The sequence below is a fragment of the Artemia sp. Qi Xiang Cuo genome, chromosome 19 (genome assembly GCF_049724085.1).
Source record: "Artemia sp. Qi Xiang Cuo chromosome 19, ASM4972408v1, whole genome shotgun sequence".
NCBI lineage: Eukaryota > Metazoa > Arthropoda > Branchiopoda > Anostraca > Artemiidae > Artemia > Artemia sp. Qi Xiang Cuo.
The window spans coordinates 18,386,265-18,455,385 of record NC_142812.1 but is presented as its reverse complement, the minus strand read 5'-3'; the positions used below and the strand labels follow the sequence as shown (position 1 = coordinate 18,455,385).

General features: G+C 36.0%; 1 protein-coding gene across 1 annotated transcript; it reads left to right on the top strand.

Moving 5' to 3' along the window:
* Nucleotides 1-35,987: 35,987 nt before the first annotated feature.
* Nucleotides 35,988-68,720, top strand: LOC148940570 (uncharacterized). The gene is made up of 5 exons (XM_089105419.1): nt 35,988-36,247; nt 39,091-39,211; nt 43,829-44,002; nt 53,762-53,932; nt 67,341-68,720. The coding sequence occupies exons 2-5, from the start codon at nt 39,169-39,171 to the stop codon at nt 68,309-68,311; spliced, it is 1,359 nt and encodes a 452-aa protein (XP_088961545.1). The 5' UTR covers nt 35,988-36,247; nt 39,091-39,168; the 3' UTR covers nt 68,312-68,720.
* Nucleotides 68,721-69,121: the final 401 nt, after the last annotated feature.

The window sequence follows — 69,121 nt, the reverse complement described above, 5'->3', positions numbered from 1 at the left end:
CTTACATTTTTATATCCCGGCTGCACTTGGGTGCCAGATGGCCCGGGTAGTGCGTGTTGGAGGGTGGACGGGGCGGCGTCACTATGTTCTTGCGCGACTGGGCCAGCTATTTCACGATCTTGCGTAGCTTCGGCATTGTAGTTACCCTCCCACTCTCTCTTTAACTTTCTGGCAGGCTGCATTGGGGCTGGCACTGATGGGGCTGTCTCGTCATCTCTGGCTTTCTTGGATGGAGGGGGCACGCATTCTTCATAATTTGCCTTAAAAAGAAGAGAAAAAATTAGTTTCAAAATAATTTGCCCCTTTTTATAGAAAGAAAGTTAGTATCATCATCCATATAATTTTTTCTAGAAATGCATTTATCACTAAGAAGCCCCCCCCCCTAAACCCAAAAGCACAGCAATAGGTAAAATTTGCAAGAAATGCCCCTATTTTTACCTTGCTGAGAAAAATTTTTAAATGTTTCCCGTCTATAGGTCTTTAAAATAGAAAAAAGATTGTTAGCCTAGCAGCTTATAGGCCTAAATTACAATCTTGGATGTAAATGTACACATAATAAAGCTATCTTTTTTCTTAGAAACCCTCGGTTCTCTTACTACCCAAACGCGAAGAAACAGTTTTGTTTTTCATTTTAAAATGATGCCCCCCCCCTTTCACCAATGTCCTAAATATATTGTTAGATCTTAATTTGAAAATAACGAGATTTCACCGGTTCTCCAAAAAGAGATTGTATATGCCTGCGCTTAATAAATTGCAATTGTCTGCATGAAACCGTTTTAATTTGATAGGAGAAAAACATCCCATTTTGATCTGAGAAACCTTTTGCAGGAAGTGCTTTAAAAAGGGTGACAGCTAATTTTAACCACGCACTGGAGTCTTGTGTCAAATCAGAGCGAGCTAATAACAACAGAGCGATGGATGTCTCAGTTAGAGAAAAGATTACAATTTAGAAAAGTCAAACTTTAACTGAAATAGAATTATTTCTTTTTGCGAGATTTCGGGATTGTAAAACAATGGGGGGCAGGGGGTTAGGTTTCGAGGGTAAAAGAATATATTTTATGTTTTCCATTGATTATAATGATGTTTGTATGGTTTGGGGGGGGGATTTGGGGTAAAGGAATATATTTACGTTTTAGCTGAATATACTGGAGGATGTCCAAGGAAAATTCGTTTGAAAATAAAAAATGTACTTACATTGCAAATTGAAGTTGAAATGGCTTCTAATTCATCAAATTTATCCATTGTTGTTTACACAGCGTCAAAATACTTTCTGATAATTTAATCACATTGCACGTCCGTTTTATGCGAAATCTCAAGAGCGAATTGTTATGTAACGGGTAAATCAAATGTAACAAGCCCTCTGATTGGCTGAGAAGGGAGATGTAACCGACTCGTTGATTGGCTGAGAAGGAAACACGTGATCTAACTGTTTCCGGGAAACTCTTAACATTTGGGGCGAGAGCAACAACAACAAATACTATTTCTGGACACCATGACACTTACGAACGATTACGCAATCAAGTTCTCGGAAATTCACTTCCCCCTCGAGTCCTAGATCAATAACATTGTTCACGTTAGAATTCAACGCGCATGTGCAACCTTCGTTCCGGAGTTATTACACATAGAAACATCAAATAAATCGACATTGGAAAAAGAGGTCATTGACCCCATTACGTAATCATTCTCCCTAGGGAGGCTATGCCCTTATTTGGAGCCCTGTCAGTATTCTATGCCCATATAAGGAGCCCTGTCACGAGTCGGACCCCCTCCTCTACTAAGGCCTTGCGGCTTGCACAGGGGTCACTGCACTACCCCTAGACCTCTTGCTTGGAGGGGGAGGGCGGGAAATTCCTAGAATTTTTTTTAGTATAAATCCCAAAAACTATCCAGAAAGGGGTCCCATGGATCATATATTGATAGAAAGATGTTCTAGTTGAGGGTCAAACCTGCATAAAATCTTGATTAAGAAGACTTTGTGATAACTAAGCCATTTTCACAATTTATTGTCAACTTTATATGCAGGTATTAAAAACACTAGCATTATTCGTCCAAGACACGATAAAATCCAAGAATTCGAAATTGAGACAATTTAAATGGTTATAAAATCCCGACCTTAAAATACCCACCCCGCCATTCCAGGAAAGCTAAACTAGAATTTATTGATAAATATACTAGAGAAAAAACCAGATATTCACTAGACTTTTTTGTCTAGGCCCAGGTTGGGAATAAATGTTTTATTACGCGCTACATGGTTCTGTGCCCCCCCCCCCCAAAATAGCTGTATTAAAAATGATTTGTTCCTTCCCTGTAAGATTTATTTGTGTCAATTTTGCAGAGAATCATAGCAGGAAAAATCACCCTGTTGTTCAGACATATTTTTTGTTTAGAGCTTAAGAGACATATTAAATTGGATATATAATTCCGACCTCAAAATGTCCAAGAAAAGGAAAGAGTGGAATTTGGGAGAGATTACATTTATCCTTAGCGTGCTCATGTCAGAAGCGCTCTCCTTATACGGAATTTCCACCCCACCCCCCCCGCCCCGAAAAAAAGAAAATAAAACTAATCGCATTAAAAAAGATTCATCTCCATAAGATTTATTATGCGTCAATTTTGCAGGTAAAAAACCTTTTCCACAATATCACATCTGGGAATAACGCTCTTGTTTTGTTAATTTAGACAAAGGTTGCACGATAGATTTAACTTATTTGATGGATTCTATGCTAAGGTTTTAAGGGTATAAGAGGGGAAAAGACACGATTTGCAGAAAAACGTATTTATCAGCGGAAAAGAACAATTTCTTTTGAAAAGATTAACTATCATCGAATTGGGGAGGGGGATTGAAATTGCTACATGGTAGATAGGAGATAACATGAGCTGAAAAATGAGTATAAACAATATAATGTGGTGGAGGGACGATGGGGCTTGGAAAAGGGGGTTAGAAAACACTTGAGAAAAGAGACTCACCTTTTAATACCGAGAATTTTCCATTATTTTTTATGATAGCTATAGCACTTTCAGAATCCAAATGAGTACTGATGGAGAAATAGTCCTTCCCTCAGCTATTTATAGCGTCCCCGGGACACAAAGGTTTTACATGGGGTATCTATTTTTAGAGGTCCTGGGACACCTGGAAACCTGGGGCATCTTCCAGAAAAGAGTTACGAATTGAGACAAATGGCGGATGCTAGGGGAAATATTGGAACACATGGGGAGTGTCGTGGGAAGTCTGCTAGGGATGTTGTGATGTCACGGGGCGTCATGGAAATCCTATTGGAAAAGGGAGGGCATGCGTTTGAAATCCTATGCTATTTTCCTATGGACCTATTTAAACCGTGAGAGGCTTTCATCGGAATCTTGCCAGCCGACCGGTAGAAACAGGGCTCTCACGGGAACCTTGTCAGCCGACGGGTAGAAACAGGTAACCGTAATGACCTAATGCCCAGGTGCAGGGGACTATGAGCTCCACTTCGAATTCCCTAATGGGCATGAAAATCCCATGGGAAAAGCGTTTGAAATCCAATGCTATTTTCCTATGGACTTATTTAATGCGTGAGGGGCTGCCATCAGAATCTTGTCAGCTGACTGGTAAAAACAGGACTCTCACGGAAACTTGCCAGCCGACTGGTAGAAACAGGTGACTACAATGCCCAGGTGCGAGGGACTGGGAGCTTCACTTAGAATTCCCAAATGGGTGTCATGAAAATCCCATGTTAATCTGTTATGGGCCTCGTGGAATGTATTGAGGGGATGCCACTTCAGTCTGAAAAATTCTTCTTAGCATTCTTTTATTGCTCGTCAATTTGTTTTCATTTACAGTATCTGTGTGTTTAAGATCTATTGTTTGGGACGCGTCTCTCATACCTAGATGTTTACATAATTTAAACATACATTTACCCTTTATTAATATCTTGAAAGCAAATGTCCCCTGGAAATAGATGTTTTTCCAAGTAAGGGCCAAATTTTGATGTAAACACATGGTTCTAATGAGTGCCAACAAATGGGGAATCTCAGGTGTCGTGCAGTAGTTTATTTTTAGAATATGGTTCAAGATACAAAATATTGACGAAGGTTTCATAGACAACTTTCTTGGGGTGCTGCGCCATTGAAATGGAATGGCCTACCGATTCCTGGAGGTGTCAAGAACTCTAGAAAAAAATTAAAAGTGTATCGAGCGAAAAGTGAAATGCCGGAAAAGAAAGACTTTTGGACGAAAAATGTCAAATTGATTTTATCTGGTAGTAATGGATGCGCAATCATTACGTAGTGTGTGCCGTCATTAAGTTAATGAAAAAAGCTTTGGGAGTTTTGGGCGAAAAAAAAGAAACGTCGAAAAAGAAAATGTCTTGAGGGTTTTCGGCGAAAAATGTTAAAATGGTATTATCTGGTAGTGAGGGCTGCGCAATCATTACGTAAAGTGTGTACCGCTATAAATCTAATGAAAAAAAGTATGCTTTGCGGGTTTCGGGTGTCGTTACGTGACTTTGAAATCCGTTGGGAAAAGGGAGGGCATGACTTTGAAACTGGTGAGGGCATGATTTTGAAAGTATTAATCCCCCACTACTTTCGTCATTTGAAAGAATCTTAAAAGGGCTGATAGCTATCAAGGTGTATATACAGTTAAAGCAGGTAATAGGAAAGCTGGAACGTGGTTATTAGCAGCCTAAAACAGCCAAACTACAATATAGCAGCAATTCTCTGTTTATTTTGGGGGTTTATGTAGGGCAAAAGTAATATCACAGCCTCATAATGCAAGTGACTACCAGGCTGCCAATCAATTTTGTTCTACCGGAAAATCAAGTGCGGTTTTCTCTAATTGTAGTATAGTGATCAATGAGTATCAAGCATGCAGTTGGGTATGCATTATTTTATAATAACAATAGGATTGGAGTGTACAACTCCAACGATAAAGTAACAGCAGTAAGCTATATACAGTATAATTCAGATTTTGAATACCATACTTCACTAGCAGTATTAGAGTAAACATGATGCAGTACTTCTTATACAATGGTACATATAACGTTATGGAGTATGATATTTATGGCTAGTACATGGATTGCCTCTGAATTAAATTACTATGTTAAATCAGTTATCGTCAAAAGTCAAAACCCATTTTCCTAACAGGCTAAACACAGGAGTTGGAATCTGATTTTCTCGAAAACGTTCAGCTTGTTATCTGTCAGAATCGCCCACATCTGCAGCTGCAAAGTGGGCTAAAATTTTCTGTACCAGTAGGCATCTGAATGTAATGTTTTACAGTACAAGGAGAAAGAGAAACATTTAATTGCCACAAGAAATGAACGCATTTAATATGCATTTAGCGTTTAAAATACTATAAGGGGACTAAAGGTTTAATTCTATTTAAATAAATAAAATTTAAAAAGTGAATTGTTTTTCATAATAAGAAAAATTGAATATGTGAAATTTGAGTAGGGTAATTTTTATTTACTTTTTAATGCTGTAATAACTGGAAAAGGGAATATTCGTCGATTTATACAGTTAGGGAAGGAGGCATTAGCTAAATTCTTGTTTGTAGTGAAACTGAATTCGTCGTGAACGTTTTTGGGAAGAAATAAGATTAAATTAAATATTTGATAAATGATATCAGCTGCTGAAAAACCCATCATTCCAAAATTTAATTTTACTGTAATTTCATTTTGATTTTCAATGGTGTAATGATTATTTAATAAAATATTTGTAATATAATTCATTTTCAGTAAAGCGCCAGTAGAATGTATCTATGGAAATCCATTGAACTATGTTCCTTGGCACCTTTCCAAGGCAGATGTCAAGGCTATCCTCTTGGGGTTGAATGACCTTTATCTACGACAGCTCTACACCTTTTCCAAGAGAGTGAGTATCCTCTCACACCTATACTTCCTTGGTACCATTCCAAGCAAAGTGGTAAAAAAAACATGTCTTTAGCAACTTCGTTCATCATGATAGTGTATAAGGTTTGAAAACTACACCTGAGGCAGTGCAGTTTGACGGCACATTGCAAAAAACAAGCCAATCTTTACCTATAAAGTGGTCAAACACGTTTTGGGACTATGGATGAGATTGTATAACACAAGCAGACTGGTTATTGCTATTGATATCAATTGCACAAGAAATTGCACAAGAACATACAGTGCAGTTTGAAGTGCACATTGCAAAAAGTGAGCAAACCTATAAAGTGGTCAAACACGTTTTGAGAGTATAATTGAGATTGTATAACACAACCAGACTGGTTTTTGAGGCAACACCCATTTCTCAGGGCCAATCAGAGAGAGTAGAGGCTACTCTATATACGATAACTTGATTAGTATTTGGATCCAAACAAAATGAGTGATTTTAATTTGCCCTTGAGATTTTGTAGGTAATGGGCATGCGTTACGATTAAACTTTCATAAAGTTCTAACACACCATGGATAACGCATTTGATATTATTGACTTAGAAGCTTTGGTTACATCGATTTATAATGTGAGTTCAGTTTAGTAAATTTTCTTAATTTATATCCAAATAAAATCATTTTAAATAGTCACCCCTCCAGTAAATTCAAATTTCAGGGGCATAGACCTCCCCCCACAATACAAACTCTTCTATATGGTGTTTATAGTCACTAGAAAGCGTAAAATACGCTCTTTTTTCCATTACGTAAACCCCATCTTCCTTCCCCTCTCTGTTTACGAGTTTAATTCATTCATTAGAAATAATTTATTTCGCTAAAAAAAATTCATTTTCTCAATCATGCATTTAAAATGTGCTTTCTTTGCAGTCTAGATAAAAACATGTGTGTTTAATCTTCTAACAGGAGGATGTTTTTCATAAGACAAATTTCACACACGTGTTATCGGAAATGATTAGTGTCACATGCTTTTGCGTAATTCTAGACGGGGAAGGGGCAGTGTATCAATTCTAACACCTTCGTTGTAAGGAGAAAACAAACTGTTTCTTCGCATAAAAAGTAAGGGGGGAGGGGGTTTAAGAAAAAGATTTATAGCTTTATTATGCGTAAATTGAATAGCATTTTTGCCTATGATCACATATTTTAGGTCTGTAAGCTGTGTGTTAACAATCTTTTTTATCTTATTTAAAGCCTATAGACTGGAAAATTTAAAAAAAATTTCTAAATTGTAAAAAATAGAAACATTGATTTCTATCCTATGACTACAGACTGCTGCTTGTCAAGATTTATTTTTCCACAAATCGTGCAATAAAACGTTTGATTTCTAACCCTAGTATATTTCTTGCAAATTTTTACGTTTTGCTTTGCTGAAAAGAGGGGAGAGGCTTCTTTACGATAAATGCTTTCTAGACAAAATTCTGGTTATGGAGGGGGGGGGTACTAATTTTTCTTCTGTAAAAGAGGGATCATTATTTCATACTAATTTTTTTTCTTTTTAAGGCCAATTATGAAGAATGTGCGCCTCCTCCTGAAAAGAGAGCAAGAGGGAACGATGCCACACCGATGCAACCTGGCAGAAAATTGAAAAGAGAGTGGATGGATTCTCATAATGCCTCAGCCCCGTCTACTCAAGATCGTGAGGTTGCCCCCCTTCATGCTTTGCCAGGGCCTTCAGGCACACAAGTTCAGTCTGAATTTGGAAATGTAAGCATTTTTACCTCTACCTTTTACCTACTTATGGAAATATCTACCTATTTCTTTCCAACTTTTTTTTTTAGCCTCTTCTTCTCACCACTTTGCAACAAGTTTTCAAGGAGGTGTAAAAAATGATATTTATTTAATACCCCGGTAAACATCTGGCTTAAAATGCTTCAGGAGAAATAAGGCTATTGCTTCTCTCTGAACTAATCACAGTTCTTTGACAAATATTTTTATAATGTACTTTACTTTATTGCTATTACAAATAGTAGATTTGTAAACGGGTAGATTTGTAGGAAAAGGAGTCTGCTTCTAGTCTGATCGCTATTTTTTATGGATGGCTAGATTTGTAGGAAAAAGAGTCAGTTTTTTTAATGAGATATTAAGACAATTATTGAGTTGATTTTTTTACCGTATTTTATTGCTATTAGTCAAACGTTGCGATGTGTTTGTGAGTGTGTGTGTGTGCGCGCGCGTGTGCGTGTGTGTGAACGTGTGTGTGTGAACGTGTGTGTGTGAACGTGTGCGTGTGCGTATGTGCGTGTACGCATGTGTGCACGTGTTATCGTGTGTGCGTGTGCGTGTGCGTATGTGTATGTGCACGTGTGTGCGCATGTATGTGTGTGCGTGTGCGTATGTGTGTGTGCGCGTGTGTGCGCATGTGTGTGTGTGTGAGCGTGTACGTTTGTGTGTGTGTGTGTGTGCTATTAACAAAAGCTGTAATTTATTATGCACTTGTTTTATAAATAATGCTATAAGCAAAAATTTGTAATTCATTACGCATTTGTTTTATAGATACGAATCCCATTAAGAAAAAAACATTAAACGGATACATTTGTAGGAAAAGGAATCTGCTTCTAGTCTGATCGCTATTTTTTATGGATGGCTAGATTTGTAGGAAAAAAGAGTCAGTTTTTTTTAATGAGGTATTAAGACAATTATGGAGTTGATTTTTTTACTGTATTTTATTGCTATTATTCAAACGTTGCGATATGTGTATGCGTGTGTGTGTGTGTGCGTTTGTGTGTGAACGTGTGCGTGTGTGCGCGTGCGTATGTGTGTGTGCGAGTGTGTGTGTGCGTCTGCGTGTATGCTATTAACAAAATTTATAATTTATTATGCACTTGTTTTATAAATAATGCTATAAGCAAAAATTTGTAATTTATTATGCACTTGTTTTAAAAATAATGCAATAAGCAAAATTTGTAATTCTTTATGAATTCGTTTGATAAATGCAAATCCAATTAAGAAAAAAACAGCATTTGTTTAATAAATAATATGAATACAAATACGAATAAGAAAAAAATAAATAGTGTGGTATAGTTGCGATAAAACTTTCTTGGGAGAAAAAAACTCCATCAATTAATTTTAGCTTCAAGAAAGAGTAACAAAAACAACTACCTATCCCGATCCCGCACTTCGGATCATCAATTGCAATTTCCCCCTCTAATCGGATGATGTTAGTGAAGGTACGTCGTTTACTAGTCCCCCAGATTTCCAGCTTACAACGGAAGAAACAAATAGTCGTATGGAAATTATTGGATCTATTATTTCCGGGGACATTTTTGACGATTACTTTATTATTAGTGAATTGGGTCCTGTGCAAATAGGTGCAGGACATGAAAATAGTGTCGCGTCCCTGGAACTACGTGAATTTTATTTGCTGGAATCTGCTCCAGGTCACTTGCAAACACATAGGGTAGATTTTAATCCCTCCGAGAAAAACCTGGTTGACGGGAGTATCATTTTAACAGACCCTGTAAATGTTCTTTATACCTACATCGACCAAATTCGAGCACTTATTGAGATTCAAATTCAGTATTGGGGGGGGTCAGGGGGGATTAAGGCATCAGTAAATCAACAAGTTTATTTACAAAAGGGGACATCTGGGGACATTTTTTGTTTTCATTTTTCAACTGGCAATCAAACTTTTTACCTTGGTCTAAATGAATTTGAGGGTAACTTTTTCAATTGGGTCAATAAATTATTATTAACTTTGGAGCCATTTAACGAGAGGGGAAGCGGTTCCACCATTTTATACATTGAATACATGGATCTGAATCTCAATAGATTTAAAAAAAAAACTTTATTTTAAGAGGGGCGGGTAGAAAAATAAAATGCCACCCAGATTTTTCGGCTACAGGAGGGGTTCAGAGTTTTAAATTTGACATGGGGCTGCAATGCTTTAAATATACATTTTTAGAAGCAGCCCATAAAACATTGAAAGATGATTCAACAATAAAAATATCGACAGACTTGCACGTAATGGTGGAAACAATTTCCCTAAAGTATATTTTGATTGTTTGGAGGGAAAATATCCGGTGTCCTTAAAAGAAATAACCATATTTGAAAAAGAAAATGAAAATCTTGGGTTGGGGATGGTTGTTCTCCAGTATGACACAGAATTTGTAAATGGGGGAAAGAAACCAAATAAAAAAGGGGTTTTATATTCAGTTAGGACACCGTTGGTAGATAATGTTAAAAATTGAGTTTGGATTATCCATGAGCCCCCTAAAGATGTTAACTCCTATGGTCATTTTTTCCCCGTTACGGCAATAAGTCGACTCTTATCTCAAGGCACGAATAAAGTGGAATGTCACTATTGCCCCATGTGCCTTTCCTCATTTTTATCTGAAAGAACATTCACAGATAACATGAGATATTGCAAAATTCATGGCAATCAAAGAATAGAAATGCGGGCAGATGGCAAAGAGACTTTACAATTTAAAAACTTCCAAAATTCCCTGCTACAGGTTGATAAAATATCTTTGGACTGTGAATCTAGACTGGTGGAGGTATCGGAGCCTTCAATGCCAAATACAGTCGAGGAACACAAACTCGTTGCGTGTTCCTATGCGCATGCCCGTCGCGATTCTAACAATAAAATGCAATTGGAAGAGTTATTTTTGCCATGGATGAGGAGGGTAGCATCGAGAAGTTATTGGTGTCTTTAATAAAAACAGCGAACGGTGCAATTTCACGATTGCCAACTACCAACTACCAATGTCACTACCCAATGTCACACCAACTACCCAATGTCATTATCAGATAAGGAGCAACGGGCACTAGAAAAGGGGACAATTTGTTGGGTTTGAAGGGATGTTCTTGCCCCAAAAGACGCTGTCCAGGATCATAATCATCTTATTGACCCCAATTCAACGGGAAAAAGTAACTTTCGGGGGTGGGCTCACAATTCATGTAATTTAAAAATTAAACAGCAACTCTTTCTTCCGGTATTTATGCGTAATTCTAACTACGATCTGAATTATGTGTTACCAGCAATGGCACATCTTCAAAGAAATGGAGTTGTGGATGATGCATGGGTGATAGACAGCTTTTCCTACAAAATCATTCCTAAATCATCGAAAAAGTTGCTTGTTTTGGAATTTATGTGGAGATATATTGAAGACGACATTGAGTGCACGAATAAAATTCGCCTTTTAGATTCCTACAGTTTTTTCCCCAAATCATTGAGCGAATTAATTCAAGTGCAGAAAAACTATGATGGGTGCAACGCTTTCCCCCTTCTCAAGCAACAATTTCCAAATGATTTATATTCTTTTTTGACGATCAAGGGCATATATCCTTATGATTATTATTGTTTCATGTCGAGATTACTCGAGGAAACTATTCCCTCGATCGACTCGTTTTACGACAGTCTACACGATCGTAGGTTCATCCCCGATGAATACAGTTTTGCTAAAAAAGTGTGGGCAGAGGGAGGGTGTAAAAATGGGTTTGACTACTGCAAGCTGTATTTGTCGAGTGATTTGTTAACTTTGTTAGACATTATGTGTAAAAATACGGACAAAATATATGGGGAATTTAATCTTGATTCAGGATATTATTTTTCATCTCCTCATCTGGTAATGGACCTCATCCTAAAAATTAGCTGGGAAAAAATCGGGCTGATCACCGACATCGATCAGCACCTGTTCATCGAGAGGTCAATGAGGGATAGATACGTTTTCACGGGGATCGTATCTTGGAAACTGATCCAACTGGAGAGAAGACGGGGATAAAATTAGATGCAGTTTTCCTTGATATGAATTCCCTCTACCCCTCGGCCATGTCCCATTATGCCCTACCCTGCGATCACTATAAATGGCTCAGTGACCCTCAAGCCTCCAATTTCCCCAACATTGGCAGTGTTGAGGAGAATGGGCCGGTTGGATGGTTTTTTGAAATTGATACCAGTTGAGCTTCACAATTCGGTAAAGGATTTTGTTTTTCCATGCATCAATAGACCTGTGACTAGGGAATCTTTGAGCCCCCGCAACAGGCGTTTGGTCGAGGCGGGCGGATTGCATTGGTCACCTTCAAAACAAAAACTTATTCCTGACCTTTTGCCGAAAAAAAAATATTGTTGTAAATCATGTGACTTTAAAATGGATGTGCAACAACGGTTTCAACGTCACAAAGGTTCATAGAAACCCTCCAGTTTAGTCAAAAACCCTATCTGAAAACATTTGTTGACACTTTTGTCAAGAAACGTTCGGAAGCGCTGACAAAAGCCGAAAAAGAAATCTATAAGCTCATTTTAAATACGGCTTTTGGTAAAATGTGCGAGAGTGTTTGCAATAGGAGTCGTTGTGACGTCGTGACCGATCCCGAACAATTTGCTCGAATTATTGCCGATCCAAATTACACTTCCTTTACAATCATTGGCCCGGATATGGTACTATTGAATAGGAAAAAAGAAGCATTGTATTGAATAAATATATTGCTGCAGGCAGTGCCACCTTGGATATCTCTAAAAAGCTCATGTTGAAATTCTAATACAATGTGGCTAGGGTACAGTGGCCGGAGAAGGGGCAAGTAGAGGTCTGCTACGGGGACACAGATTCTCTACTGCTAAAAGTAAAAATTACAAGCGTAATAGAGGATTCAGCGAACGGTGGAATCATAAGCTTGTGAATGGACTACACCAATTTGAGTAGGCTTTACTCGGAGCTAGTGAAAAGTCGGGTGCCAAATTAGCTTTCATTTTTTAAATCAGAAACGGGAAGTGACATGATTTCCCGTGGTATGTTTGTAAGTCCGAAGGTGTATTTTATACAGACACACGACGAGGAAATCAAAATATGTTGCAAAAGGAGTGCCCACTTGCTATTTGGACAAGAATTCTGACATGGACGTCTATAACAATGGTGTTGATGAAAATGCAAACCTCGAAATAAAATTCCTGGGACTTCGCTCGTTGATTTACATGAACTTCAGTTCAACTATAGAAGCAATTACCATGAGTACTATTTCTAATAAGGTCTACGTTTGTCAAGACGGTGTGACTACCCTCCCCCTGGGACACTATTTAACTTCCGACCGAGTCGAATGTGTTAGACATAGGGAAAGTCTCGGTTTGAGTAAAGTCTAATAAATTTCTCAAAACCCTGGGGGGGGGGCGGCCGCCAGCGGGGGTTGCCGCCACTACCAAAGGTATCTTTTTTTTTACTCTTATAAATAAATAAAGTATATTTATTAAAGTGCTTTTTCTAATGCATTTTTTTAAATAAATGTTTTTTATTATAAATAAATTTAAAGAAAATCTCAAGTGTATTTTTCTGTAATGTATTATTTGTAAAGTGCTGTTTTTTTATAATACAAGAAATATGATTCCTTATTGTTCTTGTTCTTCTCATTATTGTTGAACGGACTAGTAGGGAAATTATTTAGTCATTAGACGACTATAGTCTACAATTAGTTGTAGGTAAACTGTTGAAGGGAACATGTATCAATTTAAAACACCATTCAGATCGTTTCTGTGCGGGCCATCAATGTCAGGCAAAACAACACTCTTAACTAAAATAACTAAAAATTGTGATAAAATTTTTGTGGAAAAGCCGAAAAAAATCTACTATTATAACAGTATTTGGCAGGAGTCCTACGATAAAATAAAAGAAATTGCCACGGCGGGATTGGTGCAGATACAATTCATACAGGGACTTGATGTTTTCAACATTATTGAACCAAACTCTTGGCTGATTATTGACGATCTGGCTGAATCTATTGAACAATGGTCCCAGGAAATGCTGCAACTGTTCACCGTTCGCTCTCGTCCTGAACAAATTTTCATTACTCTGGTTCAACAGAGTGTCTTTCAACAGAGAAAATGTATGCGATCACTTGCATTGAACTGCACCTACTATATCTTCTACGGAGCTGTTCGTCATTCTAGCTCGCTTATAACTCTCAATAAACAAATAAACCCTGGGGCACCTAAATTTCTGCTCTCAGCATACAATCAGGCAACTAATAAACACTACGGCTATATCCTATTGGATCTTAATCAAAATACACCCGAGGATTTGCGTGTAGTCAAAGATATTTTTGACAATTAAATTACAGTATATCTCCCCGTGAACAGTAACAAGACCTATTAGTTGCTATCATGACACTGAAGAAACTACATGAAAATAGACATTTATTTTCAGTTCTAAGCACTTCAAAACCCCTACTTAGGAAAGCCATACTAAAACATGGTATTGACAATGATTTCATTAATCTAATATCTGAACTTTGTTTAAATTTGACCGAGGGCAATTTTCAACTGCAAGAAGTAGTTAAGCAGCAGGCAAAGCAACATCGTTCCATTGTACGTACATTGGCCTCTAAAAAAAAGGAAAGAATTTTAAAAGGAAACGACTTTTTCAGGCGGGCGGTAGCTTTTTGACACTTTTACTACCGATAATCGCATTTTATAAAAATTAGATAAAATCATGTTGGTTTAGATAAGATTTAGATAAAATCATGTTGATTTATAATCAACGACCTCATCAATCATTGTCCAATTGAACCCGTATGGAAGTTCACCATTCTGATCATGATACAATTGACACCTTTCTTAAACAGTATTCCAATGAAACGAGTATCAAGACTAAAAAATTCAATGTCGGTTATACTGTTCGAAATAGTAGGACAATTAATTTTTTTAAAAAGGGGAATTTCTATTGGCCGATAGAAATTTTTAAAGTGGAAAAAATCATTGACTCTAGACCCATAGCTTATCGGCTGCTCGATGCCAAAAATAAAGAGATTCTAGGTGGTTTTTATTATTATGAACTACAAAAAGTTAAAAATAATAGTGAAATATATCGAATTGAAAATATATTAAAGACTCGTACTCGAAGGGTTAAGAAACAATTACTTGATCGGTGGCTAGGATAAAACTCTGATTTTGATTCTTGGATCGGTATTGAAGATATTGACAATACCCAATTATTTTCTTGTAACTTTTATCTCCAACGATTCTGATCCTCTCTATAATGACTTGAATAAAACACGTGATTTTTGAACGAAGCTCTCCCCCGTCATGAAATTCGATGGTGGAAAGTATGAAGTGGCTCTTGTCGACTGTATTCTCAAAAATACCTATGACATACTGAGAAAGAATCGTGTGTATGACATATAAGTTATACCATTCGATTGGTAACTCTTTGTCCAGTATGAATGGGTTGAAGCACTTAAATCTAGTGAATATCCACATGTCAAATTGAAATATATTGAATATGATAATATGACAGATTTGTGTCGTACAATCAATAGAAAAATCTCATATCGTAGGAATGGTACATTCCATTTTAATTATTCAATGGAACACGACAGGATTTACATTACCTCCCCTGTTGACACTGAAATGATTATTCTCAATGATAATCTGAGAGAAGTTCTTGGCCTTAAACAGGATATGATCAATGGGAAAAACGCTGGCACCGTTTACGGGATGGATCAAATTATTTTTGCTGATTATCCACCTGGTTTCGCCTCGGACTCTTGCGTATTTCTCTATGCATCCTTTGTGGAAACATCGAGAATTGGTAATTCAAATGTCCCCCTCCTACGTGTTCTTGAACGAAAAACAACTCATGAACTTGTTCATCACTATAATATATAGCATCTTCCGTATGTTCCTGTAAACACTTCGTATTTGGAACTCTGTCAGTTAACACTAAGAAGTGAATTGAGTGATCCTCTAGCAATAACAAAAGGTTTAGTAGTGATTATATGTCATTTTCGACCCATCGTCGACGTCACCAGCACCACCTAAAATAAATAATAGAAGAATTTCATTTATCTGCCCCGATATCGATTGCTATGTTGGTGCTCTGAGTCCACGTCAAATAGGCAATGGATTGGACTACTACAAGGGGTGTACTACAATGTCTGGCTATGGTCTTGGTAGCTTGTTTGCTAGGCTATTTCGTTCTGCACAACCCCTTGCCAGAAAATATCTTGTACCTGCTGCATAAAATTTTGCCCCCTCAACACTATAAGACCAGGGGTTAGGAAAAAACTTCAACAAGAGCGCTCACGAAAATATTAGATCTTCAGCCAGAACCATTGACAATGAATTAAAATTGCACAGAAAAAGAGCGAAGTTGAAGATGATATGTTCATGTCAGTCACTCATCAGTATCTAGCCAGACGGAAAGTGAAAGACATCAACAAGGAATTTGAGGAATAAAACAACGAAGAACAATAAGGAGAAGAAAAATAAAAAGATTGTTAGATCAAAGAAGGATTTTTTCTCTATAGATGACTTATCTCCCCCACAAGGAATTGCATCTATCAATCAGTTCCTCACTGAATCTATTCAATGCTGAAAATGTTGATATCTGTGCCAAGTATGGCTACTATGAACAATTTCATCCCCAGCGACCCCTCTCGGTAAATATACACTTTCAAATATTTTCCAATGAAGACTATTTCATTTATTTGTCATAAACATCTATTGATTCAAATGTTGTGGTGAAAAAAAATTTAGATAATATAAATACAACTCATGCCGATGGTTTCTCCTAACAAAACTGCATTCTGCCAAATCTGTCAATACAAATTAATGTATTTAATAGTGGGACATCGGTTAGCACGGGCAATAATTTATCAAACAATGTAAGCTACATACAATTTATGATGATGACACCAAAGGCTTATAAGGAGTTGAGAGGACAGTCATTGGGCTATGAATATCGATCAGGTGTTGATAATGACGGTGAGTTGACTACTGCAGTGACCCAGCCGTATCATTTAGTTGGAAAATTAAATCATGAGATATTCAATATATCCCAATGGTTACCCCCCAATGTCAAGATTGACATAAAGTTGCAACTAGCCCCATCGAATTTCATTTTGAGAAAAACGAACACTTTCTGCAGCACCCGATGCAAATGTCATTATCACATCGGCAATTCTCCATGTCCGAAAACAACAGGTTATGAGCTCTGTTGCATTGGCAGTGGAAAAGCTAAGAGCCAATGGCAACAACATTAAACTTCTTATCCCCCATACAATCACCAATCAACGTCACATTGCCACCGTCTCTCGTAGCTATACCGATTCATCATTTATCAATGGAGAAATCCCATCAAAACTTGCTTTGGCCTTTGTGAAGAGTGGCAGTGCCGTTGGATCCTGGACTGAATCTCCCCATGATTTTAATTTTTTCGGTCTATCTAGCCTTGTGGGGAAAGTGAATGGTATTCCACTGTACACTCTATCATTTGACAAAAAATCCTATAGAACTCTGTATAAGTTGACCATGCAATCCTTAGATCATGATTCCCAACTATTTGAAAATGGAATAACCGATTCAATGTTTTCAAAAAATCATGGTGTGATTGTTTTGGACTTGTCGGGGACCCAGGATATGAGCATAGTAAGAACAGGGAACGTACGTTTAGAGTGTACATTTGCCAATACTTTGACTGAGAGTATCACGCTAATATCATTGAGTCAAATTGAAACCTATTGGGAAATCACACCCAACGGCAATGTTCTACTAGACATAGCACCATGAACACAACACCAAATAATCAGCGTATTTAGTATGGATCCATACATGTCCCAGTAAAAGTCCTATTGCATACCATCGGACTTCATTGAAAAAATTCCAAGTCTTAAGAATACCCTAATCATCGTTAATAGCAGTCCATGGACTTTGAAGACAGGCCATTGGCTACACATCTTTCAAACAGCAAAGAATATTGAATTTTTTTATCCTCTTGGCCTATCGTATAAATTCTACACTCCATACATCAGCAACTTTATTGAGAGCAGTGGGAAAACTATTATTCAAAATCAAAGGAGAGTACAGGATTTAACGACTAAGACATGTGGCTTTCATGCACTACTCTTTTTCATGTTCAGATGAGGTGGCTATACCTGCAAACAGTTTCTCAACATTTGCGTTGACTTACCTCGATTGAACGACTTTCTAGTGGAAAATATACTTACAGGCGTGTTTAATATTGATTTTAGTGCCCTACGAATAAAATGTTCAAAAAATGTATGCGAAATTGTTTATTAATAAAAATAATGTATGTACATGATAAAAACGACTTTTTCTACACTTTAGATTTAATATTCTACAAGGCATAGGTATTTGTCGATATCAATTAATGTATCTAGATTATCTAAATTCACGGTATATTTATCCTGATGTACTGCAATGCCACGATTGTATTTTCTGCCGTAGAGTGTAACTTCACTCTTGTCATATCTCTTTTTTTAATCAATGATACTATTCTCATTCATTTTATAGATTTTGTATGTTTCAATTTGTTTATTTGAAGCAATGTCATAAACAGTGTCCTCAAGTGGCGAATCACATTCCGTCACAGCCAAATAAAAATCAGTGGGCTTATAATCATAGTAGCCATTGTCTTCACAACGATGACGTAGAAACCAAATTCTTTTGTTGTTCCAACATTTGAATCGTTGACCAGGTTCCTCCTCCCAGAACAATCTAAAGCCACGACGATACAAATCTGTTAGAAATAAACAAAAATCATGCCTAAGATTCAATCCAACCATACTAGAATATACATTCTCCCACTGATTACATTTATCATAGTGTAGATTAAAGCATAGGGGTCCACTAGAATGAGAGTCACATACCCCTTCAAGACCGGAATTACAACCTTTAATTTGTATAGCATATCCTCTATGCAATTTACACGGGCTGCATAATCTGCACTTTTCATCATACTCATCAATCATTGTACAATTCTCAAATGATGACCAGCTGCCCAGTGTGTACATGCATAGCGGACATGTATGGAACATTTTTCAACAAATTGAGTAGGGTAGAGAGAGAGAGAGAGAGAGGAGTAAATCATCCTTGAACTCCATCTTTCTCATGAGAAAAAAGTCCTAAATTTCTAACCTAGCGTTTTTCTGCATGCACTGTATATTCTCAAATATAGTTTCAAAACTTGCTTGATCACTTTGCCTAGAATGGTACCAAGGAAGTATAGGTGTGAGAGGATACTCACTCCCTTTGAAAAGGTGTAGAGCTGTCGTAGATAAAGGTCATTCAACCCCAAGAGTGCCCAAGAGGATAGCCTTGACATATGCCTTGGAAAGGTGCCAAGGAACATCTATGAAAGGTGCCAATGTATCTATGGAATTCCATAGATACATTCTACTAGCGCCAATGACGCAGTAGGTTTTATACTTTTGCAGTTGGGGAAGGAGGCAGTGTCCATACTCTTGTTTGTAGTATTTTTGCTAGTTTCAGTCTTGATTCGCATATTTAATTAAAGTTTTATTCGTTTTAAGGTTTATTTATTCATTTATGTTTGTTTGGTATTATTTAGTTTCTGTTTGTTTTGGGCTTCATTTAGCCTACAATAATAAGATATTTTGTTCATTTTAAGCTTGATTTGCATATTCAATATTAGATGAACTCGTTTTAAGATTTATCTATTCATTTATTAGTACAACAAAAGAATAAAAACGAAAGTAATACGAAACCAGAAGAATAGAACAACAAGAACAGCACAAGAAGAGATAAGAAAACTAGAAACGATATTAAAAAAAGGAAAACCAAAAACAATTGAGCCCCCCCTCCCCCTCCCGCACAAAAAAGCAAGCCGAATGTATTTAAGCCACTCCAACCGCATCCAGGTAATAAGAGTCCAGCCTAATGCAGGTTGGATTTTAATTACTTTTAGTTTTTTTGGCGAGCAATTCTGATTTTGCCCTTCTCTTCTTCACTTGATTAGTTGTAATTCCTTTTTTCTTATTGTTAGGCGTTTCAGTTCTTTTTTGTTTTTTATCGGCATTGAGCATTGCAAGTTTGCCGCATCTAAAGATATTAGCGGTCTTTTTTATCTTTCCTTGTCCTTTTTCAGTGGCCGGCGCTTACCCTCCCCTCCTCCCGAAAAATATAACCCACGGAAAATAACTTCCCACGGAAAATGCCTCCCAGAAAAAACAAAAAATACCACCCCCCCCTCCCGGAAAATATCACCCCCGCGCAGCTGGTTGGTTTCCAATCCCTTTTAACTTTAAAAAAAGGACTAGAACACTCAATTTCTGATCTAATAAGCACAGTCCGAAGTTTCTTTGACCTTTAAGTGGAGGTGAGGATAAGGAAGGGGCAATTCCCCTCCTGTATGGAATAAATTTTGCTCATTTTGGGGTTTAATGTTATTCTTTACTTACAAAATAACAGCATAGACCAAAAATATACCCAGAAATCATAAGGGAGTAGATATCAAGTTGGGGGGGGGGGGAATCTTATCAATGACTGTCTGCAAATTCAGATAGAATTTGCAGATCAGATAGAATCAGATAGAGGACGTCCAGTCGTTCAAATACCTCGGATCGATGGTAAACCCTGCCGGCGAATCTTCAGAAGAAATCCAGAGCCGCATATCGTCAGCCTGGAGTGTCTTCCTTCAACTACGGAAGTATCTCTGGAAGCGGAGCGAAATATCGCTACGTACAAAGCTCCGAGTGTATGAAGCTATGGTTCTCTCTGTCCTCCTCTATGGATATGAAACGTTGTCACTTACAGCAGCCAAAGCGTTGAGCTTGCATATATTTTACCACAAATGCCTGCGCTATATCCTGGGTATCTGCCTCTCAGATAGAATCTCGAATGAAGAAGTAAGGAGAAGATGTGGGGATCGCCCACTTGTCTCTGACATTGTTAAGCATAGGAGACTGAGATGGTTTGGCCACACAATGCGCAGACCAGATGACCATATAAGCAAAAAATGCCTCAAATGTCTACCACTACCTGCAAGGAAGAAGAGGGCAGGAGGCCAAAAGAAGACGTGGCTAGCAACAGTTAAGTCTGATCTGGAACCAATCGGGGGATTCCAAAAATACGGCCGTCGCTGGGATTGCCAGTGGCTGGAAATGGTTGAGCCTGCCACCCTCGAGCGAAACCAATGGAAGGAGACATGTCGTCATCTGCTGGGCGCCACGATGAGTCTGGATGCGGCTTGAATGTGCAACAAGTACAAGTACAAGTAAGACATCAATTTCACATTTTGATGCATTAAAAAAAAATTTGTACCCCACCCCCCTCCCCCCAAATACAAAAAACCTTTGCTGGTAAATACTCTTTTGCTGGCTCTTTGTTGGAAAACTTCCCACCGAGGGGATTACCGGTATGATTTTAAAAACAATAAGAAATTAAAGTTTTTTTCAAATGACCGTGCACCAGAAACATATTAACCTGAGATCGTCCACAAGAAAGTTTCTGGGTGGAATTTTTAGCTAGAATGGAATCTTGGGGGAATTTTCCTTGGGAGGGGTAATTTTTACATGAAAAGAGCTTTCCATGGTAGAATTTTTTTCTCCTTCCTCCATGGAGGAAGGAATTTTTCATGGAAGAGAGCCAGATTTCCCGGTATTATTTGAGAACCAAACAGAAATTAAATAAAATTTTTTTTAACTGAAAGTAAGGAGCAACATTAAAACTTAAGATGGACAGAAATTATTACGTATGCTTTAGTATAGTTTATTATATAGCTTATATAGTTTATAAGCTATAATAATAATATAATATTATAGATTTATTACCTGCCAAAACTATAAAAGATACAATGGGCGACAGAGTATAAAAAAGTGAAAAAAACGCAAAAAGAGAAAAAAAGACAAACAACAAAGAACGGTTTAACACTAATATATACAATGAAATGGGTCCTCAACATTAACATTCAAATAACACATTCAACTCGAATCTGTCCCTGAAGAGTTACCCGAGGATGACCAAGAGTCATGAACTTTTTATGAAAACTCGCTACTCTGGCAGGAACTGCCAAGGCAGGGTCTATCAATCCAAATCAACTGATCAAATACCGGTTTTTGGACCATGGTGGTAGTCCAAGCAGATACTTAGCATATTTAAAATAAATCGTGCGCAACTTTTTCTTCTCTGTCTGTGTGAAGCAACTCCAAAACGGAGAGATGTAGAGAAAACTCGGTAAAGCAAATGCATTATACAATCGGGCTAAAATATCACGACTAAATCTCGTCTTGCTCAGGACAAGCTTTCCATATGCAGAAAGAACTTTTCTAAGGGTATCAGCGATAATAAGTACGCGTGAGGCCTTGAGTGACGTACCGATCGGGACTCCAAGGTAAGTAAGTGATGGAACAGGTTTGATTTTCGTATTATCTAGCATAATGCATAGGTCCTCAGTCGACACTTTATAATTGAAAAATAACAATTCGGTTTTCGATGGATTAAATGTATGGCCAACACGAACATATTCTACCTTTGATGCACTAAAACAACTCTTTATTCCATTCAGAGTTCTACTAATGTTTAAAATGTCGTCGGCATAACCTATGAGCGACACATCAATCCCACATAAAATACACGTTGTTGGTGCTTCATGTTGCACTTCGATTACGGAATTATTGAATAAATCTGGTGAATTTACTGCTCCTTGCCTAATACCCTTATTCACTGGTATATCAATTTCTAAAAACATATCACAATCCCAACCAGGACACTTTATCCTAACACGAAGATTACTATACATTGAATCAAGGGGTCCGATTACCGAATTTTCTACGCCACTCTCTGCTGCAGAGAGTAAAATTTGTTCGTGGATAGACGAATCGAAAGCACGGGCAAGATCATGGGCTGCTAAAACTAAAGAATCATTTTTCTTCTCAGCGTCAGTCAGTATAGATACCAGCGAGTAAAGGGCATGATCACATCCAAGCGATCGCTGGAACCCAAACTGGCGTGGGGGAACCGAGCACTTGCTTCTAATTTCGTCACGAAAAAGAAGCTCAAATAGTTTACATAGTGTAGTCGACACAATATTAGGCCTATAAGAAGAGCACTGGGAGGGAGGCTTCCCTGGTTTGAGAATAGGTGTTATTACATCAATGCAAAAGGTATCCGGAACAATACTTCTGGTAACGATAATTTGGAATAATAATGATACATGTTCAAGAAGTTGTTCACTACCATAGAGTAAATGCTGGCCGCAAATTTTATCGAAGCCTCTCGAAAATTTCTTTTTTAGTTTTTTCAGGCATTCACGTATTATACTTCTATTAACTACCATGTTCTCTTTCGGCAGTTTTAGCATTTCATCTAGCTCACTCCGGTAAGAATTCCGTAGCGCTTGGTCAGGACTTTTGAACTGATCGGTGAAGTAAGCATTCCAGGCCTCTTTTGTTGGAAGGGGGACCTCAGAGGTCGATTCTTTGGGCTTCACTAAATTCCGCCAAAGGAGTTTGGGATCGGACTTGCTTTTCTTGCTGTATTCGTCAATTTTGTCTCTATGGTGCTTAGACAAGGCTTTGGCAAAGGCACGTTTAGTATGATTCTTCACTTTCCAGACTTGCCCAGATCTTGGCTTACCACTGTCACACCATAGGCAAAACCAGAACTTTGCAGTCTGGCATGCTTCTGTTAAATTTAGGTTAGCGGACCATCCTCTAATTTCAGTGTTTACTCGAACTTTTCGAGAGGGTACGGCTGCTGATTCGGCACACCGAAGGGCATGGTATATTGAGGCAGAGTAAATGTCCAACAGAAGTTTCTGCTCTTCAGCCGGGATGTCACTGTCGGACATCAGTAGCGGGAAAGGGACTTGGATCTTTTCAAGAATGCTATTACACACTTGTTGATACTGTTGGATCGCAGCATCATCGAGCTTCCAATCTTGCACAACTTTGAGCTTTGGAGCTGCGCTTTTTTTTACTTCAGAGAATGGGCAAGCGAAACTCAAGGATATAGGTGAGTGATCCCTAAGTGTACCACCCATTAGTACCGACACAGATTCGTTCTGGACATTGAATGATGTAACAACATGGTCGAGATAAGATACAGAGCCACTGTTATGACAATAACTGAAGTTTTTATCTTTATCCACAACCTTGAAGCCAACTGGTAAGACTCCTAAAGCTATATGTGTTCTTGTCAGTAAGGTCACAGTTGAAGTCACCAATAATTAAATAGTCATGACCCAACTGCTTTTTTCTCAAGACACATTTAGCAAGTTTCTCGCAGGATAGGTTGAATTTTCTCTCTGATCGATCATTCTTGTAATTAGTAGGAAGGTAAACACAGATCAGAACAAGACCATAGACATCCACTGCGATAAAACTGTCTTGCTGCTCGACAAGTTTGGCGAAGATGTGATCTTTAATTACAATAGCAATGCCTCCAGATGGCCTTCCTCTACAGCTTGATTACGCTTCTCTAATAAAGAACCGATGCTTGTCAGAGAACTTGATACAATCCAAGCTATCCTTGCTTAAGAAGTGTTCTTGTATGCAAACTATGTCATGATCCTTGGCAAATTGTTTTATAATTGGCACCTTATCACGCAGATTTCCGTTCATATTCCAAGACATTACTTTAAGAGATGAAATGACGGCTCTTGTCATTGCGGTTTCTTCATTGCTTTTAGGACTTGGGGACAACGGTTGCTATAACAGGGGTGCTTATTGGATTTGCAAAGTGCGCACCGAATAGGATTTTCACAAGGATGCTCTTTTTTTGAAGCAAGTCCTTCTTCGCTACATCTAGCGCACCTTTGATAATTTTCCCATTTTGACGCTAGGAGTCATTAGTTTTCACAGTTGAAGCACCAGCGCAGGACCTAAATAATCTCATCAATATGAAGAATGTCTTATCCTATGAGGGGCGGGTTCCACTTCGCATTTTGCAGATCACTGTTACGGTACCTCTCCAGTTTGAAGGACCTGTTGCTCGGATTTGCTTTGCTTTAACACAATTTGGAACCACGGCTAATAGAGCATCAGCATCAATTTCTGTGGGTACAAATCTAGCTATACCAGAAAAGGTAGGAGTTTTCATTTTGGGGTCCAAAGTCGCATTATCACCGTTTAGAATGGCAACACTCAGTTTTTCGGCCGCTGTTTGTCTTTCAGGTTTATACGCCATTCAGTTTGGGTTGGCTTCAACTCACCAACATGATCAGTTATACTTGAATCTTTGTTACATAGTTTGTCAATAAAAGCTTTTCTCCCAGCAGCGGAAGGTAGCGGGTTTGCCGGCTTCTTAAGAATGACAGCATAGGTGAAACTTTTCGGTGCTTGTGTTGGCAGGCTATGTATTGTTGAGTCCTTATTTCGGGCAATCAGTGAATCTAAATTCATATTCATCTCGTTAATGTTTCTGGTAACAAATGCGCTGATTTGGTTACCGCAAGTGGGAACTTCTTGGGGCTCGGCAATAACAAAAGTCGGTAGCTCCACACTTTTCAGAATACATTCTTTTAAGATTTTCATTATGTCGAGAACATTTTCACCTTCAATATGTTTTATGGAGGGGCGTATGTTTGGATGAACAATAGAGTAGATGAGGATTTTAGCCTCCTTGATCGATTCTTTCCCAAAGAAGTCGGTGCACGTCTTAGCTATCTCATCTTTCGGTACACCACTGAGCATTAATCTTACCACATAGCTCAGTATAGCATTTCAGCCCTATTGTTTTGGTGTGGGCATCTTGGCCAAGGAATAAGTCGCTCGTAAATTACTCCCTGGCAACGTCCCTTGGCAAAAGTTACAAAATGGTCACCGGCAAACCTGCGCACGGAAGAAATTCTTTGGATCTTTTACGTCAAAAAAAACGAGGGAAGCATCGATGCCCGCTACCTATTCCCCGCAATTTAAGAGTCAAAGGACCCGGCAGGTACCTCTACGGCCGTTGCAACAGGTGCTCTCCCCTCTTCTGCTCGTTTTCCTCCCAAAAAAAACAAAACCCAAATCCCGCTAATACAATAAAATACTGGTTTGTGCCTTGACCTCTAGATGGCGCTCCGATGTAGGCCTTTGTAGAAGCGGTGTACCTTAGGTGAATGAAACAGGAATGATTTCGATGCGGAAGAAAAGTGCTTAAAGTTGTTATTGTTTGGCGTTGTAGAGATACTGGAAATTTTGGTTAATGGTGGGTATTTTAAATTTGAACAACAGAGAACCGTGTCCTGAAGACGTTTCTTAGCTCTAGCCTCAGATCTTCACTTAATTGTAGGTAAAATTCGCTATTCAAAGACTCTTTATATATATCATAATATGAACGCACTCTTAAATCCGCTATTAAGAATTATTATAGATGACGCTGTTTTGCTTCCAAGCAAAGAGCATAAATTAGTAATAATGTTTATAAGGCAACTCCAATTAAATAAATTTATTCTTCAACACAAATTATGTGAGAAGAATTGAAAAACTATGTTTCCTTACTATTCCTAGGATCACAGATTCCAAATCGAGCACAACCTTGGTTAAAGAATCAAAGTATTTCCATATAAATTTAACTTATTTCAAACTTGGTAATTTATTTGCTTCCACGAATTAGAAAGTTACTATATAGGAGTTACTATATATAATTATAGTTTATTCTTTAGTATACGTATACTTTTAATTAATAAAAATAATAAAAATTTTTAATTAATTAACTTTTAATTAATAAAAAGCTTTGACTTTTTGTCCCAATTTCTTAAGAGTGACTCCTGAAACAGTATGGCTGTTGAATATGAATAGTAAACTTTTTTTTAATTTGCAATCATTAGTTATAAAGAGTGTCGGTGGGTGCAGAGTAGGGACAGGGGATGGTGCCTAAAACCACCTCGAGGGAGCCGGATTTTCCGGCATGATCTGATTAACAATCAGAAAATAAAATTTCGAAAAACAAGTTTTTTCAACTGAAAGTACAGAAAAATATTGAAAAAGACAAAAAATTAGTACATATATGAATGGGGCTGCACCGTTCTAAATCCCATGCTTTTTAAACTAAAGTCTCTACTGCTATGACAAAGTTTTTATTCTCATTAAGCGGCCATAATGTTCGTAAAGTCTTTCTTAAAGAATTGGGAAAAAAGTCAAATTTTAGCGTAAAGAGAGAGGGGCTTAGGAGGTGAAAGTCCCCTAATATATTGAAAATTTTTGTTAATTTGAGTTTTAATGTAGGTGTTTACTTTTAGTTGAAAAACTTTTTTTTTCTATTTAATTTCATAAAATGGTTACTGTATTGAAACAAACGACACACCATTAACCCAGAATTCTGATTAATGGATAAATCTTCAGGGCTTGGGGTGTTTTGGTGGGCGTTTTCAGGCTGAAAAATCTCTTCCTAACTAATGTATTTACCATTGGTTGTCTCCTCGTACTAGTGTATTATTTGTACGCATGGATATATAATGAGTCGGAGGTAATAGGCTAGAGACTGTCTGTGCAGGATTTCTACTCTTTTTAATAGAAGAGCATCGCCAAGTGCTGAAAACCATGTTGCGACAAAAAATAGACCCAGAATTGTGCAAAGCCGTCAGCATTTTCCCCGTGTTTTGATTTCTGGGAAATAATTTCCACGGAAGGGGGCATTTCTAGAGTGATCGAGAAACCGATTAGGGAGTAAAGTCTTATTCAATTGAAAGAATGCTAAGGAGAATTTCTCAGACTGAATCGTCTGTAAGCAATTTTACAGAGAGGAGGGATTCTCAACGAGGATGGAACTTTTTGGAGAGAATTTGACGGGGGAAGGTTGACTTTACGTTGAATGTTATTTCAGCAAATGAATTTTCCTTCAAAGGGAATGTTGCCCCTTGAATATATGACAAGCCAATTTTATGACAAATATTTTCTTTTGTACTTAATATTGAACATAAACATTAAAGTTGTAGTAACATTTTGAACTGATGAGCTTTCAGCATTTAATATCATTATACACCAAATATTCAGTTTAATTTATTAACTCTTTTTAAAGTTGTTAAGGACGAATATAGTTTCCCTACAAACAAATGTTTGGATACTACCTCCTTTCCTAACTGTAAATGAAAACCAAAAGCCTTCTGCGTCATTGGCGCTTAACTGAAAACGGATTATATTACAAATAATTTCTTTTCCTGTTCTTACACCATTGAAAATAAAAGTACAATTACAGTGAAATAAATTCTACAACTGATGGATCTTTAAACAATTAATATCATTATGCATTAAATATTCAATTTGATTTTGTTTATACTTTCCAAGACTGTTCAAGACGCATATAGTTTTCAGTAAAGCGCCAATGACGCAGTAGGTTTTAAATATTTACAGTGACAGAAGGATGTCATACCCAAACTCTTGGTTGTAGTGATTTTTGTTCGTTTCAACCTTGAATTGCATATTCAATTTAAGTTTCACTCGTTTTGATATTTATTTATTAATTTACATTAATATCTATTGTATATTTGTTTGCATTGATTTTTTATTTAATTTCTGTTCGTTTTGGGTTTCATTTATTCTTTAATAGTAATTTCTTGTCGTTTTGAGTTTGAATTTTAAAAGGTATTTGTATCTGCTGAGGTTAAGTTTTAGAATGGCCTTTACTTTTCTTTGAAAAACTTATTTTTCTGAAAGTTTGTTTTAATTAATTTTTGTTCGTTTTTGATTGCAAAAAATTTCAAGTTTTTAAAAACACCTTATTTCAAAATTGAACTTAAAAAAATCAAATATTCATCAAAGTATCAAAACTGATATCAAAGTAACAATATCAAAGTGAAAAACATGGTTTTGTGTCAACCTCGGACTTTTTATTGTCTGATGTTTGAACTATTTTTAACAAAATTGCTATCTCAAAATTTTTATCGGATAGGTTTGGGTAAAAAGGGCGTAGGGGGACTAAATTAAGCTTCGGTCTCTTTTGACTCTTTAAAAGTGAACTAGGACTTTCAATTTTCAATCAAATGAACCCTCTCTGAAGTTTATACGAGTATCCCTTCTATAAGAACCATATATATCCCTAGAGTATAACTTACAACGCCTGTCCCTGGGCCCTGGGGGGTTGCGTCGATCCTGGAGTTTTAATATCTGATAGTTGAACTATTTTTAACAAAATAGTCACCTGAAATTTTTATCGGAAGAGTTTGTCCATCCGATGCACCCAAAGACGTGGAGGGCAGGAGGGGCTAGTTGCCCTCTGTTCTTTTTTCACTCTGAGAAATATGAACTACAACTTTTAATTTCGATTCAAATGAACCCTCTCTGAATTTTATACGAGCATACCTTCCATAAAAACCATATATGCCCCAGAGAAATACTTATAAACCCTGCCCCGGCCCTGGGGGGGGAGGGGATTTTGTCGACACAGGAGTATTTCGTATCTGACCTTTGAACTATTTGTAACGAAATGACCATACGTAAATGTGTTTTTGTTATATGATCTTCGAAATAATTTTAACAAAATTGCTACCTCAAATTGGGGGGGGGGGAGTTGCCCTCTGATAAGTTTTGACTCTGAAAAAGGGCGCTAGAACTCTCGATTTCCAATCGAATGAGCCCCCTTTGAAGTTTATAAGACGACCCCTTCTATATGAAGTGCCTCTGGAAAAAAATAAACGGAGTGTTGGGGGAGGCTAGCTGCCCTCCAATCACTTTTGACTCTTAAAAGATAGCTACAACTTTCAATTTCCAATCAGATGAGCCCTCTAGGAAGTTTATATGAGCATCCCTTCTATAACAACAATATACGCCCCCAGGGCATAACTTACAACGCCTATCCCTGGGCCCTGAAGGGCTGTGCTGACACCGGAGTTTTTTGTTATCAGAATTATTTTTAACAAAATGTCTATCGAAAAATTTTTATCTGATGCATTTAGGGCGTGGAGGAGGGGGGGGGCTAGTTATCCTCCGATCTCTTTTGACTCTTAAAAAGTGAACAAAAACTTTGAATTTCCAATCAAATGAGCCCTCTCCGAAGTTTATACGAGCATCCCTTCCATAAGAACTATATTTTTCCCTAGAGCATTACTCATAAGGCCTGCCTCCGGGCCCTGGCGGGTTCCGTCGACGCAGGAATTTTTCTTATCTGACCTTTGAACTATTTTTGATGAAATGGGTATTATAAAAATTTTATCGGATGGGCTTGGGGAAAAAAGGGTGGGGGGGGGCTAGCTGCTTTCGGATATCTTTTGACTCTTAAAAATTGAACTAGAACTTTTAATTTAAATCAAATAAGCCCCCTCTGAAGTTTATACGAGTATCTCTTTCATAAGAACCATATACGCCCCATGGACAACACTTACAACGCCTATCCCCCAGGCTCTGTGGGACGTTTTTGTTATCTAATTTTTGAACAATTTCCAAAACACTGGCTACCTCAAAATTTGTAGTGGACGGGCTTGGGGAAAAAAGAGCGCGGGGGACTTGTTTAACTCTCTTGACTCTTAAAAAGTGAAAAGAGCGTGGGGGACTAGTTTAACTATCTTGACTCTTTAAAGTGAACTAGAACTTTCAATTTCCATGCAAATGGGCCCTTTATAAAGTTTATACGAGAGTCCCTTTCATAAGAACCATACATCTCCTTAGGGCATAACTTAGAACGCCTTCCCCTGTGCCCTGGGGGGGGGGGGGTTCTATTGACACCGAATTTTTTGTTATACGACCTTTGAACTATTTTTAACAGAATGTCTATCTCAAAATTTTGATCAGAGGGGTTTGGGAAAAGAAGGCGTGGGGGGAGCTAGCTGCCCTCGGATCTCTTTTGACTATCAAAAAGTGAACTCGAACTTTCAATTTCCAATCAAATGAGCCCTCTCTGAAGTTCTTACGAGCATCCCTTTCATGCGAACAATATATGCCCCAGGCCAAAACTTACAACGCCTGCCCCTGGACCCTGGTGGGTTGTGTCGACACCGGAATCTTTGTTATATGATCTTTGAGCTATTTTTAACAAAATAGCTACCTTAAAATTTTTATTGGTTGCATTTGGGAGAAAAGGGTATGGGGGGAATGGTTACCCTCCAATATCTTTTGACGGTTAAAAATTGAACTAGAACTTTCAATTTCCAATCAAATGAGCCCTCTCTGAAGTTTCTACAAGCATTCCTTCCATAAGAACCATATATGCCCCCAAGGAATAACTTATAACCCTTGCCACTGAAGGCTATGGGGGGATTGTCCTCCTCGAACATATAATTTCCAAAACTTTCAACTACTTTGAACAAAATGCCTATATCAAAATTTTGATTGGATGTGTTTGGGGAAATGGTGGGCGTGGAAGGGGTGTCAGTTGCATTAGAATCACTTTCGACTTTTAAAAAGGGAACTAGCCATTTAAATTTCCAATCGAATGAACCCTTTCTAAAGTTTCTACGACAATGTTGTCTATACAAAACCTTATATGCCCCCAGGGCATAAATTACAACCCTTGCCCTGAGGGCTGTGGGGGAGTTGTCATCCTCAAAGACCTAATTTCCAGAACTTAAAACTACGTTTAGTAAAATTGCTTTCTCAAATTTTTGATTGGATGTGTTTGGGGAAAAGGTTGGCGTGAGAGGGGGGATAGTTGCCCTCCAATCATTTTCGATTATTAAAAAGGGCACTAGCCCTTTGAATTTCCGATAGAATGAGCCTTTTTTAAAGTTTCTACGACAACGCCTTCTATAAAAACCTTATATACCCCTGGGGCATAACTTAAACTCTTGCCCTGAGGGTTGTGGGGGAGTGTCCTCCTCAAAATATATTTTCTGTGTGGAAATCAACTACGCTGAACAAAATGGCTATCTCAAATTTTTAATTGGATGTGTTTGGGGGAATTATGGGTGTGGGGGTGCTAGTTGCCCTCTAATCACTTTCGACTATTAAAAAGGGCATTAGCCCATTGAATTTCCAATCGAATGAGCCTTTTTTGAAGTTTCTACGACAACGCCTTCTACAAAACCTTATATGCCCCCAGGGCATAACTTAAAACCCTTGCCCTGAGGGTTCTGGGGGAGTTACCTCTCAAAAACATATTTTTGTCTGGAAATCAACTACGCTGAACAAAATGGCTATCTCAAAATTTTGATTGGATGTGTTTCATGAGAGGATGGGCGTGGGGGGGCCTAGTTGCCCTCCAATTACTTTCGACTATTAAAAAGGGCACTAGTCCTTTGAATTTGCAATCGAATGAGCCTGTTTTGAAGTTTCTACGACAACGCCTTCTATAAAACCATATATGCCCCCAGGGCATAATTTAAAACCCTCGCCCTGAGGGTTGTGGGGGAGTATCCTCCTCAAAAACATATTTTCTGTCTGGAAATCAACTACGCTGAACAAAATGGATATCTCAAAATTTTGATTAGATTTAATTCGGAGATTGATGTGTGGGGGTGGGTAGTTGCCCTCAAATCACTTTTGACTATTAAAAAGGGCACTATAACTCTCGATTTCCAATCGAAAGTGAACTTTTTCCCTTTGAAGTTTCTACGACGACTCCTTCCTTATGAAGTGCCTCTGGGAAAAAAAAATAAATAATAAAACATTAGAGACGTATGGCCTTTACTATAGGCAACGCTATAGCGTTGCCTCTGATTCAAAAAAGGAAAGCCTATTGCCTATTGCTTACGCATAGCATTTGTTATTGGGAAGTAAACAGACATTATTAGGGAGGCAAATTTTCTCTGGGGAATTTTCATTGGTGGGGTGTGGGGGACATCCCCTCTTAAATACTTTGCTCTTTATGCTAAATTAAGACTTTGTATCCAAATCCTTTACGAACCACAAGCGAAACACAAGGTTCGTTGGGTTAGAATAAGAGTAGTATAGCATCTATACATTTGGAATATACACTGGAATATACATTTGGAATATATATTTGGAATATACATTTGGAATATACATCGTTTTAACCTACCCAATAGGGTATATTCGGACCAAACTGGTATACAATACGAAATATACATCGTGTAAACCTACAGAACAGGTTATATTCGGACCACAATGATATACGGAACTTACAGCCTGAGGGAATAAACCGTACCAATAGATAGCCTACTGATAGCACAAAATTTATTCATCATTAGTACTTGAAGGATACCATAGTTATGAGGCCATAGTAACCAATCTATAGCAGCCAGATTCAATATAAGGACTAATTTTCACTGTAATTTATATTAGTAACAGGATAGAATTCAGAGATAGAATAGTTTGTTTATGCTCTTTTATTTGACAAGATACATATAAGCAAAATGAGTCATATGTTTACACTATTGAAAGTTGATATTGGAGCTGGTAGCAGCAATGATACAAAGACGAGAGCACCAAACCTAGCAGAAGAAATTGCAAGAGGATCACGACTAAGCCTTCAATGGGATGATATGTATGCAAGATATGTGATATCATTGAGCAAATTCAAATTGGTTCGAATGTGATGTACGTAAGCAATGTTTTACGTCATATTCAGCTGCTCATAAAAGAACACATAGTTGGAGAAAAGAAGAAGGTTTATCATATCATCGAAGAACTCATACTGGAGAAAAACCTTTTGAATGTGATATATGTAAGAAAGGTTTTACATCAACTTCAAATTTGTCTGCACATACAAGAACACATAGTGGAGAAAAGCCTTTCGAATGCGATATATATGAGAAAAAATTTAGCCAAAAATTCTACCTATCAGCTCATCAAAGAACTCAAACTGGATAAAAACCTTTTAAATGTGATATATATAAGAAAACATTCTGCCAAAAACCAAACCTAGCAGTTTATCAAAAATTCATACTGGTGAAAAACCTTATAAATGCGTTACATATGAGAAAACATTATCTTATCAACAAAGAACTCATAATGAAGAAAAAGCTTTCTAACGGTATACATGATAGAAAAAATTCTCCCATAACTTATCTTAACCCCCAACACTTATCTTATCTTGAAAGAACTCATACTGGAAAAAAAACTTTCTCGTACTAGATATGATAAAAAATATGTCCACAAAGCTGAAGAACTGAAGAACTCATACTTGAGAAAAACCATTTGAATTTCGTAAATATAGAGAGGATTTAATTCAATTTCAATTTTTTCTAATCATCAAGAAAATCACACTTGAGGAAAATCTTTCAAGTGTGATTTTTTTTAAGAGACATTTTGCTTTTAGTTACGATTTAGATCATCGACAGAGAATTCACACATGTTAGGAACTAATGGAGAAACCGTTTACATCGAGGTGTAATTTTTTTTATGTTAAAACACTCTAAGGTTTGTTGTATGGGTCTATTGGGCGTATTTTCAGTGTTGACTTTGTGTTTAGTTTATTTGACTACTAACTGTTTACTGTGAAAGTAACCAAAAGTTTAAACTTCAATCCTATTCAAAATAAAAAAGATTTTCTATGTCTTTTTTCAATGTCTTTTTTACGTCTTTAAGACGTTTTTTTTATTATACCCAAATTAGAATATTTAATATGTTTTGTTGTTTCAGTAAGTTTAACCAGAAATTATAAATATGGTTATTTCATTGAAAAAATTGAGTTTTACTTATAGTTGCTTACTATAAAACATTTGATTCAAAAGAGATGGACCATCCTTAACATTAATGTAAATTCATCACGAAATAGGGGAAAGAGGAAATTTTGATAGCAGGTATAGGTGTCGGAGCATTCGAAAAAAGGAAATAAACTTTAAATATTTTTGAATTTCCAATAAATAGTTTAGAACTTACGACCACGAGTCTTTGGGCCAAGAAAAACATAATAAAAAACAAGCTTGTATTTTCATGCCACCCGTCATTGTTAAATTTGACCCGAGAAAAAAGAACCAACAGAACAGGAGTTTTTGAGTCAAGAGGAAAACCATGTAAAAAAAGGGTTGGATTTTTCTGCATCCCCAACCTTCCCCACCAAATAAGACTTTGCCCGAGAAAGTACCAATATTTGTTTTCCCCCAATTGGCTTAAAACATACCCTCATATCTTTAGGCTGAGGAGACCTTTGACTCTTCAAGAGCTCATGGGGATAATAATAGAAGAAGAAAACTGTTTTTGCCCACAAAACAATACCCCAATAAAAGACAAAGTACGAGTACGAGTTCCTTAAACTTAAAAGTACGAGTTCCTATGTCAAGTAGATCTTACTATATCAAAATTTAGTTTTGCAGTAAGGGTCCGAGAATTGATCAAAACAGTGCTGGTTGTTGCGTAGGCTCATCAAATATGGGTATGTCCTATATTCAAGGGCATTTCGCTGTATTACTGAGAGACTTAAAAACTAGCTTAAATAGTGTCGTGAAACTTATTTAATTCATGGGTGGCAAAAGACTGTTGAGAGCTTTGAGAAAGCTATAATTTATTATTAATTTATTTTGTTATGCCCATTTAAGGGTATTCCTGCTTCTCTTCTTATTTTGTTTTGCTGGTTATGCGTTTTCAGTACACTAGTTTTTCAAAATTCTACTAATATTGGAAAAATCACGCGCCAGTTTGTTTTAAACAATTTTTCAAAAACATGTTGGATAAACTGTGAAGCAGTAGTTTTGTCCGTTCTAAGTTTCAACTTTTCTCTTTATTTTGGGCTTATCTGCAACATCTCTGGAATGGCTAAGGACACTAGAATAAAACTTTCAGGGAATGGTGAGTGAAATGTTGACTCATGCCAAAACTTACTATTTACACAAAGTTGTTAAAAGAGTGTATCAGAATTATCTCAGGAACGGCTGGCAGTAATTTTCAAGTTTACTAACGCTAATACTGTAGTGATAGTCGGTCAATGGATCGATTTTCTAGTCGGTCAATTGATCAGGCTGGCTTTATCAAGCATAACTGCTTAAAGATTTATTTGCTTATGCTCTTGCTAGAGGGAGAGTATACAACCCAAGGTGAATTAAGCAAAACTTGCTAGACAAGTCCAAAATTTGTATCTACACTAACCATCGGCACTGTTTCTCTTTTTCAGAAAAACAGAAACGGAGAAAACAGATGAAAAAAAGAACAGAAACAGGTCCTTTTAAAACAAGTAGCCTTTTTCTCCTATCTGTTCTGTTTTTTTTTTTTTTTTTTTTTTTAAAAGGGTTAGACAGAAACAGAGGTTAAAACAGAAACAGCATAAATGCTTAATCTGCATTAGATAACAGAGGGATTTATTCTAATTCCTGAAGAGGCAAAAATTTTCAAATAACAGCCTCACGGAGAATTTAATTAAATCTGAATCTCTTTCTTATAACAAAAATTCTAGTATTCACCTTTGTTGTAGTGGCTTTGCTATCCCTGTCGTTGATTCTCTTCGATGGGTCGGTATTTCTATTACTAATAGTCTTCCAAGCTTGAAGCACCGCAAAGTCTCCGATATCATTGTGTCTTCTCCAAAATAATAAATTTTATAAACAAAAGTAAATTGTTATTGTTTCTTCCTCCTTGGACTAAAAACTAGGTTCTTATCAATGAATTTATTGTTCCTGATATTACTGTAAAACTTGAAGTATTACAGAGAAAGCTATCAAATACTGCTTTTATCCATTTTTCTCTGCACCACCACCTTATCAGGTTTTTTCAGTCTTAAGTTATTTTTCCTTTATTTGTTTTTTTTCTCTTAGGATTACTCCATATTTTTTAGTATTGTAAAGAGTGAGTAAAAATCAAATAATGACATTAATAAAGACAGCTTGCGTCCATATTTCTCTTTGTCACTGCTTTATTGGATTCTACAAGTTGTGAGTTGTTTTCTTCTTCCTTTCCCCTTCTTTTATGTTTTTTCTCTTTTGTTTTAGTGTCTTATTTTTTATGTGTTACTCTGTAATTGGTTCCCTTGTGATTTCTGTATTGATTTGCATTGTATTTTATTTGTTTTTCTTTGTGTTACTTCATTTATTATACCTTTGTCTAGTGTGTGTAAAAAAAATAGTAATAATATTAAAATAAAAACGAGAAAAATCAAATTATCTTATAATTCCGATGTAACTTGTCAATAGATATAAGAGATCTAGAATCAATGGATATTACAGTAAACTACCCTGTCAAGATTAAAAACACATTGAAATTACTGCAAAAAGGACCAAAGCTAACTCTACTTTTGAATACTTCAAACGTTATCACTTTTATAACCTTAATACACCATAAATTGCTTAGATTCTTAGGAGTGAATATCAACATATTTATTCCCCAGTTGATGGTGAATTTAGAGAATAGCAAAATAGCCAATCAAGGCAGACGACCATTATAGCCAATCAGGTGAGATGACTATTAGGCTGCCAAAGGTATAGAACAAAGTTCAGAAAATTTAATAGATAAGTGTCACAGCATCTATGACTTGCAGTTTGATTTGAATTTCTTTCAGGCAGAAAATAATATTTATATTTTAGGCAATATTCACATCCTAATGCCTAGTAGGTGGGTTGGTAGGTCAGGTTATATACATATTTCCAATCATCAACTGTTCTATTATTATAATCAGCGATGGACTATACTCTAGATCAGATAGAATTCTAGCTGAGGGGCTTTTCACTATCTTGTAAAATAGTTGCATTAGGAGGTTGAAACTTTCAGGAATGAATTCATACCCTAAACTATTCTTCAGACAGTCTTTGTCAGTTCCCATCTTAGTATTTGTCTAGATAGTTATCTGGAGAGAAGTTAACATGTTAAGAAAACAATTCTTACTTCATAATAGGCCTAGACCTATGCAAAATAATCATAGTTTACACATTTTGCATGCAACCTTGCTGTAATTTACTCCCTCCCCCCTAATTTTCAAATATATGGCCCAAATTATATATTTTTCACTGAATTGTTCAACTGTGACTTGTTTTTCCAGTTTTGTTTTATCACAGTTGATTCAATTTACAGTTACATGGGTTGAAACAACTGAGATGCATTCTGAGAATCAATAAGAAATATAAATGTGTTAACTATGATTACTCTGTATATTATGAAGTATGAATCTTATAAGCTTAGGATTCTAGCTATTACCTTAATTAATTAATTACCTTAATTTGCACTTTGGAGCAATAACAAGGTCCATACAGGATCTCTTTTGCTCCATGCTAATGATGGCAGTATAATGCAATATCAGAGTGTTAAGGGCCCAGTGACATGCTGTAAGAGAGATGCAATTTATACCCACTTGGTAGCAGCAACAATAAAGTATGTATGATCCATAAGAACCATTCTCCAGTGGTTTAAGGTTAACGCTGCTGCACAACTGCAACTTTGGATAGAGTGTCCAAGATGGTTGAGAATAACAAGCAGCATCAACCTCCTAGCAATACACTTATGAAAAACTTGCATCAATAATCAGTGGGCAGCTGAATAGAATAAACAGTCCCACTTGTATTTCCATGGCTTGTTGCTCCAGTCCTTGTCAAGTCTAGACTTGAAGGATGCAGTTGTGGGTGCAGTCACTGCTTTGTCTTGAAGGCTATTCCAGTCATTAATGATATGCTCAGCAAAATAGTTTTGCCATATTTGTGTCTTCACGGTATGTTTAGAAAGTTTTTTTGCAAATAGCCTCTTGTATGGTGTGGACTTGCATGTTTTGTGAAGAGAATATTTTTTGGTTGGCTTTTCTTTTTGTTGGTCAGCATCATGTCACTATGCTGGTATCTGAAGACAAGTGTTGAGAGTTATAGGTGTTCCAGCCTCTTGTTGTGTGGCATATTCTGCAGAGCATTTATGCATTTTGTGTCATGCCTTTGAACACCTTTGCCTAGGCTAGTATCACTTAGAGGAGGGGTAGGTAAGACAAGTCCCAGAATCCAGAATGAGTTTGACAAGAGCCCTATACAGCCTCAGAAAGACAGGCTGAGAGTGGCTGGTGATTGTGTGTTTGACCAAACCAAGACTAGAATTTGCTCTTGATAATACTGATAGTCAATATTCATGGAATTTAAGTTGGTCATTGACTATAACACCCAAATGTCTTTCATCATGGCTTCTTTAGAGCTGGAAATAAGACTGTGACCCCTTGTCAAGTATCATTCATTTGTAGTATAGGTTGTTGTTGCCAAACTGGAGGATGCTACACTTTGTGAAGTTAAAATCCAACAGCCAATCATTTGCCAAGTTTTGGATTTTCAGGACATTGGACTGTTGGTTTTGTTGGTCTGCTGGTCTAAAGAGCTTGGAATCATCAGCATAAAATGTGATGTTATTGGTGACTTCCTTTGTCATGTAATTGATGTAAATGATCTAGAGGGTAGGGTCCAGCAACTAGAATTAAACACATTGGTCCAATTGAAACCGCTGAGCAAGTGAAATGTTTCAAAAAACAAAAGTGTTGTAAGTGGTAAGTATTTAATATTAGTATGAGAACTGTTCATGATTTGTATTTTACCTTTTAAATTTTTCATTTGAAAGCTGTAAATTTATCTTGGAAGTGGAGATTTGTAACAAATTATTCAGGAAAAGACCAAAAAAAGTTTTGTTTACCTTTATTTGTTTATAATTATCTTTATTGCTGTTTGTCACTATAAATTTAGAAGTGATAACAAATTGGTCTTTAAGTTTGGTTATGTGTTGAATCAATACTCTTTTTCTTGTATCTCTCATCATTTTGTAGATTTTATGCTCCTTCCTCTTGATTGAAGATATTCAAATTTGTGAAGGAAAGCTGATTGTATTGCTCAACTGGTGAAACATGGAAAAACCTGTCCTCTCTTCTGTCATTACTGTTAAGCAAGGTATTTGGTATTATGGAGAATTCCACCAATTTGTGCTTTTCTTGTCTTCTAATTTTATATTATTTTGCTCAAAGATTGGAACACTCATTAAACTAGTAATTCTTCCTATTTTTGTTGTCAAATAGAACAATTAAACTGAAAAAAATTGTCTGTGAACAATTAAAAATAAAAATTCCCTCAAACTTTTTCAAACCAATGAAGTACTAGTCATCCCTTTTTATTGCCTTTGTTTAATTTAATAAATTATAACCCTTAATTTAATAAACAAAACATTGATTTGAATAAGATCATCTTCACCCCAGAAAGCTGTAACAAATTCTAAATGTAGTTTGAAAGATTATCCATCCTTGCCCCAAAAATTGGATTGGGTTTAAACAAGAAAAAATCTACTATTAATTAGGAGTATTAAAAAGAAACAGCCAAGACTTGTCATTACTCAGCCCTCTCTGTCCTCAGATAACCGGAAAATAGGTAAAAGTGAGGCATTCATCTAGTTTACCATGCATTGTCAGAAACTTTCTAAGTAGGGAAATCTCTAAAACTTCCCTCTGGCAATATTCTTATATAAGAAAAAGATAAATACCTTTGCGCTAGAGGGATCCTAAAAACTATTTTTTTTTTGTCTTTATGATAAGTTTGTATTACTTGTGCTTTATGTTCTGTTGCACCTGAATTTTATAATTGGTGCACCTGAAATGTCTCTTATAGGAAAATTATATGTATAACTGGCATTAAAAAATAACATGGTTTGTTTTCTTGCTTCTCTCATTATGTACTTGCCACTCTCTCAAAATGCTATCTAAGAGAAGTAGACATATTTTTTTATATTGAAATATTTAATTAACTTTAACAACAACTTACAGATATTGAAAAATGCTGAAATTGCAGAAATAATTTTAAAGAAAGTATAAGTTTTAAAAAGTATGTCTAATACCTTTGCCCTGGGTCTTTTATATGCTTCATATGTCAACACTTCCTTCATTAAGCCCAATTTACAACAGTTTAATTTTGAAGGACTCAATCAGTATTTTCACCTGGTATAACTTTAAAGAACCTATTTGCACATCAAATGATGAACGAATTTGTAGGCTAGCCAAAGCAATAGCAAAACAAAGGATTATTGCCCAGTCATCCTGGGGGATTTCTGTTTCATTGATTCGAACCTGGTTCTTATTTAGTTTATGTTCTGTTATTGGCAAGTAAACTTCAAAAGGTTCGACTTTTGTTGGTTTCTTTTCTTTCTTTTTTGTTTAGCACTGAGGATGATCCATCTTTTATAATATTAGTTTGTTTAATGTAGTTTGATTAAGCTTTTGTTTATCTTTATTTGTATTATTTGCTTTTTTTTCAAATGAAATTTTAAAAAGTGACAGATTTGCCCCCCTGCTTCTGGTCCTTTCCTTAACAATTTTACCTTTGCTTTATGGTTTTCCTTTTTTTGGAATCACCTTTTTCAATTTGCTAAAAAGGGGACAGGGGCTCTTAATACAAAAGTTAATTCTTTTGTCATGATGTTAAAATAGCTGAATTAAACTGGCAACCACCCAAATAGCTCCTTGAGGCGATTTGATAAATATTGTTCCTGGGTCTTGCCCCTAATCTATCTGATTCTATGCAGGTTAAGCATATGGGATTTTGGTGAATATTCGTCTCCAAGCTTTTGTTTTTATTTGTAATTTGTTTTGCCTTTAGCAAGAATTAGTTTATGCTTTACTCACAGCTATTTACCATAAGCTGTTCAGTTGTGCTTCTAATTAAAATTTTTTTTAAAGAAAAGTAAAGAGCTCCATTTAGGCCAAAAAATAACAAAATTAAAGTCAAATAATCTTCCAAGCATAAAACTACCACAAATCACTATCAATATATAAATGAAACTCAAAACAAACAGAAATCATATGCAGCATAATAGCACTGCCTAAGTAAAGAACAATCTTGGCACAATGTATTATTTATTTATTTTTTTCTTTCTTTGTTTTAGACCAGGGCATTTTGTATCAAAGGAGTTGTTGTAGAAACTTCGAAAAGGGCTCATTTGATTGGAAATTGGAAGGGCTTGTGCCCTTTTTAATAGCTGAAAGTGATGAGAAGACAACTAACACACATTCCACACCCAATCTTTTTCCCAAACACATCCAATCAAAAATTTGAGATAGTCATTTTGTTGAATGTAGTTGAAAGATTTGGGAATTATGTCTTTGAGGAGGACACTCCCCCCACAGCCCTCAGGACAAGGGTTTTAAGTTAAGCCCAGGGGCATATAAGGTTTTATAGAAAGTGTTGTTGTATAAACTTCAAAAATGGCTCATTTGATTAGAAATTAAAAGGGATAGGGCCCTTTTTAATAGTCGAAAGCGATTGGAGGGCAACTAACGCCCCTCTCACCTCCACCATTTCCTCAAACACATCCAATCAAAATTGTGAGACAGACATTTTGTTCAACATAGTGGAAAGTTCTGGAAATTATGGCTTTGAGGAGGACACCCCCACAGCCCTCAGGGCAAGGGTTGTAAGTTATGCCCTGGGGCCATAGGGTAAAGGCACCAATGATTCAACAGTGCAATTTTGGAACCACTGTCAAAAAACTCCTTCAAAACAGGATAACTCAACTTAGTTTTGACTTGGAACCCCGTCTCTTGAAGCTGTTGTTTAAAAATTTTTTTTAAATGTCGTCATTTTTATAGCTTTAAGAAATCAAAATTAATTAAGATAATAAGGAATAAATATCAGCATATGTATATTAAACTGACAATGCACATTTTCAGTTAATTCATTTGAATTTTTTAGTAAAGTACAAATTATATTTTGGGTTTTAGAAAGCATAGGGGCTTAGAACCCTACTTGTATTAATTTCTGCTCGTTTTGAGTTTGACTCTGTTATTTATTTTAGTTTCTGTTTGTTTTGAGTTTCATTTATTTATTGGTACTGATTTGTGGTAGTTGTATGCTTGGTAGATTATTTGATTCTATTTTTGTTCATTTTTGGTTTAATGGAGTTCTTTACTTTTTTTTGAAAAACTTTTTTGTGGAAAAAGTTTTTTGAATTAATTACAATAAATAGCCAAGTCAAACTCAAAACGAGCAAAGATTAACATGAATAAGGCTGATTAAACTGACAATCCATGTTAATTTGTTTGTTGTTGTTGTTGTTGTTCTTTTTTTCAATAAAGCACAAATTGTGTTCCTGTCTTGAGAAGGTATGGGGGTTAACAGCCCTACTCATGTTAATTTTTGCTCATTTTGAGTTTGACTCGGCTATTTATTGTAATTTCTGTTCGTTTTGAGATTTAGTTTTTTATTGATAGTGATTTGTGGTAGTTTTGTGCTTTGAAGATTGTTTGACTATATTTGTTCTATCTTGGCTTAATGGAGCCCTTTACTTTTCTTTTAAAAACTTGTTATGTGGAAAAATTTTTAAAATTAATTTCTGTTCGTTTTTTTTATTGACATAGTCTTTTTCATGGAAAAAACAATATCTTACATCTTTTCAGTTTTTTTCTATAAGAATCCATAGCATGGGTTGCTATTTGTATGTAGGAAAACTTTTTCAAGAATTGTTAATTGTTGGTGCAGAAACTTAAAAAAAAATATCTCAAAAACTTTTTAAGATAGCAACAAAATGGCTATATATATATATATATATATATATATATATATATATATATATATATATATATATATATATATATATATATATATATATATATATATATATATATATATATATATATATATATATATATATATATATATATACTAGTATATATATACATTGTGCCCACATTGCCCTTTACTTAGGCAGCGCAATTGTGCTGCCTATGGTATGCTGGCTTATACTAGTAACAACCAGAAGCCGAAGACATACAATATCTTTGGTTTGGGAAAATGGTGGGAGAGGGAGGAGGGGTTTGTTGCCCTCCAATCAGTTTCGAATTTTAAAAGGTCACTAGCCCTTTCAATTTCCAATCGCACGAGGAGCTCTTTTTGAAGTTTTTACAAAAACAAATGGTCATCTCAAAATTTCTATCAGATGCATTTTGGGAAAATGGGAGGTGTGGGGGAGGGGGATATCTACCCTCCCATCACTCGGAATCTCAAAAAGGGCACTAAAACTTCTGATTAGCAATCCAATGTGCCCCTTCCGAAGATCACACAACCCTTTCTATATAAACCTTATATGACCCCAGGGCATAACTTAAAACCCTTGCCTTGAGGGCTGTAGGGAGGTTTTCATCCTCAAATACATGATTTCTAGACCTTTCAACCAGGCTGATCAAAATGGCTATGTTATAGTCTTGTTTGGATGTGTTTAGGAAAAGGGTGGGCGTGGGAGGGAGGTTAGTTGCACTCCAATCACTTTCGCCTATTAATAAGGGCAATAGCCCTTTGAATTTTCAATCGTATGAGGCAGCGCTATGATGACGAACGCAAAGATAGTCAGCCATTCTTGCAAGAAAATTTTGTTTCTTTTTTTTCAAACATTTTATTTGTGATTAAATCAAAGATCTGGGATTTTTTAAAGAATTTCCTTTTTGTAAGAGTTTTCTTTTGAATCTTTTGATCCATCACTAAATCATTGTTCCAAATTCTCTATGTAAATTAGCTTTAAATTTTCTTTAGAACTTGAAGACACACTACCAAATGATGGTAAAACTCAGTTTGAAAGTACCAATCCTTTTTTGTTACCTAAAGAAGAAGTTTTTCAAGAGATGAGTTTTTCCACAGACGCATCTGCAAAATTTGAACCTGATTGCCACCCTCTGAAATTGGAACCAAATATCAATATGGGCAATGGTATGTTTCCTCTTCTACATTTCCGTGCCAATATAGAATATTCAGTTTTAAAGACCTTAGAAAAATGTGGTAGAAACTGAAATATACCTTTAACAAATAGTTTACAAGCTAGAAGACTGGAAAACATAAATTTCTCTTTAAACTCTCATCCAATATTTTGAATATAAACGATACTAGCAATAATGATTGTATAGATTTTTAACCTCTGCCATACTTGGTCTTTGATTTCCAGTTCAGGCAGTTGATATTATTGTAGTAATTATAACACTTATTGATTTTTTCAGGTTTGATACTATGCTTAAAATAGATTTAGTTTTTTGGGCTGATCAAAGGTAACCTAAGTGCGTTTGTTAAAGGATTAACAAGGAATAGATGCAGATACAAAAAACTCTTATGAGTGCAGGTCTCCAGAAGGCAGGGGAAGGGTGTCAGCCCTGCTCATCTTAGTTTCTCCCTTTTTTGAGTTTGTCTTGGTTATTTATTGTAATTTATTTTCATTATGAGTTTTACTTACTTACTGAGGGTGTTTTGTTTTAGTTTTACGCTTGGAACACGTTAACTTTATTTCTCTACATTTTTGGTTTTATGTAGCTCTTTACTTTTATTTGAAAAAAATATTTCGTTGAAAAATGTTTTTAATCAACTTTTAAAAACAATCTATTTTTCTTAAACTTAAAAAAAAACCATATAAGCTGTAGATACCAGCGAATTCCTTTATCCTTTTATTGGTTCTAACCTCCTAGCCATTCTTGGCCATATAATCATTGCATTAAAGATAATTCACTCAGACTAATTGTTACCCTTGGCCTTACCATTGTTACCTCTGTCCTTAGATAACAAATAATATATAAAGTGAGGTTTTCATCTAGTTTACTATGTATTCTCAAGACCCATTTAAAAAGTTTGATGTTCAAGACATCCAGCTGACAGTCTCTCTTCCTAGATAAGAGGATAAATGACTGGGCTTGAGGATTCCAAAAATTATTGTTCTTTTTTATTTATGATAAATTTGGATTATTTTTCCTTGGTGGTTTGTATCCTAACCAACTGGACTAATGAACCCAGTTTTTTTTAGATCTGCATCTATAGTATTTGAATAGACTAAGCTAATTTTAGTAAGATTAATAAAAAAAAAAAGTTTTTTAAACTGAAAGTATGGAGCGACATTAAAACTCAAAACGAACAGAAATTAATCCGTATATGAAAGGGGCTGTCCCCTCCTCAACGCATCGCTCTTTACGCTAAAGTTTTTTATTGTTTAACAAAAATAGAGTTGTGAGAAAGTCAAACTTTAGCGTAAAGAGCGAGGCGTTGAGGAGGGACAGCCCTTTTCATATACGGAATAATTTCTGTTCGTTTTAAGTTTTAATGTCGCTCCATACTTTCAGTTAAAAAAACTTGTTTTTTTTTTTTTAATTTCTGATCGTTTTTTAGTTAATGCAACTTTTATTTTGGCTCACCGTCATTGAATAATTAAACAAAATTTGCGTACAAAATTGACTTTTTTTTTGCTAAATGGCTGTATCTAAATTTGGTTCTGACGGAATTTACAAATTAACTAACGTAACGAACTTCTATATTCGTATATTTTTCTTCTGGCAAAAAATACAAAGTTGCAGATTTTTGCAGATATGAGCTTGAAACCTGTGTAATAGGGTTTTCTGATACGCTGAATCTGACGGTGTGATTTTCATTAAAATCCTTTCACTTGTAGGGGATGTTTCCCCCCTCTTTAAAAAATCAGGTAAATTTTCTCAGGCTTGTAGCCTTTGATAAGTAATACTAAACTTAATAAAATTTATATATTTAGAATCAGCATTATAAGCCCATTCTTTTGATACATTTATTGACATCAAAATTCCGTTTTTAAAAGTTTCGATTACTATTGAGCCGTATCGCTTGTTTTTTTTTATTTATTGTTTTATTTTATTACGTATATGTTATTACGTATATGAGGGGGTTCTCCCCTTTGTCAATACCTCGCTCTTTACGTTAAAAGTTAAAATTTTGTTTAATTCACAAACTCCTGAATCACAAAGGCCGTTTAATTAGAATAGATAGCTCTTTTGAAAGCACAAAAAAAACTGTAGCGTAAAGAGCGAGGTATTGACTTGGGGGCGAACACCCTCATATGCATAATAATTTCTGTTTGTTTTAAGTTCTAATGTTGCTTCTTCCTTTCAGTTGAAAAAACTTGTTTTTTTTTAATTTAATTTCTGATCATTTTTAAATAATACTTGGAAATCCGGCGCCCCCTTCATAAAAATTTCCCTTACTTCAAAGAAGCATCCTCTACGGAAAGATTATCCCGAGTAACCCCCTCCTCCAGCCCCCCCCCCACAGGGAAAAATCCTTCCTGAAAATGCCTGTATTCTTCCCACTAACCAATACAATATGTAAGCAATGGGCAAAGTTCATAACTTGCAGCCCTTCCCCTGGGAACTGTGGGGGATTAAGTCATCCTAAAAGACATATTTATTTATTTTCGACTATGCTGAACAAAATGGCTATCTCAAAATTTTAATTGGGTGACTTTGGGAAAAAATGAGCGTGGGAGGGGGCCTAGTTGCCCTCCATTTTTTTTGGTCACTTAAAAAGGGCACTAGAACTTTTAATTTCGATTCCAATGAGCCCTCCTATGATATTCTAGGACCACTGGGTAAATACGATTACCCCTGGGAAAAAACAAAAACAAATAAACACGCATCCGTGATCTTTCTTCTGGCAAAAAATGGAAAATTCCACATTTTTGTAGACAAGAGCTTGAAACCTCTACAGTAGGGTTCTCGGATACGCTGAATATGATGGTGTGATTTTCATTAAGGTTCTATAACTTTTTAGGGGGTCTTTTCCCCTTTTTTCGAAAATAAGCCAAATTTTCTCAGGCGCGTAACTTTTGATGGGTAAAATTAAACTTGATGAAGCTTATGTATTTGAAATCAAAATTAAAATCTGATTCTTTTGATGTATCTATTGGTATAAAAATTCCGTTTTTTAGACTTTCGGTTACCATTGAGCCAGGTCGCTCCTTACTTACAGTTCGTTACCACGAACTGTTTGATAGGCAGATCAAATTATATATTCGAGAAATACCACTCATTAGAAAATAATATGTATCGCAAGCAGTCTTTTTTCTTGTTTACCATGGTCTTTTTCTTGCATTTCTTATCATTTGGAACTATCTCTATCTGTTTAGTAGATTAAAAATAGTATGTGCTTGGTATCAGTGAAGAATAATTAAATGACTAGTTTTCGATTTCTTCTTTCAGAGAATACAGTTTCTTCAAGCATTTCAAAATATAATTTTGATAATAATTAAAAATACGTAAAATTATAAATTTCATGTTTTTGTTTCGTTCTGAAAATACTTCTTGGAAAGAGCTAAGCAAAGATTAACGTAAAGAGAGGGATATTGAGGAGAGGCAGAATTCGCAAAATGATTTAAAAAAAATATAAATGTTTAAGATTATGCCTAGCACCTCTACTTGGGGTCTCTTATATCCTAACTTCCTATCACTTTCTGTAATCAACAGTCACCCATCCCCAAAACTTGTCCATTGTTTATTTTTAAGTTATGGTAACGGCTATTTATACTCTTAAAGCATATTCTTTGTTTAATAGAAAAGATTCTCTGTCAATAGGCCCGTTTTTTAGCACTAAGATCTTACATCTAAGATCTTACATCTTTTTGCAAAGATTATCGTTTTTTAAACTCATCTTTGTTCTAAGATCTTACAGCTCACTGATGTTAGCAAAAAGTGTGAAGACCGCCACTGTTCTGCCATATGGAACAATGATGAAAGAACTTTGATGATCTACTCTCAGATCATTGTTCTCAGACGCTGATCAGAGCAGAATGATGAAAATGGTTTGCAAAAAAACGACCAAAGATGTAAGATCTTTCTTCAAAGTTTTCAATTTTAAGCGTTTTCTGACAAAAGATTAAGATCTTAGCACATTGATGAGTGAAAAACGCCCCTAATAAGAGATGGGAGGGGTCCATTCTCTGTCAATAAGAGGTGGAAGGGTGAGAGGTCCAGACCATTCTTATGTAATATTAGTTTGTTTGTTGTAGTTTACTTACATTTTGTATATTTAAAAAAAAACTAATTTCTCAAATAAATTAAACAAAAGTGCCATATTCTTGAAATGTAAAATGTTTTTTCTTCCCACGATATCGGCATAGCTAAATTCAGGGGGCTGCCACTCAACTAGTACCCTGTGAATATTTCATGAATATTCTTCTCGGGTCTCTTACTAAATCCTTCCAATTTTACTAAGTTTAAGCGTATGAGATCGATTTGTAATTTCACACGGAATTTGTGTTGAAATGTGTAGGAAATTTCATGCTGCATTTTTGCAGCATAGCTGCTATCATTTACGCCGCATCACACCTTTGCATGGAGCTGTTGTGTAAAACCCTGTTTCTGCGGCTTAGATGACTTTCTCTTATTTGGGACTAGCATAAAATGGATATTGTTCCGGTGCATATTTGTCTCCAAACATTTGTTTTTGTTTCGTTTACCATTGGTATTAGTTATTATTTCCTTTAGTTATAATTATTTACCATAAACTGTTCAATTTTAAATGTACGAAAAAAAGGAAAGTCAGCCAATCCTGCCAAAAAGAAATATCTGTGTTCTTTCTTTTTTTTAAACTTATTTAGGAAGTTTTCTTTTTAAGCCTTTTTACTCATCATGCAATCATTATTTGAGATTTTAAAAGTAAATTGTCATAATTTTTTTTTTTAATAGAAGACGCCCTGCCAAATGAGGATAAGAGTCTGTTTGGAAGTACAAATCCGTTTTTATTACCTAAAGATGAGGTTTTCCTAGAAAAGAGTTTTTCTAGAGACGCATCTGCTAAGCTTGAACCAGATTGTCCTCCTCATAATTCAGAGCCAAATATTAATATGAACAATGGTATGTTTTTTAGTATCTTTTTCTATATTTCCGTGACCAGGTAAAATATCGAATTTTCAACTCCTTGGCCTTCAACTCCAATAAGGTAGAAGGTATGGGGGTTATCAGCCCTACTCATGTTAATTTTTGCTATTTTTGAGTTTGACTTGGCTATTTATTGTAAATTCTGTTCGTTTTGATTTTTTTTTTTATAGTGATTTGTGGTAGATTTACGGTTAGAAGATTATTTGACTATATTTTGTTCTATCTTGGGTTAATGGAGCTCTTTACTTTTCTTTAAAAAGCTTGTTATGTTGAAAATTTTTTTAAATTAATTTCTCTTTGTTTTTTATTGACATAGTCTTTTTCATGGAAAAAATAATATATATTTTATATCTTTTATTATTTTATTATAATATATATTTTATATATTTTCAGTTTTTTTTCTATAAGAATCCATAGTATGGGTAGCTATTTGTAAGTAGGGGAAACCTTTTCAACAATTTTTAATTGTTGGTGCAGAAACTTAAAAAAAAATATCTCAAAAACTTTTTAAGATAGTAACAAAATGGCTGTCTCAAAATTTTGATTGGATGTGTTTGGGGAAAGGGATGGGATATGTTTAATTGGATGTGTATGAGGGCACATTGTGCCCACATTGCCCTTTACGTAGGCAGCGCAATTGTGCTTCCTATGATACGCTGGCCTATACTAGTAACAAACACAAGCCGAAGACATACAATATCTTTGGTTTCGAAGTGTCCTGGTCTAACCCCCCCCCCCCCCTCCAAAAATATATATATATATATATATATATATATATATATATATATATATATATATATATATATATATATACACATACATATATATGACTAATTATACTCTTAAAGCATATTCTTTGTTTAATAGAAAAGATTCTCTGTCAATAGGCCCGTTTTTTAGCACTAAGATCTTACATCTAAGATCTTACATCTTTTTGCAAAGATTATCGTTTTTTTAGCTCACCAAATGCATCCTGGGTGCACAAAATGCACCCAGATGATTCAGCAAAAACTGCTTTTATTACGCCTTTTGGGTTATACCAATTTAAGTATATGCCATTTGGACTAAAAGGGGCACAAGCAACATTTCAAAGACTAGTAGATTGTATCTTGAATTCCTTACCATACACAAGAGCCTACTTGGATGACATTATAGTATTTTCGAAGTCGTTCAATGAACATCTAACCCATATGGAACAAGTGTTAACCAGGCTGAAGAGAGTAGGAGTAACTTTGAATGTAGAAAAGTGTAAATTGGTACAGTCACAGACAGAATACCTGGGGCACAAAATAGGAAACGGTATTATAATCCCATTCAGGGAAAAAATAGACAAAATTAAAAACGTTGCAGTCCCGAATACAAAGAAAAAAGTTCGGTCATTTTATGGGTTGGCAGGTTATTTCCTAAAATTCATACCAAAATTTGCAACTATTGCTACACCTTTGACAGAGTTAACAAGAAAGGGTGCCGTAAACCCCGTAAAATGGACGAAAATTGAGAAAAATGCATTTGATACACTTAAAGATGCTCTTGGTAGCGAAAGAATTTTAAAAAATCCAAATTTTTCCTTGCCATTTGTGCTAAAAACAGACAGTTCAAATTACGGATTAGGGGCAGTTTTATCTCAATATTTTAAGCACGGGGAACATCCAATCATATTCATATCCTGAAAATTATCAAAAGCAGAATTACGTTATAGCACAATTGAAAAAGAATGTCTTGCAATAGTATATGCGGTCAAAAAACTTGACTATTATTTATGGACGGAAATTTAAAATAGTGATGGATCACAATCTATTGAGATGGCTAAATATAATTAAGCCAGATAACCGACGATTGGCACGGTGGGCCCTGTGCTTACAGGAATATGATTTCGAGATAAATCAAGACCGGGGACAGATAACGGAAATGCTGACGGCTTGTCCCGAAAAGAGGCTATCGACGGAGAAGGAGGTAAAGGAAGCCTTCATGACGAATGATATAGGCTGTTTGAAATATTGGATTTAACCTCGATGGATTCCTGTGGTAAGACAAGGACAACGGAAACCAGAACCAATGCCAGACCGAGTAGTGATGGGGGTACCCGTTGTAGGGTATACAGTACTTAAAGCTGACACTGTTACATGAAAAATTACTCCTCCAGATGGAAGGCTAGTGGAACTAGCAAAACACCTCCACCGGAATGGAAATCATCTTGCGTTGAAAGAAATGTTTCGCCGCATAAAAGAATATTTACATGTGCCCAGCCTGAACCAAATTTTAAAGAAATCGGTGGAGGGATGTAGCTGTTTGGCATGGAAGGAAGAGTCCCTTCGAAAACGCCAGCTTCCGTCCCATCACAAAAATAAAAGCAAAGTAGGGGCCCATGCCACAACAGAAACAAATAAATCCCCAAACCCTCCTTTGCACTTACAAACAGTAGGGACACGCCTGACTGGACGGGGGGCTGTGCCTGACCGTCCATCGTTATTAGGATTGGATTACCCGATATTTAATTACCGAATACCCCGAAGGCCGCAGGCTGAGCCCGTGCGCCCTTACGTCAACCATCTCCTTTTCCCTTCGCATCGTAGCACCCGTCCGCCCGTTGCACACATTCGCCCATGCATCACTCCTTATCTCCCCTCTCCCCAAATCGTAACAACCATCCTTATTCTGCACCCATCCGCCCTCCAATAAAACCCCACTACAATCCTAACTCATCACTAGCCTCATCTGGAGTTGCCCTACAACAAAGGCAACCTTCGAGAAGAGGAAAGCTTACTATAACCCCAAAACCACACCTACATCCTATAACAGCTACGAACAAGGCAAAGACTCATTATCCTGCTACGGATTTTCGATATCCTGCTATTGCATCTACAAGCAGAGCAGAGATTAATTATCCCGCCACGGTTATTCGATATCCTGCCGAAGAAATAAAACCCCTGTTCCCTGCATCATCCCCCCTAATCCCCGCAGAAAAATTAACGGATAAGGCTCTTCTCGACATGTTTGTTGACCGTCAGGAGAGTCCCGAAGACGACATCCTGGAATTGTTCCCAACTGAGGAGGAAGAGGGGTTGTTGAAAGAAGAAGAAAATTTCATCGTACCGCATACTACTCGGAAAGACAGAAACCCCCGCACGACAGGAGCTCTAATGAAGAGATAGGCAAACAAGAAGAAGGCAAAAAGGAAGAAACCGGAGAAGAAACTTCGGTTTTTGTTGTATTGATTTGATTTTTTGTCCGAATTTCCAGCCAATCCACCGGGGAAGCGGCCATTGATCTTAGGAGAGAAGTGTTGGGACCGTTGGTCCTAGTTTGTTTCAGATAAATGCCCTTCCCAGATTTTTTTTTCTTTTGGGTCCCTTAATTATTCTCTTTTCCCCCTAGTAATAATTACTAATTTTCCCTTAATTTTGGCTGCACCATTTTTTCCTTCTTTAACTTTGTAGTTTGTTAAACAAACCACGAGGCTTTAATTGCGCAGTTAGAGGTGATTCACCATAGCTAAAAGTTACTTTCAGAGAACAATTTTGATCCGAAGTGTCGGGGGGTGAAAGAAGGGGCATAGGGCGTATTCATTTGAAGTACGGCAGTAGTTGGTAAGAATTTTAATTGTGTGGGAAAATTCACCTACCACCCACCGGAGGAACGCGGTTGAGTGGTCTGGGGGAAACTTACAAGTAAGAGTTTTCAGTTCTGTTATATGCGTGACTGAATAAAGTTAGCTTTTTTATACTATATGATCTGTGACTTTATAGCCTAGGTAGAGTCCAAGGAGATAGTTAGAAATATTAGCGGTAAGCCAGGGCGGGTACCCTGGGTTACCGGCCTTACAGTGGCCCCTTTGACCGTTTGATCACGTTATCGTACCCTAAGGCAGGGTACATTCTAAATTGGGAACTGACATACCCGATATTTACAGAACCGTTGGGGTAAGCGCGGGCATCCCACTATAATATTTGGCGCCGCCGGGGGCTTTCCCCTCTAGTAAGAGGTGTAGCACCATTTTTGCACCAACAGGTGGTGACACCCGTACCTTACCACTCCAATAACTAGTAACAACCACAAGCCGAAGACATACAATATCTTTGGTTTGGGAAAATGGTGGGAGTGGGAGGAGGGGTTAGTTGCCCTCCAATCAGTTTCGAATTTTAAAAATGCACTAGCTCTTTCAATTTCCATTCGCACGAGAAGCTCTTTTTGAAGTTTTTACAAAAACAAATGGTCATCTCAAAATTTCTATCAGACGCATTTTGGGAAAATGGGAGGTGTGGGGGAGGGGATATCTACCCTCCCATCACTCGGAATCTCAAAAAGAGCACTAAAACTTCTGATTAGCAATCCAATGTGCCCCTTCCTAAGATCATAAGATCACCCTCTCTATATAAACCTTGAATGACCCCAAGGTATAACTTAAAACCTTGCGCTGAGGGCTGTATGGAGGTTGTCATCCTCAAATACATAATTTCTAGACCTTTCAACCACGCTGATCAAAATGGCTATGTCATAATTTTGTTTGGATGTATTTGGGAAAATGGTGGGTGTGGGAGGGAGGTTAGTTGCCCTCCAATCACTTTCGGCTATTATAAAGGGCAATAGCCCTTTCAATTTTCAATCGTATGAGGCAGCGCTATGATGACGAACGCAAAGATAATCAGCGAATCTTGCAAGAAATTTTTTTTTCTTTTTTTTCGAACATTTTATTTGTGATTAAATCAAAGATCTGAGATTTTTTTTAAAGGCAGAATTTTCTTTTGAACCTTTTGATCCATCACTAAATCATTGTTCCAAGTTCTTAAGTAAATTAGCTTTAAATTTTCTTTAGAACTTGAAGACACACTACCAAATGACGGTAAAAGTCAGTTTGAAAGTACCAATCCCAATTTGTTACCTAAAGAAGTTTTCCAAGAGACGAGTTTTTCTACAGACGCATCTGCAAAATTTGAACCTGATTGCCACCCTCTGAAATGGGAACCAAATATCAATATGGGCAATGGTATGTTTCCTCTTCTATATTTCCGTGCCAATATAGAATATTCGATTTTAAGTTCCTTAGAAAAATGTGGTAGAAACTGAAATATACCTTAAATAAATAGTTTCACAAGCTAGAAGACTGGAAAACATAAATTTCTCTTTAAACTCTCATCTAATATTTTGAATATAAATGATACTAGCAATAATGATGGTATAGGTTTTTAACCTCTGCCACACTTGATCTTTGATTTCCAGTTTAGGTAGTTGATATTATTGTAGTAATTATAACACTTATTGATTTTTTCAGGTTTGATACTATGCTTAAAATAGATTTAGTTATTTGGGCTGATCAAAGGTAACCTAAGTGTGTTTGTTAAAGGAATAACAACCAGGAATAGATGCAGATACAAAATTTTTTTATGAGTGCAGATCTCCAGAAGGCAGGGGGGAGGGTGTCAGCCCTGCCCATCTTAGTTTCTCCCTTTTTTTAGTTTGACTTGGTTATTTATTGTAATTTATTTTCATTTTATTTTTCAGGAGTATAATTTTATTTATACAAAATTTACAAAAAACAAACGCCAAGGAACCTTTCGGTTCGTTTGGCCAACTCCAACATCCAACACATAATTCAATATAAATAAACAAAAACAAAACATTATCCCCCGCCGACGGGCTAACCAATCAACACAACTAAAAATTCTATTACGGCACTACTAAAAAAAAAACTAAAACAAAAAAATCAAACAAATTGATAAATTTTATTACAAAAATCTCTCAATTCTCCCGGAAACTACTTCGGTCATGCTCACGCACAACCCCAATGGGTAAATGACTCCAGGAGCTCGGCAAAACATGCCAAGCAGAGAACTGTGACCGGGTTGTTTCACTCTGCGGCCGCCGAAAAGCATCTGCATTTCTTGTATTATAATTGTGAAGATCCACACAAGTTATAAACATGCCATTAAAACATTCTGAGGTAAAGTTATTAATAATATCAAAAGTTAGCATAGATCGATAAAAAAGGAATATACCTGCTAGAGGAAGAATATTCAGTTTCAGATACACATTTATCACTGAATTTCTCGGTCCATAATTTGCTAAAATCCTAGTGGCAGAATTCTGCAAAGCTCCAAGTCGTTTCAGATGGGATTGAAAAGTTGAAGACCATACTGAACAACAATATAAAAGGTAACAATGGACAAGTGAAAAATTCAAAAGTCTAAGGACAATTTTCGGACAAATATGCTTCAATTTCCTAATAATTCCAATATTACGGGCAATTTTGGATGTTATACAATTTATATGATCTGAAAAACTGAGCGTCTCATCTACAATAATGCCTAAATACCTAGTCGAGTGTACTCTATTAATAAATGAACTCCCACACCTCAACTTATCTACCCAAGGATAATACTTTTTAGAACAAGCAAACAACACAAAATCACGCTTCTTAAAATTTATTTTCAGCATATTCAACCTAGTCCACTTTTCAATGAAACTTAGGCTATATCATGTTCAACTGCTCGGATCAACTCTTTTTCAGTTCTCGTACATACCGTTAAATTAGTATCATCAACAAATAAAACTAACCCTTTTACAGGGATCACATTTGGGTCTCTGCTGTTTTCTGAATCAACAATATTAGATAAAACTCTACATAGATCATTAATATATACAGCAAATAATAGTGGACCAAAGGGAGATCCCTGTGGGACTCCAGACTTGACATCATATTCACATGTAGCTTGTTTTCCATCATCCAAATATAATTTTCCATCACTTAGGTAAGGCTTCAACAGATTCAGAGCTCTTCCTCTTATACCGGCATTATCTAATTTACACAATAGATTTTCATGGTCCACAGAATCGAATTCTTTTAAAATATCTAAAAATACAGTTATGACTTTAAGATGTTTATCAAGGCCATCATTAACCAACGTTGTAAAAAACTGAACTGCATGCTCTGTAGAATGTTTCTTTCTGAAATCAAATTGGTTCTTAAAGAAAAATCCTTTTTTCTCTAGAAATGTCTCAATCCTTAGGCATAATATCTTCTCCGATATTCTAGCTATAATCAGAAGCAGTGATATAGGCCTATAGTTGCTAGGATGTTCTCGGTCACCTGACTTAAAAATTGGCACTATTTTTGCAGTTTTAAACGGCTGAGGGAAGATTCCATCCTTAAAACACCCATCAATATGTTCGACAAGTTGATCCTTAATAACTGGAAAAATTTCTTTCAGGACACGGAGGGATAAAAAATCTAATCCAGCGGAATTATTCTTTATTCCAGAAATCACTGTTAACACTTCACTTTCATTCGTCTTTTGCAGCCACATACTTGTTTCACTAGCTGGCCCAATATACTGGTGAAACGACCCTTCGTTTTGATGTATACTTACTGACTGTCTAATTTCATTACCTGCGTTAGAAAAATGATCGGCCAGTTATTCATTAAAAATTTGCCTGTTATTGTTCACTTCCACATGCATCCTTGTCAGTTGCTCCAATTATCGACTGAATAGATATCAGCGACTCAAACATTCTCAAATAATAATCCTTTTTTGCTTTTCTTAACAATTTATTGAGCGCGTTATTATAATTCTTATAAATATTTTGGTCTAATTCTCGGTCAGTAATTTTAATAACCTTATACAATGCATGCCTCCTCTTAATGCTAGCCAAAAGACTGGGGGATACCCATGGCTTTTTTGCACTTCTTTCATTTTTTTTTCTTTATAGTTGTATTAATACACACTTCATCGATCAAAGTTGTAACTTTTTCATACCACAGTGCAAACCTGTCGCGCATTCACTTAAGCAACTCCAATCACATTCCTCAAATCGCTCTTTCATTTCATTAATACTTGATTTATCAAAATAAGAGTATTGTCTATTTCTATTCTCAGCATCATTATGCTTGTCTTTTTCGATGTCTGTACATACCATGATTGAACAGTGATCGGACATATCATTTGGGATTACAATTGGACTATCATATTTCACACTCGAAAAAATATTATCAATCAAAGTTTCAGACGTCTCAGTAACACGAGTACACACTTCAATAACTGGGTGAAGATTAAAACTAAACATAAGATTACAAAAATTATTAGGAATCACATTTTTCCCATTCTTCATATCAATATTAAAACACCCATCACAAAACAATGGGCCGAAGATAGTAGTGGCGTCAGCTGTAACTCCATATAATCCATAAATTACTATTACGAACTTGAAGGAGTTCTATATACAATTACTACGTAAAATGTATCCTTATTGATATCAACCTGCTAAACCATACTCTCAAATACCATTTCAACAGATACTGATAAATCTTCTCTTACCCTAGAAGTAAGGCTTGACTTTACATACGCTGCAAGCCCACCATGTTGATGTATCATTCTATTCTTCCTATAAAACGAGTAACCATTAATATCAAGTAGCAAGTCATTATAATCATTACGCCAAGTCTCATTCAACCCAACAATATTTATATCACTCACACTATCACACAACTCAGAAATGTACCTAAAACTACTATTTAACCCTCTACAATTCAAATGCATCAGCATAGGTTTCCCAGGGCTATTGGGTGGAAAATATCAATGGGGAAAGCATACTTCGCTGGTGGTCCCAGTCTCATACTCCACATATCACCATCCTGGTGCACCATATCAACCTATTCATAAATGTTAACCCTATGATTTTCTAGTAGTGCCAACTTTTCATTAATCCCTGACATTTATCTTACCATAATAACCGTATACTGCGAAGCCTGTCAGCGAAGTTTTACCATATGAACCATCAAAAACTCGAACACTAATATAAATAAAACTAAGAAACACTCCTGAATCACTTTTTCATGTTTTTTTCCTTTTTCATCACTATCATCATTCTTTTTTAGCACCTAACCTAGCTAATTATACGCTTGTATATACAGCTAATTACGCTTGGAACACGTTAAGTTTATTTCTCTGCATGTTTGGTTTGATGTAGCTCTTTACTTTTATTTTACAAAATTATTTCGTGGAAAAATGTTTTTAATGAAACCTTTGCATCTATAGTATTTGAATAGACTAAGCTAATTTTTGGAAGATAGGCAGATCAAATTATATATTCGAGAAATACCACTCATTAGAAAATAATATGTATTGCAAGCAGTCTTTTTTCTTGTTTACCATGATCTTTTTCTTGCTTTTCTTATCATTTTGAACTATCTCTATCTATTTAATTATTAAAAATAGTATGTGCTGGTATCAGTGAAGAATAATTAAATGACTAGTTTTTGATTTCTTCTTTCAGAGAATACAGTTTCTTCAAGCATTTCAAAATATAATTTTGATAATAATTAAAAATACCTAAAATTATCAATTTCACGTTTTTTTCGTTCTGAAAATACTTCTTGGAAAGAGCTAAGCAAAAGTTAACGTAGAGAGGAGTATTGAGGAGAGGCAGAATTCGCAAAATGATTTAAAAAAGATATAAACGTTTAAGATTATGCTTAGCACCTCTACTTGGGGTCTCTTATATTCTAACTTCCTATCACTTTCTGTAATCAACAGTCACCGATACCCAAAACTTGTCCAATGTTTATTTTTAAGTTATGGTAACTGCTATTTATACTCTTAAAACGTATTCTATGTGTAATAGAAAAGATTCTCTTTCAATAGGCCCATTTTTTAGCACTAAGATCTTACGTCTAAGATCTTACATCTTTCTGCAAAGATTATCGTTTTTTAATTCATCTTTGTTCTAAGATTAATTAAAAAAAACTTTCCACAACATAAGTTTTTCAAAGAAAAGTAAAGAACTCCATTAAACAAAAATGAGCAAAAATATAATCAAATAGTCTACCTACCTCGAAACTACCACAAATCAGTATCGATATATAAATGAAACCCAAAACGAACAGAAATTACAATAAATAACCGAGTCAAACTCAAAACGAGCAGAAATTAACATAAGTTGGGCGCAAAACCCCTGTGCCTTCCCAAGGCCAGAACAAAATTTGCACTTTACTGAAAAAAAATATAATTTTTTTTACTTTTATAACTTTAATAAATCAAATAATTTTAACATTAGGATTACTAAATATCAGTATATGTATATTAAACTGACAATGCACATTCATTTTTATTTTTTCAGTAAAGTGCAAATTTTGTTGTACCTAAGAGGTAGATTTTGAAGTTTCTACGACAGCGCCTTCTTATAAATCCTTATATGCCCCCAGGGCATAACTTAAAACCCTTGTCCTGAGGATTGTGGGGGAATCTCCTCTAGGGGAGCGTCCTCCTAAAAAACATTTTCTATCCGGAAATCAACTAGCCTGTGCTGAACAAAATGGCTATCTCAAAATTCTTATTGGATGTGTTTGGGGGAATGGTGAGCGTGGGGGGCTATTTGCCCTCCAATTACTTTCAACTATTAAAAATGGCACTAACCCTTTGAATTCCCAATCGAATGAGCCTGTTTTGAAGTTTCTACGACAACGCCTCCTATAAAAACCTTATATGACCCCAGGTGTAACTTAAAACTTTTGCCCTGAGGGTTGCGGGGGAGTGTCCTCCTCAAAAACATATTTTCTATCTGGAAATCAACTACGCTGAACAAAATGGCTATCTCACAATTTTGATTGGATATGTTTGGGGGAATGATGGACGTGGCGGGGGGGGGCTACTTGCCCTCCAATCACTTTCGAGTATTAAAAAAGGCAAACGCCCTTTGAATTTCAAATTGAATGAGCCTGTTTTGAAGTTTCTACGGCAACGCCTTCTATAAAAACCTTATATGCCCCTAGGGCATAACTTAAAACCCTTGCCCCGAGGGTTGTGGGGGAGTGTCCTGCTCAAAAACACATTTTCTAACTTGAAATCAACTACGCTGAACAAAATGGCTATATCAAAATTTAATTGGGTGTGTTGGGGGGAATGATGGGCGTGGGGGGGGGGCTAGTTGCCCTCCAATCTCTTTCAACTAATAAAAAGGGCAATAGCGCTTGGGATTTTCAATTACATCAGCCTTTTCGTAAGCTTCTACAATAACGCCTTCAATTAGAACCTTATTTGCCCCCCAGGGCGTAACTAAAAATCCCTGCTCCGAGCGGTTTGTGGGAGTGTCCTCCTCAAAAACATACTTTCTATCTGAAAATCAACTACGCTGAACAAAATGGCTATCTCACAACTTTGATTGGATGTGTTTGGGGGAATGATGGGCGTGGGGGGCGCTTCTTGCCCTCCAATCACTTTTGACTATTAAAAGGGGCATTAACCCCTCTAAATTCCAATCGAATGAGCCTTTCTTGAAGTGTCTACGACAATGCCTTTTATAAAAACCTTATATGCCCCCAATGCATAAATTGAAACCCTTGCCCTGAGGGTTGTGGGGGACTGTCCTCCAAAAACACATTTTCTATCTGGAAATCAACTACGCTGAACAAAATGGCTATCTCAAAATTTCGATTGGATGTGTTTGGGGGAATGATTCACGTAAGGAGGGGGGGGGCTAGTTGCCCTCCCTTCGATTTCTAATTGAATGAGCCCCTTTTGAAATCTCTACGACGACCCCTTCTATATGAAGTGCCCTGCTTTAAAGAAAAGAAAATAATAAACTGTACATTGTCAACATTGATCTTATGTGCCCTCAGGGCATATGATCTTACCTGCCTATGATCTTACAGCTCACTGATGTTAGCAAAAAGTGTGAAGACCGCCACTGTTCTGCCATATAGAACAATGATGAGAGAACTTTGATGATCTACTCACCATTGTTCTGAGACCACTGATCAGAGCAGAATGATGAAAGACGTTTGCACAAAAACGACCAAAGATGTAAGATCTTGGTTCAAAGATTTCAATTTTAAGCGTTTTCTGACAAAACATGTAAGATCTTACTACATTGATGAGTGAAAAGAGCCCCTAATAAGTGGTGGAAGGGTGAGGGGTGAGGGGTAAGGGTGAAGGTTGAAGGGTGAAGGGTGAGGGGTGAATGTTTTCTGACAAAAGATGTAAGATCTTAACACTGGGTAAAGCATTGCATATATTAAATACGTAACCTAACCTAGGTACCTCCCCCCCCCTAAATTCCAAAAAACAACAGTTTGAATATCTTATACGCAATGAAAACCCCTCTATGCATTCCATTACTCTATAGCGGTATCTTGAATTAACCCGTCAAAAACGGGTTTTTCGTGACTGGTTTCCTTGTAAAGACCCATATAATGTGAAAGTACCGATATTGTTTTATGTTACCCATTAAAAGTTACAAACCTGAGAAAATTTTTCTGATTTACGAAATTATTTGATTTACGTTTGATTTACGAAATTATTTGATTTATTATTTGATTTATTTGATTTTCTGATTTACGATATTAGTTTGTTTGTTGTATATTTTTCTTATATTAGTTTATGTTGTATATTATATAATATTAGTTTACTCACGTTTTGTATATTTTTTTATTTTTAAGCGTTTTCTGACAAAAGATGCAAGATCTTAACACATTACTACTACTACTACTACCACTAACAACTCACCGCAGCACCAAGCCACCTGAGGCCAACACAGCTACGCACGCTCCTCCTCCATCCCAATCTATTCAAAGCCTCCCTCTTTACGCCCGCCAATGAAGTTCCCATTTCCTTTAAATCTTTCTTTATGACGTCCTCCCACCCCTGACGAGGACGACCTGCTTTCCGTTTAGCCCTAGACGGTTTGCCGAAAAGAAGAATCTTCGGCAATATGTCATCCTTCATCCGCACGAGGTGCCCTAGCCACCTCAACCTTTCTTCCATTATAGCCCTAGAGAGCGGTATTGAACCACATTTTTCGTATAGACTATTTTTTGAAATACGGTCAGTCAGCCGGGTACCCATAACAATCCTTAAGCAATTTCTCTGGAAAACATCTAGCAAATCTTCATCCCCTTTTTTGAGCTCAGATGCTTCAGAGCCATATTTGACCCCTGTCATCACTGTAGCTTCTAATATTCTATTCTTGGTTTGCAGACTTATCTTCCTATTCTTCCAAACTTTTTTTAACTGTGAAAAAACACCTTGAGCCGTGGCTATTCTACTTTTAACATCTTCACTGCTCCCACCATCTTTACTAATAATACTACCAAGGCAAGTGAAGCTGCCCACCTGATCAAGGTAGAATTTTCTTCTACCAAATTTTGTATTAACCTAAGCGTGAAAATTTGGTCGACACATCCTCTACCTTTTCTAAAACCGCACTGTTCTTCTCTTAAAACTTTGTCTACGGTATCTCTCAGTCTAAAAAGTGTCATGTTACTAAGTAATATACTACCTACAGAGACCAGACTAATCCCTCGATAATTACCACACTCACTTTTATCACCTTTCTTATAAAGTGGTTTAATTAAGGTTTTCCTAAAATTGTTAGGTACTTCCCCTTTTTCAAAAATCATATTCATAACCTTCAGTAACTAATTTCTAACCTCAGAACCACCATATTTAAGAAACTCATTTACCACCCTATCAGCACCTGGACCCTTAATATTTTTTAGTCCTTTTAGTACTGTCGCTAATTCCTCCTCACAAAACAAATCTTCCTTCACATCCAATGTATCACGAACCTTTTCATTTTCCTCTATATTTTTTCCTGCAACTCTATATCTGTTAAGCAAATTCTCAAATGTGTTCGGCCCATCTCTCTTTGGTTTTTTCCTTATCGCTAATAGTGCCCCATTCCTATCTTTAACTGGGCCAAGTCCACATTGACTACTCCCTATCAATTTGTTAACATGCCAGTACAATATTTTACTATTATGCTGTCTAGCTGTATCTACTAGATCCTCGGCAATTTTATCCATGGCCTCTACTTCACACCTCCTTAGTTCATATTATAATGCTTTCTCCACTTTCTTTACATTCCTTTTGTTTTCATATGATCTATCACTAAGGTAATTCTTGTACAAGTTCTTTCTCCTTTATATCAAACATAAAGCTTTTTCACTAATATTCTTAGCTGCATGTCTAGCTTTCTTCCCTAATACGCCTTCAGCAACTTCACAAATTATTTTTCTAAAATTATTCCAACCATCTTCCACATTATCAAAATTTAGACTCTTAAGTTTAGTATTCAACTGTTCCTGGAAAGTTTCTCTCAAATTCTTATCCTGGATTCTACCAACATCATAACTTCCCGGCAGGTAGTTACCCTTCCTATATTTCAGCTTTAAATTATACTAGATGGTGATCTTTACTCTTAACATCAATAACGGCACTCTTATATACCCTAGTATATTTTATTGATCCTGCCAGTCTTCGGCTTACAATAACATAATCAATAAGGTTTGCTGTCTTACCATCACGTGAATACCGAGTTAAATTATGAGCCATTTTATGACCAAACACCGTATTGGTTATAACTAGATTGTGAATGGTCTGGACCCCTCTCCCTCCCACCTCTTATCTCCCGGTAAAATATTATGTAAAGCTACGCATTCAAACGTGTCGAAGGTTTTTCACTTTTTAAATCACTTTTATGAAAATCATTTAGATGTAAGTTACAGGAAAAACGTGAGACCAAAGGTTTCTCATGACTCATTTTAAAGGTTTATAGCCCTGTTTGCTCTGCTAAAATGCTGCACCAGTACAGGGCAGGTAAAACAAAGTTTTTTTTCATTTTGTTGATTTTGCCATTTGACTTTTTTTTTGGTTAAAACATCAATTTTTCCCAGATAAGCCTAAGAAATTAAAAACTTAAAAAAAAAAATCTAATCAAACTAAGCATGCTAAGAAACAAAAAGAATCGGATTAAACATGAAACTTATAAACTTTTTCCGCATGCGACCTTTGAGCTTCATATCACAGGTTTCCTGAATCACTACTTTTGTTCGAAAAGGCGAACGATAAGTAGTTGGGGTTGTAAATCATCCAAGGCTTCCCGTTTTTCACCCTCAGCTTTCTCCATGTACCTATTTGGAGCTGAGTCAACTCTGGTTGAGTTTACAGAGTCACTTCTCTGACCCCTGTCCCAAACCAATCAATGAGTAACCCGAGGACTCGAACCCCTGTCTTAGTGGACAAAGGATTTCAAATCCGTTGCATAAAATGGGATTTGATCAGGTGTAGATTTCTACGTGCTGGTTAAATCACTCAATATAGTTGTCGCTCAAACAAAGATGAAGAAGGAAGGACATGGCTACAGGCGTCAGTGGACTAAATACTAGGAGACCAGAAAAGTTTTTCGGTATCAATAATTGCTCTTAAAGACAATGCTAGGCAAATGTCGATGGAAAATGCAAAATTAAGAAAAGTATCTTCGAAGCTTCAGAAAAATCTAGAACAAGAAAACTTGCGGAACAACGATTTGCGTATTAAGCTTTTGGACTCAGAACTGAGAGAAAGGAGGTTGAATTTGATTGGACATGATCTAACTTTTGAAAAAAAAACTTTCAATCTGTGATTAGTAACGTAAAGTCTCTTCTCTCTGACAAATTTTAAATTATTGAAAATATTTCTCTTAGGAAGTGTTACTGCCCCACAAGCAAAAGCAGTGTCAACATCACGAGTAGGAAAACTATTGGTCGACAGGCACCTTTTATTATATCGCTAGACAACGTCCATAGCATTCAGGCAATTCTAGGTGCCGTGAACAAGTTGAAGGGAAGTGGAATACGCATTTACACTAATCTCCCGCCCAAGCTGAATTCTCTGCGAATTGAGCTATTTGTCCGGGTGCTAGGTGTTGAAAATGTGAAACTTACCTCGACAGAATAAGGCAGGTACGAGAATTAGCCTACCCCCTCTAAATTTACCATGTTGATTCAAAAAATACCATCGGCAATTGCTTGCAAGGGTTAAAACACTCCGAAACTTGACATTTTATTGTATTTTGGTGTTTCATGCAAGAAAATACATCTTTCACAAAGTGTGAGGTGCAGTCTTCCGCTCAAATTCGACATAGAAATGCCTAGAGGCCATAGAATGTCTTCATAACAAACTAACATGATTAGTTAGGAAAATGGCAGGAATGACGCAGGTAAAAAAAACTAAACAAAGTAAGAATTACCACTATTTATTTAATGCTCACATTCCAAAATTCATTATTTTCTTATGTAATATTCATTGGGACCATTCTTATGTAATATTAGTTTGTTTGTTGTAGTTTACTTACGTTTTGTATATTTTTTTTATGTAAAAAAAAACTAATTTCTCAAATAAAACAAACAAAAGTGCCATATTCTCGAAATGCAAAATGTTTTTTCTTCCCACGATATCAACATAGCTAAGTTGAGGGGGCTGCCACTCAATTAGTACCCTGTGATATTTCATGAATATTCCTCCCGGGTCTCTTACTAAATCCTTCCAATTTTACTAAGTTTAAGCGTATGAGATGGATTTGTAATTTCACACAGAATTTGTGCTGAAATGTGTAGGAAATTTAATGCTGCATTTTCCCAGCATAGCTACTATCATTTAAAGCTGACAATCAACTAGTACCCTACGGATATTTCATGAATATTCCTCCCGAGTCTCTTACTAAATCTTTCCAATTTTACTAAGTTTAAGCGTATGAGATCGATTTGTAATTTCGCACAGAATTTGTGCTGAAATTTGTTGGAAACTTCGTGCTGCATTTTTGCTGCATAGCTTTTGCTATCATTTACGCGGCATCACACCTTTGCATGGAGCTATTGTGCAAAACCCTGTTTCTGCAGCTTAGATGACTTTCTCTTATTTGGGACTAGCATTAAATGGATATTGTTCCGGTGCATATTTGTCTCCAAACATTTGTTTTTGTTTCGTTTACCATTGGTATTAGTTACTATTTCCTTTAGTTATGATTATTTACCATAAACTGTTCAATTTTGCATGTACGAAAACTAGGAAAGTCAGCCAATCCTGCCAAAAAGAAATATCTGCGTTGTTTATTGTTTTTTAACTTATTTAGAAAATTTTTGTTTTAAGCCTTTTTACTCATCATAAAATCATCATTTGAGATTTTGAAAGTAAACTTGTCATAATTTTTTTTTTAATAGAAGACGCCCTGCCAAATGAGGATAAGAGTCTGTTTGGAAGTACTAATCCCTTTTTATCACCTAAAGATGACGTTTTCCTAGAAAAGAGTTTTTCTAGAGACGCATCTGCTAAGCTTGAACCAGATTGTCCTCCTCATAATTCAGAGCCAAATATTAATATTAACGGTGTTATGTTTTTTAGTATCTTTTTCTATATTTCCGTGACCAGGTAAAATATCGAATTTTCAACTCCTTGGCAAAATAAGGTAGAAACTGAAATATGCTTTTAGTGGATGATCCACAAGCCAGTAGACCCAAAATATGGGTGGTCAACTTTGCGAAAGTACAGAAGTATATTTATTTCAGTTGGAGTTTTCAGAGACTGGAATAGTGGGGCCATTGCATTTATTTGCCTAAACTGGATCTTTAAAGAAAAACCAGTTCAAATGCTGAGACTTTTGGTCTCTTCCAATATTTTAAAAAGCATGGTATAACTTCAAGGAATCCAAAATTAGCCCAGATTAAAAGCTAATAAGGCTATAATAGTCCAATTTTTTTTTGCTGTTAAGTATGCAAAATAAATGTTTTTATTTTCTGTTTTTTTCTTAATGAATATTGTAGTTTTCACTTTCTAAAAGGATTCAGAGGGACGTGGCATATTCCAATGAACTCCATGAACAAAATGGGAAACTTAATTTTATTTGGAGCTCTTTTCTAACTTAGAGAATTCAATGCTATCTGATAAGTTTCTTAGTTTTAAAAATTAGATCTCTTTTGTTTCTGTTGCAAGGATTTACTTACACGTACAAAAAAATTGAGCATTAGAAAAAGACACACCTTGAGAATAAAAAAATAACACACCTTTTATTTAAAAATATTTCAATATGCTTTTCTATAATCATATCTATTTCTTCCATAAACGTTTTAGTTTTTATTGATTTTAATGCAACACTAAGAGCCAAAGATGGTGAAATAAGAATAGGGTGCAGTCAGGTGCAAGAGATAGATTTCTCTGTATCTTGATTCATCTTATCTTTTTTAAATAAGTGAAGCGCTTTAAAAACTCTTTTCGTTTAAATTCAATGAGCCTTTGTGTTTCATGAGTCATTCCTAGGAAATTAGGACTAAAAGTCAAAGTTTAACATCAAGAACAATTTTTTTTTTTTTTTTTAAGTACTTCGGCTCTTGATTCAGCATCAGAGAAATAAAGAACTCGTAGAGGAATTAGAGCAACGTTTCAAATTTGCTGTTATCAATTAATTAATAACAGGAATTAATTTTAATCGCAATCAATTTCTGTTATAATTATAAAATTAATTATAAGTTTAATTAAATATTAATTAATTTCCTACGCAAGAGTCTTTAAAAATAAATGTATTTAGCTGTGTAAGATAAAAACTATTAAAAGCGGGGTGATATATTTTGAATAAATTCTAAATTATTTCAGTATTCCCCGTTTCAACGTTCTATGATAACACTATCTGGAAAGAAGAATGTGCAACATCTAGTATGTCTGATCTGTCAAGAATATGTCTAAGAAAAGAAACAAATTTGAACTGTCAACAGGAAACACCAAGTAAAATTAGGGTATTACCTGAAAATGATGTAGCAAAACATGAAGATTTTCAATCAGAAGAAATATCTTTCAAATGTAATATACGTGAGAAAACGTTTAGCCAAAGAGTCAGCCTATCAGCTCATCAAAGAAGTCATATTGGAGAAAAATCTTTTGAGTGTGATATATGTAAAAAATATTTTACATCAAAATCTGGTTTTTCTTATCATCAAAGAACTCATACTGGAGAAAAGCCTTTTGAATATGATATATGTGAGAAACGTTTTAGCCAAAAATTCCGCCTATCAGCTCATCGAAGAACTCATACTGGAGAAAAACCTTTTAAATGTGATATATGTGAGAAAACATTCTGCCATAAATCCAACCTATCAGTTCATCAAACAACTCATACTGGAGAAAAACCTTTCAAATGTGATGTATGTAAGAAACATTTTACATCAAAAGCGGGTTTATGTAATCATCTAAAAACTCATACTGGAGAACAACCTTTCAAATGTGATATATGTAAGAAACGTTTTACATCAAATTCAACTTTATCTGCACATAAAAGAACACATAGTGGAGAAAAGCCTTTCGAATGTGATATATGTAAGAAAAGATTTAGCCAAAACTCTCACCTATCAGCTCATCGAAGAACTCATACTGGAGAAAAACCTTTCGAATGTGATATATGTAAGAAAACATTCTTCCAGAAATCCAACCTGATAGTTCATCAAAGAGCTCATACTGGAGAAAAACCTTTCAAATGTGATATATGTAAGAAAACATTCTTCCAGAAATCCAACCTGATAGTTCATCAAAGAACTCATACTGGAAAAAAAACTTTCTCACACTATATATGATGGAAAAATTTCCCCCAAAGCTCCCACTTATCTGCCCATTGAAGAACTCATACTGGAGAAAAACTTTTTGAATGTGATAAATGTAGGGAGCCTTTAGATCAGTCTCCACTTTTTCTAATCATCAAGGAATTCACACTAGAGTAAAATCTTACAAGTGTGATTTTTGTAAGAGAAAGTTTGCTTTGAGTTACGCTCTATATCATCGACAGAGAATTCACACATGTTAAGAACTGATGGTATATGAGATATGTGAGAAACATTTTACATCGAGGTGTAATTATTTAATATTAAAACACTTTTAAGGTTTGTTGTATGAGTCTATTAGGTGTATTTTCAATGTCCACTTTGTGTTCAGTTTTATTTGACTACTTACTGTTTACTGTGAAAGTAACCAAAAGTATAAATTTCAATCCTACTTAAAACAAAAAAAGATTTTCTATGTCTATTAATGTAGGGAAAACGCCAAGAAGATGTTTTTCTTATAATATACTCCAATTAATATATTTAATATGTATTTTTGTTTCATTAAGTTTAACCAAAAATTGTAGTTATGGTTATTTCTTTGAAAAATTAAGTTTTACTGATAGTTGCTTACCATAAAACATTTGATTCAAAGGAGATGAACCGTCCTTAACATTAATGTTTATTTATCACGAAGTAGGGAAATTTTGATAGCAGGTTTAGGTGTTGGACCATAGGAACAAAAGGAAATCAAACTTTTATCCAATAAATAGTTTAGAACTTACAACCAGAGTCTTTAGGTCAAGAAAAACATAATGGAAAACAAGCTTGTATTTTCATGTCACCTGT

Bases quoted from the DNA above. Each gene is read 5' to 3' on its own strand.
- LOC148940570 (XM_089105419.1), top strand. From the start codon at position 39,169: ATGGAAAAACCTGTCCTCTCTTCTGTCATTACTGTTAAGCAAG. The intron at 44,003-53,761 runs GTATGTTTCCTC...AATTTTCTTTAG, and splicing joins AAATATCAATATGGGCAATG to AACTTGAAGACACACTACCA. The intron at 53,933-67,340 runs GTATGTTTCCTC...AAATTATTTCAG, and splicing joins AAATATCAATATGGGCAATG to TATTCCCCGTTTCAACGTTC.